Below are 72,089 nucleotides of genomic sequence, written 5' to 3'. Positions count from 1 at the left end.
ATATCAGAAGACATTAGAAGTAGGGTAGAAGAAGCATAGAATTGAGGGAAAAGAACAATATGGAATGCAGATAACCAGTGATCATGCCCACAGCTATGTAGGTTAAGCTGACATATATGTAGTTTAAACTGCTATATAGTTTTTATGTTATAAATTATTACTTAAATTTGAACAATTATAAGAGAAGTGCATGGGTGAGGAAAGAAAATCTGAGTATAAGATAAAATTAGATAGTGCTGTTAAGGTCCTATAACTTCTCTCATTGTAGCATTCAGTGCTTTATAAATTTAATTTCAATGACAATCCTAGAATTTCTTAATGAATTAATGATCCACAGAAAGTGGAGATCTATTACACACTTTCTTTCATAACTCAAAAACTGAAAGTTTAAACAAGTTTGAAACACAAAATCCATGTTTCGTTTCAAATACACAGTACATGAAGAGTCCACAGAATTTTCCATTTTGCCTGAACGAGCACAAGCCAAGCAGAATGTGACTCACACAGCTGTCTTCATTGGCCACCAACCACAGACAGACCTGTACTCCAACGCCTGTTTTTGGAAGAGGTCTGGAAAACATGTCATGCCTATATGATATCACTACACTTACTTTTGCACCTGCAGTTTGCTTTTAGGAGTTGTTTAATGGAAACTTCAATTCCCCTTAAACCAAAGGTAATTGATGAAAGCATGGCTGTGCTGTACTATAGGGTATGTATGTGAAAAAGCCCTGGCCTACTCAACCACAGGCATGGCCAGCTACTCGAGTGAGTTTGTTTTCAGTGAGGAAAACAAAAAATAGCACACTCCCTTTTAATTGATTGCTTCTAGCAAGAAACCTGGTGGTGAGGGAACAGGACTAAACAAAGTCTGGAGTGCATTGACCTTCCCGATTTACACAAGACCACTGCTTCTTCTCTGGAACATATTATGCTATTTTACTTTTGCTGCTCAAGTGAACCCACATAACAAGGTGTCATCTCTATTTGCTTTGTTTAGCATTATGGATTAAAATGATGGTTGCAAAATTACACTGAGCTTCTATGCAAGAAATAAATAAATCTGTTTCTGCCTATTGTAAAGAAAAATAGGCACTGATCTTTTGCATAAAGTATTTATACAAGAGAGATAAGAAAAGTATCTTTTAAATAAGGTACTTATGGTACAATTTGAATTGCTTTTTGGAGATATTACAGGAAGATCAAATGGTGAGTACATTATTAATTATAGGTATGTTTTAATTTTCATTTAATAGCAGTAGAAAATAAAGAGAAAGACATTGCATATTTTTTTCATTATTTCATTTAACAAATGTGTTTTAATAAATAAATAAATATATGTATTATACATAATATGGGTCTGGTATGTGTTGGACTTTGAGGATAAAAGGTAGACAAAATATAAATGGTCTATGAATTCCAGGTGCTTACGTCAACCTTGAGTGTAGGGAAAGCAAATGTTAAACAAACAATCACATGCAACGTGGAGATATGCCTGTGTAAGTGTCTCGAGAGACAAGTATAGTGATATATATTCATTTTAACAATACTTTTTGTGAGACACAGAGAGAGAGAGTGGAGAGGGGCAAAGAGAGAGAGGGTGAGAGAGAGAATCCCAAGCAAGCTCTGTACTCTCAGTGCAGAGTCCAATGTGGGGCTCGAATTCATGAACCGTGAGATCATGACCTGAGCCAAAATCTAGAGTTGGACACTTAACCGTCTGAGCCACCCAGGTGCCCCTCAACAATATTATGGTGCCTACTGTGTGTGCCCTTCCCCTTTCAGGTATATAACAGTGAACAAAATAGGCAAAAATCTCTGTTTTTATTGCATAAAACAGGCAAAATCCCTCCTTTTAGAGAAACAATAAACAAAATAAATGGGTACACCGTAGGGAAGAGTGTGACATGCAGAAGTGTGCTGAGTAAGAGGGAGAGACAGAACAAAGAGGTTCTGAGTTGAGGTAAGGGGATGGCTGAAGTAGGACCTTCTAGCTGATTCAAAGGCATTGGCTTTTATCCCATAAGATGGCAGGCTTCAGTGGACTGTAAGGGGTATATGGTCTGACACATCTTAAAACGATGACTCTGGCTGTAAGGAGCAAAGGTAGAAGCAGAGAGACCGATGAGAAGTCTATTTTATATTCTGATGCCTCAGAAACCAGTAGAGGCATTACAGGTATTGAAAGTGACTGCATTTTGGATATAATTTCAAGGTAGAGCAACAGAGTTGTCTGCCAGACTGGATAAGGTTTAGAAAAGACAGGAGGCAGGGAGGACTCTAGGAAACTTTGAAATAATGAAGGTTTTAAGAAAGTCTTCCTTGGCAGAGTGACAATTGAGTTGCTATTTGAAGAAAAAATGTGAATTATTCCGAAAAAGAGTTAGGATGGACAGAACACATAGGCTGATAGTTGATTACATTGCTAAGAAGATAAAATGAAGAGACTGGGTTTTGTTTTGTTTTGTTTTGTTTTGTTTTGTTTTGTTTTACTGAGCTACTGGTTGACAAAATATACCGAAATTAGAGTAGACTTGTTATACTTGTAAACCTTTTCGGGAAAGTATTACTTGCGATATTTTGTATATAGAAGCAGTACCTATGGCATTGTATTCATCACAAATTCTTCAATCAGGCTCTACATTAATTGGATATATTGTACACAGATTTCATACATTTTATTTCAGAATTAGTATTATAGGAAGTTATTCTTGACACTATTCACCTGTACCTGACCAAACAGAGGAAAGTGTAGTTGTTTATTTCCAAAATCACACTGCAATACTTCTCCTCAACAACAACATTAGAGAAAGGACACAGAGTGTGGTGGTACAGAGGCCTGACAGATCTGGAGCCTTGCACTGTAAATAAATTAGGAAACTTCCATTCTGCTTATAAGGATTCAAACCACGCCTTTAACCTGGATATGAACTATATTAAATCTGATCATGTCTTAAATAACAAACCTAAGCAAATATGTACAGATCAGCAAATATGCATAATAATCTCAAACATTTTCACTTGCTGTTAAATATTTACACCATTTAATGGTTTCATGTTAAAAATAGTTTCATGTTTATTTTACTTATTAAATAGTTGCTCATCTCTTCCCTGTTTCTTGAATGCAGTATTTATGTAAAGAAGTCACAAAAAGAAGACAGTGCATCTTTGCTGTGTTTAATGTCTTTTAAATCATGGCATTTGCACTTTTATTTGACTTTAGTTTTTATGGTTTGTGTTTTCATTTTTTAGAGCAGCTTCTAGAAGTACTTAGATGAGTAATTAACCAAATTCAAAAATTGGGTTATTCAAACTGCCCAAAGCAATGAAAATAAAAGACATCAAAGGCTTTGTATTATGCTATTTTTAAAACTAAGACCTTCCAGTTTGGTTTGATTTTTCTAAAGGAGGAAATCAGAAGTTTCAGGGCAGGATGCAGAGAATTATGAGCACGAAGCTCTCCCAGCATGGAGCTGGTAGAAGAAAGGAAACCCTTTCAAGAGCACATCTGTCTATGCCTCTCATTCTAAAGTGATGCATCAAGTCTTCTAGTTTGAAACTGTGGTAAGCTACCCACATCACGCTCTCCATGGCTTTCGAAATGCAGATATGCTTTGGGGAGAAAAGATAGGTTCCATGTTTTCCTCCTGTGTTTGAGTCATATTGAAGCGACTTGTATGATATGTTACATTGTGAGTTCAGGAAAATCAGTCCTTTAATCGGTCTTTTTAGCTATTAAAAAACAATAGCTGTTAGCATTACATAGAAAAATAACACATACATATATATTTAATTTTTTAAAAATTTTCTTGGTGTGTGTGAGTGTTATCACTAAAGATAGTTTTCTATAGGCTAAAGCAGAACACCACCTAGGTGGCTTGCAATTCTTACGTGGGTGGGGATTTTCTTAGGGCAATATTCTGAGGAAAGCCATTTGCCAGGAGAAGAGGTGAGAAGCCATTGTTGTAACTGACCTCCGCATGTGTTGTAAAGGTTAATTCAATATAACTGCCTAGACCAGAGCTCTGACCTAATCTCGAAGAACAGGGAGATGCCAAACCCATTTTATCTTAAGATTGTATTATGATCTAAAAATAAAAATTATTTGCAAGTTGTAAACATTACAAAAGAAAGTAAAGTGCATGTTAGTTGTGTCCAATTCCTCGTTTATTTTTATCTGAGTTCCATGGCATCAGATGCCGGTTCATCTCATTTGCTGCGACATCTGCCAAGTGTGCTTGCACCAAGGGCAAGTTCTCTTATGAAAGCCGCAATAGAAATCATCAGCTAGTGTTCACATAGTAGCCTCCAGTTTCGTAATTGTTTGTTAATGTTGCTCATACAAGAGGTCCTTGGAGGAGAAATTGAATATCCAATCACTCCCATTTTACTGATGAGAAAAATGGAGGTCTTAGAGATAGTGAAACTATTACTGAGAGTATTGTGAATTCTTCCTTGTAAGTGGGAATTCTTCTTTGTGCTATGGATGATTACTATTATTACTACCCCTTTGCTCTAGGGGCTTTTCACAGCAGCAAAATTATACTGCATATTTTTGCCCAAGTGAAATTATTTCCCTTTTGACGTTTTCTGTGCAAAGTCTATTTATCGTGGGCTTTCTATCCTCTCCTTGCAGCATGCTTGACGAGCCCTCCACACAAGGATTGCTAACAGTTTTTATAAAGGACTATCTGTCAGCTTTTGCATCCTTTACACCTCGTTGAGTTTTAAAGTGTGGGACTGTGGCAGCTTACTACATAACATGGTCTCAATAAACCTATCAATTGGAACTTGGCTCAGGACCATTTTAAAAGCCTTACTCTGGCCCCAGATACATTTGAGGAAAATGTCCTCTCTCAGCAGGCACGTGTAAAAATCTAAATGCACTGTTGGCCCTGGTTAGAAGAAAGGCCCCAGAAACATCAAGGATTACTGAATGTGTGAATCTGAATCTGCCTTTAAACCTGTTTTAACAACTCCCCTTCAACTCGGTGAGGAGTCGAAAATATTGCATCTAGGGTCAGTTGAGTTTTATGTTCTTGAATAATGCTGGTGACCTTCATTCAGGAGTGAGATCTGCTAAGGGGCAGCCTTTCATATGGAGGAAACTCACTTGGAACAGCACATGGGACTGGAGACTTAGAGCTTATTGGCAAAGAGATGCAATTTAGGTGTGGGCTGTTGTACCAGATAAAAGTGCCACCCTGGCAGCCTGGGCCCAAAGTTCACCTTTGTATTCAAATCTCAGATTAGCAGCTTTTCCCTGGTGTCCCCTCACTAGATGGGTACAATAGTGACCATTTCTTGAAAGATATACTGGCTCTTAGAACATACTGTTTGTCTCTCTGGGTACTGGCAACTAATATTTTTGTTTTTCTTCAGAAAGAGACCCATTCTTCTTCTTGCTGTGCACACAGAGCAGGCTGCTTTATGTGGAGGCAGAGTGGATGGGTGAATATCACCTGATAAAAGAGGATCAGAAAGGCCTCCCTTTCCAGCTATCTCGTCCATTTGCTGACATCTTCTCCTAGAGTTCCCACTTTTGAAGGGGACGTTGTCTTCCAGTGTATTAATTTGTATGCAGTTTTTAACACTCACTGTCAAAGCATTATAAGTCAATTTATCCAATTATTTGATCGCCAATGGTACAAAGAGGTATCAGCTTAAGTAAGTTTTGAGTAGAGACTGAAAGGGCATAGGAATAGGACATTCTGTGCAAGGAAGCCAAATTGAGGCAAAGATCTTTGAACAGATAGAACATTTCTTCCATTCCTTTCATTTGCAGCTAAATTATGCAACTCGTGTCTTTCAATACATATTTCATGACTATTTACTCTATTCAAGGCACTGTGGTGTTGGAAGATAAAAAGAATTTTATTTATTTTATCTGCCTTTAGAGAGATAAGATATATAGAGATATATGTACACACATACATACGAATATTCATGTGTATACATGTGTGTGTGTGTATAATACAAGGAAAATGTCAATAAAATCACAGTGAGTTAAGTATTGTATGTGAGCAGAGGAATTGAAGACTTATCCTTTCTCGCATAGGCTGGTCCAGCCTCAGAATGGAGCTGGCATTTGTGTTCTGCCTTGATGAGCATTTAAGATCATGAAAGCCAGGAAAAAGACAGGAAGGAATCCTCTGAAAGGAAATGGAGATGGAAGCATGAATGTAATAAAAGGGGATGGTGTGGGAAATGTTAAGTAATTCCAGTTTCCCAGAAAAGCCAAGTACTTATAAAGATGCAGGAATAAAAACAGGTTGCAAGGGCTAGAGGGTTAAAAGTCATTATAAGGTTTTTGGAATTAACCATGTAGATATGGGGAATTAATAAAAGGATTACAGACAGAGGAGTGATGGGAACATTTCTGTGTGCTACAAAGTAAAGAGCTGGCAAAGAGAATGACTTGGGAAGAATCACAGAGGCTATCACAATGGGTTAGTCAAGAAAGGAGGCGAAAAGAAAATAGAACTATGAGGACTTGGCCAGGGCAAAGGAAAAGACAATATACTAGGACATAGCACCAAGAGGATTTGATGACTTATGAAATGTAAGGCATTGAAACAATGGGTTCCCCTGAAAGAAGGGTCTGAAAAAGAGAGTATGAATATATAAATATATTAATATAAATATTTAAATATGTACTGCTGATGGGTAATACAATAAAAATGTTTTTTTCTTATTGACTCTTAACCTGTTAAACAGAATAACAATAATATTGATAATAGTATTCAATAAATGGTGTTTGTGCTTAATCCTCACAACAAGCCTCATAAATGGATAATATTACTGAGGTTTGATAGATGACAAAGCAGGTACAGAAATGTTAAGTGTGCTGTATAATAGAGAAATTTAGGTAGGCTCTAAGTTATAAAAAGGGGTCAAATTCAGATATTTTCACTCCAAGTGTAGTCTTTTGCACATCCTAAAATGTGCCGTCGCCTCATATGTGCAGTAGTATCGTCCACAGACCGAAGCAGATGCATGATCAGTATGAAATGTTCTTAGCTTTTTTTTTGGCGGGGGGCGCTAATTTTTATTATGTAAACATTATGAGACAGTTTTCTTTCTCTGCCAGGAGTAGGGAAAATAAAAGCAAACAGACAAAACAGAAGCATCAAAGGTTAAAATACTGGGGGTAAAATTCACAAGATTAAACGAAGTTAGAAATAAGCTAGTTTGGTCTGTTAATTACCACCTCAAGTACTCTCTGGATTGAGGAAGGAAGGATGTAGCCTGTTATTCCCTTGAACTTGACACCTAACAATGCCTTATATTTCTGTAGTTATTATGGTATAAAACTATTTCCACATTTCAGGGTAAATTGTGTTCATTGATTTTATTATGTTATCCTCAAAATGACCATTTTTAGTAGCTAGAACTGTTTTTTAAAATTTTTATTTTAAAAAATTTAATGTTTATTTTTGGGAGAGAGAGGCAGAGAGACTGAGAGAGAAGGAGGTACAGAATCTGAAGCAGGCTCCAGGCTCTAAGCTGTCAGCACAAAGCCTGATGTGGGGCTCAAACTCATGAACCGCCAGATCATGCTCTCAACCGAAGTTGGTCACTTAACTAACTGAACTACCCAGGTGCCCTAGGACTGTTTTTTTTTTATGTTCATTTTGATAGGTAAGGAAATTGAAAATTTTCCTCCTAGTAATTAAATGAAAAAACTAGAACTTGAACCTGAATCTTTTGATTCAATGTCTGGGATTCTTTCCCTGATCCCACATTACCGAAGACAAGTATGGTAAAATAACTGAAGACAACCACTTTCTATTATGAGGAAAGAAATTGAGAGTTAATTTTTTAAACAGCCTTTCTGTCTCTGAAGGGTTTTAGAGAAGAAGCCGCAAGCTGGGAATGCTTCATTTATCTTATGTCTCTGACAAGGAATAAGATGTATTTTGGAAATCCCTGGAGCCCGTGAAGTGTACTATGCACTGACAGAGCTTCCTGTAATTAAAGGTTACATTAGATTTGTATGGAAGTGGCAAATTCAGTTCTGGAAGCATATAGCCAGATGAAAGCCTTAATTTAATAAAAAAGAAATCAGAAATCAATCAAAAATGAGATTTGTTAGGATTAAGATGTTAAATAAAACCATGTTCAGGGCAGAGTTGACAAAATCATTCTCTCTGAGGTGGTAGCAAGTGAGAGGCTTCTGCAATCCTACAAAGAATTGTATTTTAGAAGTGGGGCGGGGGGGGGGAGGGAAGAAGAGAGATCATTTGTTGGTCTGAGCTGGAAGTCTACAGAACTTTTCAAAAGATTTGGTGAACAGATGCTTTTAAAAGCTCTTACCAGCTCAGCCTTCACTACTAGTAATTTCAAACAAGGCGGGAGGTCGGAGCATTAATGCTATTTTCCTTCTTTTGTCTGTCGTCCCCTTGGCTAACCACTGATAGGGAACAGCCTGGAGCAGACTTGAGAAGCCCCCATGGTGAAAACACATCAATGTCAGCTTTTAAACTGGGAGCTTGTTGTCAGCTTGAACTAATCTTTCCAGTTTGTCCCCAACTTTCCCTCTTCCTAACCACAGTAAAAGAAAAATAATACCCATGACCTTTCTCCAATGATACGCCATTTTGTCTGGGTTGTTATCATGAATTTTCGTTTCTTATCCATGCTGAATCCTACCTACGTTTTCATGAATAATGAGGCAAGATGGCATATGAGCAGTTAGTGTTTTCTTTTGCTAGAGACGTTATGTCCTACTATTGAAGATGCTTCTTAGACCAGGATCACCAGAAACAGATCTTGAGATGAGGATTCACATGCAAGAGATTAATTATGATGTCCTTTTGGTGTCACTGTTAGGGATGGGTTGAGGCAGGATAAGGAAAGGAAGAAGGCAGAAAAGTAGAATTTCTAGCAAAGGCCTACTGAGGATGGCTTCGGTGTCATTCTCCCCAGGGAGTTTTGGCATTTCCGTGAATCCTCAGAGCTCCCCCACTCCACCGAGAGAGGTAGACTTTCTACTCCTTCACCTCCTGCTCATCGATTAAATAAGATTGCCCCTTTGGGGTTGCCCACTCTGGGAAATGCCAGCTCTAGCAGCCTGAGGACGGTCCTAGAAATAGAGTCTTAAGGCAAGTTGGAGCAAATATTTTTCAAAGCTAGGGGAGGTAATCACAGAAACAGTGAGAGAGGTCTAAGGGGAACTGGGCAGACCACTTACTATGGACACAGCAGTTAATTTAAAAGAAATTGGGTAGAGTTGCATCGAAGACTTTAATTTTTCCAGATCCTACAAAAACAAAATTTTAAGGTTGATTATGAAATGAATAATCCTGGAGTAGAAACAGGTCTATGGAGAATTGTGCTTGGAGAGATTTAAATTACTAGGAAAGACAGGGAGGGAGAGCCAAGGTTCACTGCCAGGAGTTAGACAAAGTGGCAACAAGGTTTGCGGCTATAGTATATATAGAAAATAGCATCCATTGGGATACGTTAGCTCTACTTCTAAAGTGACTATTTTGAAATGCCTATTACTATTTTTACCTAAATTCTCCTGACAGGCAAAAAAAAAAAAAAAATCCAATACCAATGGCAATTTCTGCTCTTTTAGAGCACGCGGTAGTTTATTTTTTTCTTCCTCACTGGCTTTTTAAAAATTTAATGTTTATTTTCAATGTCGGGGAGGGGGGCAGAGAGAGAGAGAGATACAGATTCCAAAGCAGGCTCCAGGCTCTGACAGGTCAGCACAGAGCCTGACTGGGGATCGAGCTCACAGACTGTGAGATCATGACCTAAGCTGAAGTCCATCGCTCAACCGACTGAGCCACCCAGGTGCCCATTTCTCAGTGTTTTTTTAAGGATGCATAAACTTCTTTGACCTAGCGTCCTGCCTTTTCTTCTCTGTTCTGCTTTGCCAACCCTGAATCAGAGACATTACTAACTAATATTACTAACGCCGTTCATTACTAACTCTGTATAAGAACAGTATAAATACTAACAGCTCTGTATCTCCAGTGAACATCATTCCTTGCTATACCTCTATCCTGTTCCATTGCACTGGTCTGATTCAGAGCATGGCTGAAGACAGGATACATACACAATTGTCAAAGAATGGGCAGAACAGAGACTTTGCAAGTAAGGGGCTCAGAAAAAAAATTATATAATTTGCTCAAATTGTGAAGCTTGATTTGTGGCAATCAACTGTACAGATAGACTTACTACATTTCACTGCAAGAAAGGATGTGGTATGTTTCGTATATCCACAGATTGTGACCGGCCGTGTGACTCAAAAGCAGGGACCATCAAGAAAGTATTTTGAATGTAGAACAACTTCTCCAAAATAATTGATAGGGTTTTGGAATGGTGGCGGTTCGGAGCTAACAGCCAAGAAAGAATTCTTGAGACGTCTTTGGTGCAAAAAAGGGGATTTTATTACAGCCTGGAGACCCTTGGGCAGAAAGAGCTGCACTGGGGTGGGGAGGAGGGACTGGTTATATACTAGGGAGATGGGGAAGGTAAAATCAAAAGAGAGGCCTCCGGAAGGACTTTCATATGCTAACGAAGGCTCTTAAGATAACCTGAGGTCTAGCTATTGTTAAGCTACGGTTGTTTGCTCTCTATTAAGGCATTAGCATGAGGACAATGGGATGCTCCAGGAGAAATGTTACATTCTATATTTGCCTCAAGTATTTGTCAAGGCTACAGGTTATAAGGAACTTTAATCTTACCTGCTATTTTCTTCTTGCTTTCATTTCCCCAAGTCACTATGAAGGGGAGAGTGATGTTGGGGCTCCATGAACCAGATAGGTTTCTGGAAATGAGGCTATTGATAAGATTGCCTCTTTCTTATAATTTACTAAGACATTTGTAAACTGATGGAGACCTATATCTTGGATGACTGTGATCTCTAATAGTTAAACATTTGGTTTCTTTCCTTTCCTTTGCTCTTGGGTAGCCTGGAGTGCCTGAGGAATATCACATACATCCCACCTGGGGAGAGAGGGACGGGCAGTACTAGATTATGCTTTGCTCTCAGCTTGCCTAATGGGCCCTCATCAATAATCATCATTGAATCTGCAACTCCATAATAATAACATGGCCAGAAATGTCAGTTTCCTGAATAAAGGCTAAAAACATGCATTTTGAAATCTGGTAAAACAGCCTATTAAAGATGGATGGTATCCAGGCTGGGAGTGCTTTCACTGCCTCTTCCTGTCTGTATAACCAGGGAACGCTGTGTGTGTGTGTCCGTCAACTCCATGCTTCAACCCTGAGATCCATTCTCCACCCTGTCCATTTGGAGTGCACCAGAGCACTCTGCCCTTGGGCTTTGGTTCAATTGGCTCAAGAGAGGCTGTGGGAGAAGACATCCAGAGTGGAGGAGAGTCAGACTGGAGGATTCCTTCCCAAATTCCCTCCATCCTGGGCTACATAGGATGGCTATAGCTTTCTCTTTGGGATTTGGTAGCTATTCCATACCATTGAACCTTTAGACTAAGGGCTGCTAATGTGTTCTTCCTGTTGCTAACTCTGTTTTCCCCGCTGTTTCACACCTTTCCAATGCTGTCAGCCCGAGGAGGTGGGGGGAGGGGCAGAGAGGGAGACTTACACATCTCTTAAATGGTTTCCCTGAATCTTGTTCATACTTCTTGTAAATAATTCCTTTACTAAACTCTCCTGAATCTCCCCATTTGAGCAAATCTTCTAGAACTTGACCAAAAAGGGTAAAATTGCTTTATACCCTGGAAAACATATCTATTCGTAATCTATGATTCTCACACAGCTTCCTTATGCCTCAATAAGAACTAGACTATTAGCAGTAGAGCCACCATCGTACCCAGGCAAGAGGAGTTCCTATTCCAGGCCTGATGCTTTCAAAGTCTCACTTGCCACCAACACTCACAAAAACTGAATTCATTAAAAAAAACCCTGAGTGCCTCTGCCACTTGAAATTCAGTCCCCGGTATCTGTGTGGTAGTACCTGGAATGCTAACCATGTGCTCTTGTTACTAGCAATGGCAGGCCCCTACAAAATATTGCCCCATGTTTTTGCTGTACCCCGAGACACAAAATACCGTTGTCCAAACCTTTGAACTTTTAGAGATGTGCTTCTGCTAACCCAAGAGACAGACACTGTGTTAGCGCACAGTGAGGGTTGAATGGTGGGAATATACAGGAAAGTGAAAAGAAAAACTAACATATCAAATTCTTTTTCTCAAGTCTGAACGCAGGAATTTCTCATGTAATGAAGTTTCATTTTCTAGTACTGCAGAGTACCTGCTTTGTTTTTTCTCTTCCTATTCCAAATTTGTAATTCTGGAGTGAATACTAAATTAGTATGACAGAGTCCCAACATCTGCACAAAATCACAGAAGAAACAGTTGTGATACTAAATAATTCATATTTCTTTTTTTTTTTCTTTAAGTTTATTTATTTTGAGAGAGGCAGAGACAGCACCAGTTGGGGAGGGGCAGAGAGAGAAAGAGAAAAATCCAAGCAGGCTCCATGCTGCCTCCAATGCAGAGGCTGACATGGGGCTCGAACCAATGAAGATCATGACCTGATCCAAAAACAAAAGTCGGACACTTAACTGACTGAGCCACCCAGGCACCCCACATATTTCTGTTAAATTTATATATAGGTAGATCTAGACTTAATATACTGGTCATTGGCCAATAAATAGACATTGAAAACTGGAATTGCAAATATTTGTGTATTTATAAAAATGTGTACAATTAAATAAAAATTTGAAAATAATGTTGTTTCATTTAAATATTCTTTTAAATGTTGATGTTTACTTATAATGATTTTTTATTTTAATATATAATTTTAAGTATTTTAGAAGAAAATGACTTAAAAATTTTTTTAATGTTTTATTTATTTCTGAGAGAGAGAAAGAGAGACAGCGTGAGCAGGGGAGGGTCAGAGAGAGAGGAAGACACAGAATCTGAAACAAGCTCCAGGCTCTGAGCTGGCTGTCAGCACAGAGCCCAACAGTGGGGCGCGAACCCACCGACTGCGAGATCATAACCTCAGCCGAAGTCGGCTGCCTAACTGACTGAGCCACCCAAGTGCCCCCTTTTTTAAAATTTTTTAACATTTTATTTATTTCTGAGAGAAAGAAAAGGAGAGAGAGAGAGACAGTGTAAGCAGGGGAGGGTCAGAAAATGACTTTTAAAATGATATTAATATTTCAATTTTAACATTTACTTTATATTTTGATACATTACATTTTAGTTTTTCATTCTTCAGATTAGCAAACTTTTCTGTAAAGGACGAGCTGTCGAATATTTTAAGGTTTGCGTGTCATATAGTCTTTGTTACTCAATCCTGCCGCTGATTCACAAAAGCAGGCAGGGGCATCGTTTAAATGAACACACAAGGCTGTGTTCCAGGAAATCTGTATTTGCAAAAGCAGACAGCCCGCCCCCCAGCCTGAGTTTGCTGACTATTGCTTTAGGTCATTTTGATAGTAGGATAACTGTGACGTGAAGAATCATGTCATAATAATATAAGAGTAATTTTGCTTATATTTTAGCAAATCAATGTAAATGATTTCTCAATTAGGTCTTTCTATAATTACTCCTCAAAATGGCGTGATCCATCAACAAAACATGCAAACATGCTAATAGTAATTACATTTGGTCTTCTAATACTTGGCTACTTTTAGCCATAAAGGAACCAAGGTTATACCCAAATATTAAAAATTATGCCATTTAAAGGCATATTTACCAAGACTGCCTTAAAGAAGATATTTGATTTAATAGTTCATTAGCTTTATTTGTATCTTACGAATATTTAGACATATGGTATGTGAACCTTCGACTGGACTCTTGCCCTGGACACCAACCAATTTTGAGGTTGTACCTGGTGAGTTGTTTTCCTCTCTAGGAACGAACGTACACTATTTTAAAAAATGAAATTTCCACTACTCCAGAAATTGCGAACTGACAAGCTTCATGTTGTGCTTAGCTCATTCATGTTGGATCTGCCGGTTAGTAGATTTTATAAACACAAAAATGCAAAATTAGTTGCAAATGAATTGCAGGTAAAAATCTAGGTGCCTGGCTTCTGCAGAAAAATCTTGCAAAACTGATTCCCTTTAGAGGTCTCAGTAGCCACCTTTTGACAGGGCATCACTCAAAGTCCCCATCATGAGTGATGGGGTCCCTAACCCAGCCAGCCCACATTTCCATTCAGATTACTGGCCTGCCTTCTGTAGCATTTGATTTCTGAAATTATTCTACAACACAAGAAACTGGCCCTCTTCTACTTTATATCTTCATTGCAGTAATCGCTCCTACCCCAAAACAAAACACACAAACAAATAAAAATGGATTAACTAAACAACAGTGCAGTGCTTTTTCATCCTGAGCACCCCCAGTCTTTTGGTCCTGCCTTAGGACATGTTGCTGGTGATCTTTCTCCAATGGCTCCCTGCCCCTTAACTCTAATTAATAGAAGGAAAGAGAGAGACCAACACAGTTTGCAACCATCTTTCACATTTTCAACACAATACTGTAACTTAATCATACAGAACTATGATCAGTAACAACTACGTAGTAAGTTGTCTAGCTTCTGGCAATGTAATTGCGATAAAATGATGTTATCTAATATTCATGTCAATTATTACTATAAGTAGAAGAAGGAATTACCCTTTCTGGTAAAAAAATACTAAGGAGAAAAAAGGGGCTTTGATTAAGAATTTAATGGTTAAGCAATGGACTCTTTTTCTTTTTTCAACACGGCTCACAGAAGAATGATTTGGAATTGAGGAGATAAAGGATAAAAATTAACTGCTACTTTGCATAGCATTACACTGTCAGCCTATGGTGACCCAACTGAGAGCAATGTTTTGAAAATTAAGTGAGGCAAATGTCTTTCCTACTTAATGGTTTGGTCACTGTGTGTGTGTGTGTGTGTGTGTGTGTGTGTGTGTGTGTGTTGCATGTTTCTGTCCCAGTGCTTATCTGCTACAACACTGACTTCCCACATTTCACCAAAGCTTAAATTAAGAAGTGCATTTTATATTGTGACTGCATATAAACACATACAATCATATCATTTTGGAAAAACATTTCATAAAACAGTATCTCCTGTTATAACGCTTATGATATACACTGACATTTTCTATTCTTTTTCAGGCTCATGTGAAAAAAAAGCTGCTGATCGCAATCCTCTAAACCAAGCCTTCTCAATGACTGTGATATTGCTCCCAAAGAGGTAAGAAATAGGCTCTTGGGGGCAAAGAAAACCTAGACCACATGATGGATTGTAGCCCTTCCCAGGGTCACAGTACATAAATAAGTGTACACTTTGTCTGTGGTGTTAACATTGCGTGGGGGTGGGTATTAGGAAAAACTGTCTGAAAAGTGTCCTTGACAACAGTTGAAAACAAGGTTGAGAAACACTGCAAAACTGACCTGCAATTTGAAAAACAGCGTGCTTAAAAATTCAGGAGAACAAAGGCAACTCTGCCTAAAAGTCATATTGTTAGAGACAGGGAAAAGTGGACTAAGTGTATAGAATCAACAGGCACCGTGAACATTTCAAGACCCACGTCTCCAAATCTGAGTTCCAGTCTTCTACCAGATTTAGGATGTCAGCTGCCTTTCTGAAACTACTACCTTTCCCATGTGTGTTTCTCCAGGTTAAATGAATTCCTTTCCCTTTGCACCAAGAAGTCAGGATCCTAGCTCCAATTTGACTGAAAAAGGGGAAGACAGGAGTTTATTAGGATTGAATCTGAGGTTCAGACTTTAAACTGGGCTGATCCTAGGAACCAAAAGAGATGATAAAAGTATGGGAATCTCCCCAAGATATCATTTAAGAAAAAGAAAAGGGAGGTGATACAGAATGTGTAAAGCAGAATGTAGGAGGAAATGAACCTCTTTTGTGTTTACATCACAATGAGTTAAGACTACTTAATAAATTCATTACATTTGTCAAGGTTTCCCCCTCCCCCCACCCCCTCCCACATCTCGGTTTTTTCTTCCTATTATCCATTCTTCTCTTTTGGTCCGTGTGTTTCTATTGTTGGACCTTTCCGTCGGTACATTCTAGGGTGTAGAAAAACAATGGGTATTATTAATATTTTCAATATTAGTAAAAGGAAATGCTTTAGACAAGATTTCTTTCTACCTAAGTCTAATATCCGAAACGTGGAAATAAGTTTTCATGTTCATCAAGCACATTTGGATGTACTTAAAATTCACTGCAAGAAATGACAATAAAATTTTCAGCAATATCTGCAAATAACTGTGCTTTACAGAGCCAATGTGCATTACCCTCAGCTCCTAGAAATCTGTAATTGAGATAAGAGACACACAGGATCTGAGCAATAGAGGTGAAGGTAATGTGCACACCAGTTCTCCTCTCCATATGTTGATTAAGCCATTCAAAGCTCTAGTCACCAAATGGAAATGTTTGTTAGCATTTTAGTCAATGCAATCTCTGTTAAAGGTATGGATGTGGTTCATAAGCTCATGTTGAACTAAGAGTCAAGGAAAATGCAGTAAAATTGTGTCTTGCACCTGCTGTGTTCAGAGGATGGCAAAAATCCTGAGGCACAGAGATAGCCAGAAAGCCCAATCACACCATTGCAGGTGGGATGGGAGTGGGGAGGTGAAACATAAAGCTGCTTTTACCAGGAAAATGTATATTTTCAAAGGGTGGGAAATATTTTGTATTCTTTTTATAAGAATATATAGAGAGAAGTTGACATTAAAGCCTTCCACGAGGAGACCATTTCCTATGAAATGGCTTTCTCTGACTCTTATTTCAGCTATTAGTGCCTTAAGGCCCCAGACTGACATTTTGAAGTATTCAAGTTGATTTATTCTTTTCTAAAACTAATATTTTATTGCCACTTTAAAATATGGCATCTGACATCCAGATCCAAGATAATGAAAAATTCTGTTTTTCATACTATCATTACAGATATTTTTATTCAGTAAATCAGTTTATTTGGTAATGATACAGTGTGATTTATAATGAAGTTCTATATAAGGATTTTTTCAGAAATTCATACTCAGTATAATTCTGGAAGTAACATTCAAAATGGGGGCTGAGGACTTCTCTTTAAGTAGATAAGAGCACATAAGTAAACTCATACGTGCACAGTACCGTGGAATACTCACTGAAGACTGTGTAAACTATTATTAATACACTATCATTATTATTTATCAGATGAGCCTTCCAAATTTTCTTTAAACCATCAGTGTCTATTTCGCTGTACGTATTTTCTTCTGCATCTCATATTGCTTTAAATGTGTACCTCTTACCAAATTCAGGGCAAAGAACAAACTAGAAGGGAATATGATCCAGATGACTGAATTTTCCTTAGACTGGAAGGCTCTTGTGAATATAAGTTTACCTCTAACAGAAGATCTTTATGTACATCATGATACTGCCTTGAGGTGCCCCTGGAATAAGTTTTAAACACATGGCTTTTTGAATATTTTTGAAAAAGTTAACTTTTCCTAACTTGTAGAATTTTACTTTTCCCTTATAATTCACATTTTAAAAAAGAAGACTTTCAGGCATAAGACTATGGTAGTTATGGCTGCACCTACACTTTCCAGTCGTGTTTGAAAACAGATCATCACTTTTCAACTAGTTTTGTTAGCAGGGTAAGCTAATAGTGATGATCACTATTAGAAGAACTGAATTTCTGCAGACATTTGTGTTCTAGGGAGTATTGACACTTGCTACCCACCAATTAACCAGATTTGAACATTTATCCCTCTAGATTTATTGGAGGAGATGGCAAAGCCTCCTAATTATACAACAGTTTAAATAATCTTTTCTATTTTTTTCCTTTGCAATTTCAGTTTGCTTTCAGCTGAGAAATTATGAAGTAGACACACTTTTAGTTTTAACTCCTTAAAACAATCTCATTTTCCTGACTAATTGAGGCTTTTCCTATCTTGGCCGATTCTGTAATATATCATCTTGTATCCTACTATTGTATTCTGGCTTGTCTGGACACTGCTACAATAAATTGTGATGGCTGACAGAGCATTAAGTGAATTTCAATAAATTATGAGAAACTTCATTCTGCCAGCTATGAAAAAAAAAAAAACCTTGATACCTCAATAAATGGCAAGAGGAGGAGCTTTAAAAATGGATCTCTGAAATTTAAATATTAATCCTATTTTTTTCTCTATGCAGTGGTTCTATGTAGGGAGGAGAACTGAATAAACATTTCTCCAAACTGTCATGATAGTGCCTATCTTTTTTATAAAGTCCTTCAAAACTGAGTTTATTCAAAAATTTAAGATAGACTTTTTCGTTTTAAAATTGTTAAACATGTAAATGTGCTAAAACAGATGAGATTGATGATTGTCAATAATTTATCATTGTCCCCGCCAAATTTGGTCTCTAGCAGATAAAAGATTATAATTTCCTTGAGGCTATATTGAGGGCTCATCTCTCAGTACCTTATATTTTCCATAGTGATTGGAAGGGAGTTTATACACAGTTGTGGTGCTCATGTATTTTATCATCCAAGCTGGACACTTTGAGACGGTAAGGAGGATCCCATTTAGATGGGAAGTCAAGAGCACCACTGAAAGCCAGCATAGCCAAGAGTAAGATAGCACATGGTTTGCCTATGCATCAGAGATGCCCAATACATTTATTTTTTTTTATTTTTTAAATATCTGTTGCTGATTCTGACACGTGTTTCCAATGACAGCTTTCAACTATTACTTTTACAAGCCTTCCGCAAAAAACCCACTACTTAATGTGCTAGGGGGAGGAAGAACATGTTTAACACATTTGCTTTTATTTCAATAATTTTAATTCTAATTTTTCACGTCTATTTATAAGTTTCTTTGAATTAGCCTTTTGTTTTTCCCTTTCTGTCTCCATTTGCTCCTTTTACTCCTTTCCTCTTCTCTTGAATTTCACGCCTGGGTGATGGTGGGTTGGGTGGAACAAATGTCTGACAACCGGAATGAGGAAGGATGGTGGAAGGAGAGGGTTTCTCCCTGAGAGGTGGCATCCTTGTTGCCCGTGGGTTAGGAACGGGGACCATGGCAATCACTTCCCTTAGCTCACGGCTACAGCTTCGTGGCTGCTCCATGTGTTACCAGGTGAATTCAAAGTGCAACCCTGTAGGGATTTAAAGAATAAATCTGTATCTCCACTGAAGGTCCCTAAATGAAAATCTTTCCTGTCACTGAATCCCTTACCAGTCAATCTTCAAAAGCGTGTTGAGGTACTTCATCTGCTACGGTCTCTTATTTTCGTCACTTGGTTCTTATGGGTGTGCACTTTAAAATTCCTTTATTTTTGTTTGAAGTTCTGGTAGGGAAGAAACTTGGACAAGTGTATAATTTTCCACTTCCTTCAAACATAAGTCTTTCAGAGTAATTGTTCCACAGCTCAACTCATTTCACTTTATGAAAAAAAAATTACTCTTAACTCCAGTGTAGTTAACCAAGAGTGTTATATTTGTTTCAGATATAACATAGAAGTTCAATAATTCCATATGCTACTCAGTGCTCATCAAGATAAGCCTACTCTTGGGGCGCCTGGGTGGCTTAGTCGGTTAAGCGTCCGACTTTCGCTTAGGTCATGATCTCACAGTTCGCGGGTTCGAGCCCCGCGTCGCGCTCTGTGCTGACTGTCAGCTCAGAGCCTGGAGCCTCTTTCAGTCTGTGACTCCCTCTCTCTCTGACCCTCCCCTGCTCATGCTGTCTCTCTCTCTCTCTCTCTCTTAGAAAAAAAAAAAAAAAAGATAAGCCTACTCTTAATCCCCTTCCCATTTCCCCCGTCCTCCCACTCCCCTCCCCTCTGGTGACCATCTTCTTGTTCTCTGTGGTCAAGAGTCTATTTTTTGTTTCTTTTTTTTTTTTCCCTTTGTTCATTTGTTTTGTTTCTGAAATTCCAAGCGAAATCATATGATATTTGTCTTTTTCTTACTGACTTATTTTGCCTAGCATTATACTTTCTAGATTCATCTGTGCTGTTGCAAATAGCAAGATTTCATTCCTTTCTATGAAATCTTTTAATATTGCTTCTGAAGCCCTGAATACTCTGGCTTGTGAATTCTCTTCATTCTCATATGGAACCTTTCCCTGTCATTCTCTGCTATTCACACACATGCACACACACGCGGATGCACATACATGCACATAGATTGGTTTTGGTTCCTTTCATATGCTGTGCTCCTTCTGCCACAGGCTTTATTCCTTCTGAAGATAACTCTTCTTAGTTCTTTCCATCTTTGATTTATTATGGGATTTCTTTATTCCTTTATTTATTTATCAATCTAGTTATGTACCTACTTATCCACATATTTAAGAAGAAAGATTATAGAAATGCAACGTTGTTTTTTAACTGCAATCTTTATTGAGACCATTGTAAATCTATACGCAGTTGTAAGAAATAATACAAGAGAGATCCTTTGTGCCTTTAATCTACTTCTCCCCAGTCCTAACCTTCTACAAACTGAGGTACAATATTACAACCAATATATGAGACTTAGGCCATTTATTTAATTAATATTTCCTCATTTTTTGTGGTCATTTATCTGCATTTGCATATTTAATTCCATACATTTTGGGGGGTAGTAACCTCCCCCCCTCCCTGTGTCCCCTGCATCCTTAGTGGGAGCATTGGTTTCTGGCTACCACTTCACCATCCAGCTTGGCTTCCTAGCTGTCCCAGCATCTGGGTAACCAATTCCTTGTCTTAAATGATCTGTGTTTAAAATACTTGACAGGAGCTGGACTGTAACAGGAAATGATTTCAGGTAGGGTAAGCTGAGAAGTTCTGTCTCTCTCTCTCTCTTTCTGTATTTTTTAATATAAAATTCTATACGATGTTATTACATGTGGATGTCTATGGATCCACCACCACAGATAAGACTCTGACTATTTCAGTCCCCACAAGGACCCTTTTTGTGCTGCCTTTTTATCCCATAGCCACCTTCCTCCTATCCACTGACACCCACAAAACACCTGTCAATTTCTAAAATTTTATTATTTCAAGAATATATACATGGAATCATATAGTATGTAACATTTTGGGAATGACTCTTTCACTCAGCATAATTCCTTGGAAATTCACCCGTGTTTTGACACATCAAATCATTTGTTCCTTTTTACTGCTGAGTACTATGTATTACTGAGTGGTACGTATGTATTGAAACGTGTTTAAACATTCGTGTTTTGTTGGACATCTGGTCTGTTCCAGCTTTTGGCTCTTGTAAATAAAGCTACTGTGAGTGTTCATGAACAGGTTTTCTGTGTGACCACCCTTAACTCTTCTAGTTAAGATTTATCTCAGGGAAGGTTTACTTTCATTGCATTCTATCCTTTTCTTCATGGCACTTACCACAGTTATAGGTTTATATCTATATAAAATTATATGTTTGTGATAATTCAGTAATGGTTAACAGGTGCTATTGGACCTTAATTCCCATGGGGGCAGGAATTTTGTCTATATTTCTCATCATTTTATGTGGGAAATGAATTGTTGACTCGATGAACCAGTCACAATGATAGATAATTACACATGTTACTTCTCTAGTTTTAAAACATCTCTGAGATTTAGAAGCATATAAATCTTAGCTTACAGATGAAAATTGGGTAATTTCTCTGAATTACTCTGCAGAAGGTAAGCAAGCTAGACTTCAAACACATATCTGTTTGACTTCAAAACTCCTGCACTTTCCATTTTCCACCCTTTTCTTGCACCTACGAAACTATTTCTACTTTTCTCTGATGAAGCAATTCAGTTGCAACCTCAGACACAGCTGTGACAAAATGCTACATTCAACTGATAACCTAGTACAATGACATGATGGAATGAGAACCAAACCCACTGCCTTTTGTTCTAGGATAGACCACATGAAGAAAGCACACACAGCAGCTATGCAATTTGCAGCTTGCAGGTGTGGGAATCTATATTTCATAAGACACAAATAAGTCTGGACATACTTGGTAATTACTGTGTTAATACAGAGTAATTGCATAGCTATTTCTTTTTTACAAATTATACGGTAGTTATACTTGGAATTACCATAAAAAATGAAAACCTTCTAGTTGCCAGTAAATGATTGCTTTATAATTACAAAATAATTACATAGTTATTTTGGCCTAGAAATATAAAGCATTGTACAAAATCCATATACTTTGGCGCCAGAGCTGCCAAGGTCCAAGGCGGTCAGTCCTTTCAGGAATTGCCCTTAGGACTTTCTGAAATTCTCAAAAAATTTTAACTTCTGTGGGAAGAAAAGAAATATGTCACAAGAGAAATGGCCTCTCTCATTAAACTAGATTTTTTAGTGACCCTAAAGCTATTGCATTGTAAAAATTATGTCAGTAATGGTAGTAACAGAACTATTTGGTCTACTCTTGATAAGACCTGTTTGGCTGTGATTACTCAAGAGGAGCCAGTTAATTTAGCAAAAGCTTTGTGTGGTTCTGTGTGTCACTGAGTCAACTTGCTACATGGGAGTTGTGACAATAACATCGAACTTTTCTCTCTCACTTCAAATATTGACTTTGATATTTTTGCCTGTTTGTACTATATCTTATTGTCTCATTTTTTAATTCTTTATGCTATTGAAACATTACAGCATGTGAATGGTAGAATATTATGCACATAGATTATTATTTATGATGCCAATTCTACTTTCCTGAAGAGTTGAAATAAATGCTTTTTAAGGAAGTCAAAGATAAAACAAATCCATGTCCAATTTTAAGTCATGGAATTGAGAACTATTAGAGAAGATAATTCCAACTACAAGGTTTACGATATACAGTTACTATTTTCAGTTTGTTTGTTTATTTATTTATAAGTCTTTTTAGGTAGGTTTATTTATTTATTTTTGAAAGAGACAGAGACAGAGAGTGGGGAGGGGCAGAGAAAGAGGGAGAGAGAGAGTTGGAACCAATAGTCAAATGCTTAACCACTTGGGCCACCCAGGTGCCCCTATTTATTTATTTTTAAATAATCTTTACACCTGATGTGGGGCTTGAACTCTCAACCTCAGGATTGAGAGTCACTTGCTTTTTGACTGCACTAGCCAGGCACCCCACCTTCAGTTAGTGTTTTTAATTGACTGCTTCCACACTGAGAAGATAGAATGCTTTAATATGGCAAGGAATGAAAAATATGTTTAATTTAACTTTTTGAATTGAATTTTTCTCTAATAGAAACAGATAAGGCTGAAACATTTTGGAGATTCATAATAAAAAAAAACCTGTATGGAATTCCAGTCCCAGGCATAATTAAGTTACTGGTATAAGATGTTGTTCCACTGTAAATAGGCTTTAAATTGGGAAAAAATGTATGAAGTATCTATTTTTACACATTAACGACAAATAGTATTTGCCTGTGATCCTTCAGACAAGGAGAAAACATGAAGCAAGTTCCACCATCTCCAACTTTCTGCCTGAGGCACTTTGCACACTTCATCACAGGGTAGGGCATTCAAACTGAAAGTAACAGCCTTGCTGGACGGAGTGAACGGAGATCAAATATAAGCACTATGGAGGTGGTTGGAATTTTCAAGTAGAATATTAAATGAAAAATACAATCTAGAGAAGAAGCTCCAAAAATATGCTTTGAACCCTCCTTGAGTTTTTGGTCAAATATCATATTCACACGGATAAGGTGAAACTCTATGATCCTTGCCAGCAAACTACTGGGGGTCTTGTGGACTGTGAGAAGATTCCAGACTTCATATAGTACTAACAGTTATTGGATTTTCAGTCATTAAGAGTGGAAAATGCGGGTGAACATTTTTAATTATTCATTTAAATGTCTAGAAAAAAACACACCTAATCATAGAGAAAAGACCTTTCCTAGACTGACTCTTCTAAAGTCTAAAAACAGCTATTCACAACATTAAACAAATCTACTAGAAATTCACTGGCTGTCAGAAAAAAACACAACACTCTTTATGGGAAGTTAACAAACCTATATGCTCCACAACATTGCACATACAACGGCCATGTTATATTAAAAACAATTAAAATATGTAGAATTAGGAAATGTGGCCCATAACCAGGAAAAATAAGAAAAACATACCAATTCATAATATAGATGTTGTAATTCAAAGACAAAGGCTCTAAAACAGATATGATAAACACATGCCAAGATTTAAAGCAAAAGTTGTACATAATATATAAACAATGGGTTTTCTCCAAAGAAAAATAGAAATTATGTTAAAAAGGAAACTAGAGAACTAAAAACTGCAATTTCTGAAATAAAAACAACATTAAATAGGCTTAACAGAAGCTTTGACATTGCAAAAGACTAGGTAAGTGAAGTAGAAAAGAGGCCAGTAAAATTATCAATACTGAAGCATAGAGAGGGAAAGAAGATAGGGGAAAAACCTCACTGAAATTTTTGAGACATCAAGAAGTCTAACAAACAAATAACTGAAGTCACAGATGGAAAAGAAGAGAAAGATTTGGGCAGAACAATTATTTGAATAAATAATAGCCATTTTCCAAATTTGATTGAAAATTTATCTAATAAGTTCAGCAATCCCATAAGAAAAAAATAGGAAAAGCTCATCTAGGAATATAATAATTAGTTGTCAAAAAACCAAAAGTAAAGAAAAATATCTTAAAAGCAAGCAGAGTTTAAAGATATATTATATATGGAGACTACTGACTAGTTACTTGAAATAATGCAGGCCAAGAGACATTGGTACTATATTTTTCATGCTGAATGGAGAAACCAAAATACCTTCAATCTAGAAATCTATATCCTTCATAAATGTTATACAAAATATCCTTCAACATATTGTGGGAAAATCCTTCTAAAATATTCTTTAAAAAATTCACTGAAATGAAAACATCTTTAGAGAAGCAATAGCTGATAAGCAGAAGTGTTAAACATTAAAGAAAATTTTTCATCTTAAAGAAAATAATATGAGGTAGAAATTTTGAGTCATACATAGGATTCTAAATATGAGTATACTTATTTTTTAAATTTGTTTCTTGTATCTTAATTTATTTAAAAGAACAGATTGTTAAAAACTAATGTGATATTAATGCATGTGTGGGGTTATAACATATTTAACAAATATATATGATAAAAATAGTACCAAATGTTGGAGGGAATAAATGGAAATATTCCGTTGTAAGATTAGCATGTTACATCTGAAGTGATACAATATCAATGCACTATTGACTATGATGATCTAAGGCTAAATGTCATTAATTCTAGAAAAACCATTATAAGAATAGAACAAAGAGATATAGCTAAAAATCAAATAGATACATATGAAACACTAAGTACCCTTAATTATCCCAAAAGATGTTGAGAAAGGAGAACAAGTGATAAAAATATTAAATGGGACAAGGAGAAAACAAGTAGCAAAAGAGTAGATGTAAATTTGACCATATCAATATTTGCAGTAAATGTAAATAATCTATGTTCCAATTAAAAACGATTTCATCTTGGATTTTTAATAAAGCAAAAGTCATTATATGCTGTTCATTAGAAATACATTTGAAATATAGAAAAGACTGGTTTCATATGAAAGGATAGAAAAATATATATCAGGCAAATTAATATATGAAAGTTGAATTGTCTTCATTAGTGTCAGGCAGAATAGACTTCAACACAAGGCATATAACCAAACAAATATAAAAATATTCCATTATGGCAAATAAGTCAATTCTTCAAGAACATATAACACACCTAAATGTATACACATTATATAACTTCAAAATATATGAAGTAAAAACTGACAGAAGTAAAAAGAGAAATAGAAAAATAAACAGATAGAATTAGATTTTAAAATGTCAAGATTTCTGAGGTACCTGGGTGGCTCAGTCAGTTGAGCGTTTGATTTTTGCTTAAGTAATGATCTCACAGTTCATGGAATTGAGCCCTGCATCAGGCTCTGTGCTAACAGCTCCTGGAGCCTGCTTTGGATTCTCTCTCTTTCCCTCTCTCTCTGCCCCTCCCCTGCTTGTCCTTTCTCTCTCTCAAAAAATAAATAAATATGCATTTTTTAAAAATTTAAAAAAGTTAAATTTCAAGATTTCAAATGACACTTAGCCTAATTCACATTTAAGACTGTCTTAACCAGGGATCATAGAATCCACGTTATTTTTGTATGGAGCGTTCACTATAGTGTGCAATATGTTGGGCCATAAATAATTTTCAATATCTCAGAGTACTGACATAACTAAGAGAATATTCTCTGACTAGAAGCTGCATTTATTACAGCCCCAAACTAGGGGGGGAGGGGGGAGGCGAATGCTCATCAGTAGGAAAAAAGATCAGAATATTGTGGAATATTTACACAGAGAAATACTAGTCAGCAATAAAAATGAACAGATATGCATAATAACATGGATGAATTTCATAAATATTCTAAGGAAAGAGAAACAGGGGGAGGGAAGAAGAAAAACAGAAAGAAATGAAATGAACTGTTATGGACTGAATATGTCTCCCCTTTCCCCAAGTTATTATGTTGAAGCCCTAACCCCCAGTGTGATATTTGCAGACCAGAACTTTGGGAAGTAATAGAAGTCATGAGGGTTGGTTCATTAGGATAGGACTTATAAGAATAGGTCCCAGAGGGGCGCCTGGGTGGCTTAGTCGGTTAAGCGTCTGACTTTCGCTTAGGTCATGATCTCGCGGTTCATGGGTTCGAGCCTTGCGTCGGGCTCTGTGCTGACTGCCACCTCAGAGCCTGGAGCCTGTTTCAGTCTGTGACTCCCTCTCTCTCTGACCCTCCCCTGCTCACGCTGTCTCTCTCTCTCTCTCTCCTAGAAAGAAATAAAAAACATTAAAAAAAAAAAAAAAAAAGAATAGGTCCCAGAGAGGTCTCTTCCTCCCTGACCCCTGCCAATCTCTCTCTCCTCATGTATGCACCAAAGAAAAGCCATGTGAGCACACAGTGCGAAGGCAGCCATCTGCAAACCAGGAAGAAAGACCTTACTAGAATTCAGAAGTGCTGGCACTCTGATCTTGAAATTTTAGCCTCCAGAAGTATGAGAAAATAAATCCCTGTTGTTTAATCCACCTATGGTATTTTATCAGTAGCACAGACGACTCTTTTTTACAATAGAAATCAACAAGCTGATTCTAAAATGTATGCAGAAATGCAAAGGATTTAGAATGGGTAAAACAATCTTGACCCCAAAAAATTGAGGATTTATATTAGAGACTTCAGTACTTTCTATAAAGCTATAATAATTAAGACAGTGTGGAAGAAAGGCTTGACTCCATATCATAACAAATCAGCTGAAACAATAATTGTGAGTTATTGAGTTAATCATTATTATATTTCATTTTTGAGAAATAATTAATATATTAGTTTAGGAGATGCAGATTGACCTAATGATGTAAGACATAAAAACAGAACACACATTTTGAATATATAATAATGTGATTTATGGATCTCACTTTTATTTCATTTATCTTATTTTTAAAAATATTTATTTATTTATTTTGAGAGAGAGCATGCATGTGAGTGGAGGAGGGGAAGAGAAAGAGAGACAGTCTAGCAGACTCTATGTGCTGTCAGTGCAAGCCTGATGCGGGGCTTTATCTCACAGACCATGAGATCACTATGAGAGCCTAAATTAAGAGTTGGGCTCTTAACTGACTGAGGCACCCCAGTGCCCTGGGATCATATTTTTAAAAGGATGTTCACAATTAAATGTTTGTGGTATGTAGCCTCTTTTATTTTCTAATTTATCTCTCTCTCAAATACTGCAATTAATTTTTGAAACTTCTTTTTATGGTGATGAACAGAGACACTCAGAGGTATTACAGATATTTAAAAGGAAAATATATTGCTCAAGGAAGCCCATTTTCTAGTTGTCAAGAACAAAATTGTTCTCAATAAGTTAAGGGAATTTATTTAAACTTCTCAGTAGTAGATATGTTCTTAAAATGCTACAAAAGCATGACATGGATTCCAATGGTAATAAGAGATTCAAACACTTGATGTGAAAGATTCAGTATTTCTAAGTAAACATTTATGAAAGCAAATATAAGTAAATATCTGTATACGTATCTGTACTGTCAAATGACAAATTTTGATCTTTGCTCCAAGAGACCAGAAAACATGACTTTTTCTAACCTCTGTATCTGAAGTGATAAAAACAGTGCCTATTATCAATTTCTTTATTCATTCAATTAATAATGATTTATCAGATAACTGCTATATACTAGGCACTTGCAGGCACTGGCACTATTAATTACATAGAATGTACTCAATAAATGTTGGTCTTATTTATGTATGAATAAATAAAGGAGTACATATGCATACTTAACCTAGGCTGAAAAGCTAACCACAGAAATATGGTCAGAACTGAACTTAAAAGGATACAACTTTGGTGAAGAGTTTTACTAATGATTACAGTGCCCTCTGATCTCATGTAACAGATTAGTGTAAGCTGAGAAGTAATTTTTAAGTATATTTTTATGTTCAACTTGATTACTTACAGGATTGTGGTAGCTTTAAAATTACAGGTTTTTATTTCTTTTTCTATGACTTTTCCTTTTTAACAGGTTTCATTGATATTTATTAATATATAATAATATGAACATTTTAAATGTTATAAGTTTTTATATATCTATATACACCTATAAAACCAGCATCACACACACACACACACACAAAACCAGCATCACAATCAAGATAATAAACATATCTATCACACCCAAGAAGTTCCTTATCATGCTTTGTCATTACTTCCTCCTGATTCTTCTTCTTCCTACTCTCTGCACTCCCTATCTCATGAAATGTACAAAAATTAACTTGAAATGAATCAGTGACCTAAATATGATGGCTGAAGTTATAAAGCTCTTAAAAAAGAGTAAATTTTCCTAACCTCAGATTTCTTAATAGATTTTTATTTGACACCAAAAGCACAAGCAACAACAGAAAAAAGTATATAAATTGGACTTCTTCAATAAAAAACTGCATTATTTGTAAATCACGTTTAATATCTAATATTCAAATTTATGAATTTATGAAGCACTCATATAACTCAAAAACAAAAAGACAAATGATCCAATTTAAAAATGGATAAAGGACTTGGACAGATATTGTTTCAAAGAAAATATATAACTGCCAATAGGCAATTAGATAATCTTCAACACCATTGATCATTAAGGAACTGCCGCAAATTTTGAAAGACATGATTGCTTGAGATAGAATTCTAGGTTGGGAGCTCTACTTCTGGTATAACAATGTGAGGAGTTTTGCAAATATACTGCCATCAAAACTAGAGAAAGTTTTTTTGAAAGCAACAATTTGAAGTTTTTGGAAATGGCCTTAAGGACATATAACAAATGAAACCCCTCCACGAGAGTCCCCAGGGCAGTGCCGAGGGACTAACAGCTTGAAAACCTCTGCGAGGGTCCCTGGGCCGTGTGGCAGGATGTGATTTCATGGAAAACCCAGCTCCTGCACAGACAGCTCCTCCGAGACCCTCCTTGTCACTGGGCTCGGGAACGCCCCAAAACATACTCAAAAAAACCCAGTGCATCCGAAAGGAAACCAAAGGGGAAATTAGAAAACTCTTTGAAGCAAGTAAAACTACTTTAAGGTAAACGAAAATAACATAGAGAAACTATGGGATACAGCTAAAGTAGTGCATAGAGGGAAATTTGTTGCTGTAAATTCTTCTAATATACAAAGAAGAAATCTTGAATTAATAAGCTAACCATACCACCATAAGACACCGATATGAAAATGAACAAACTAAACCTAAAACCAGAAGGAAGAAAATAATGAAAATGAGAATGAAAACTAATGAAATATAGAACAGAAAATACAATAAGGAAAAACAATGTACACTTATGAAGATAAAGCCCTTCTGAATGCTCATCTGAATGCCTCTTGAAGTATGAGCTTTTGTGCTACGGCTAGTGGAAATGAATACGATTCCCAGCCCTGTGTAAGCACTAAGAATAGTTACCTTCTAATTCTTTTAGGTGGCTCTTTTTCCAGCCTGCTGTAGTTTCTTCATAGACATGCATGATTAGTAATCAGCTGAAGACATGAAGGTGACTTTCTTGCAGATCTCTACTCTTTTTTTTTTTTTTTTTTTTTTTTTTTTTTTTTTTTTTTTCTTTCTCTTTTTTTTTTTTTTTTTTTTTTTTTTTTTTGTGAGATCTCCTTTCTCTGATACTTTGCCCTTTAATTCTGGCTTCTTTGGCCTCCCCAGACTCCAATCTACATCTCCTAAACCGCAGGTGACCACAGGATTCCACTCGAGCCTCCCTCCCTCTGCCAGGAGCTGAAAACTTCCTCCAGGACTCAAACTAGGCCCACCATAGGGATCATTTGCTTCCTATCTCTCAGGATCACTGTCCTTTGTTAATTGGTGTCCATATATTGTTTCACTTATTTTGTCTACTACTTATTTGTCTGGATTTTCAGTTATTTCATACACTTTGCCTGGTTCATTAGTTGTTGCAGGCAGGAAGGTAGATCCTGTCTCTTTTACTTTATTCTTGTGAAAGCAGAAACTAATATAAACCTTTTGATTTCTGGAATTATATCAATTCCTCTTCCTCTATTTTCTACTGTAACACATTCATAACTACTATGAAGATTATGCACTGTCCTCCATTCTTTTAATATTTCCTGTACAGCATAGTGGTAGTTGAGTTATAGTGAGCATAAGTTTTTTGTGAAATTTTTAAATAAAGTCTTGCATTGAGGAATTTAGAAATGCCACTTCTTTAACCAGCTCCTTTGAGCTTGATTTTACCTGAATTTTGAATCCCATAACTTGTTGGGGGTTCTATTTTTAAAACATCTAGGAATTGACATGACACTAAAAACTCATTAATCCTAGTAATCTCGAGTCAACTTTAGTTTCATGCAACTTTCACTCTTCATTTAACCCACCGTTCACCTGCCATGGTTGCTGCTTTCTGTGATGACTGTGTGGCAAATCTTTAACTCTGAATGTTCAACATAAGTGGTATTTTGTCTGTGAGGCTGGTCCTGATCATGACTGAAGATGGCATTTATAGTCTAAGGTAGAATGTGAGTGAGAGAGCATGCTTGCTCTTTTGAATATAAGTGTTGAAGTAACACTATATCCCTTTATTGTTTGCAATCCTAGAAGAACAAAATGGTCATTGCAGAGGACCTTTATAAGCTTTGCAAGGATTTTGGAACTACTGAAAATTTTATGATTAAACATAAGTTTGCACTTGACATACTACTTAGTGTTACCAATTTATATGTATTAATTCTATAATCAATTCCTTTGATTACTTTTCTATCCTTCTACCAAAACCAAATTTTTAACACTTATTGCCTCAGCTTTCATACTTTGAACTCAAAGAATAATTTTGTTTTTGGGCTTGGTTTTTTGTTTTTTAAATTTTGTTTTCCTCTTTCTTTGAATACCATATTATGAGTTACAGTAATGTCCAGTAAAACTAACAAATTAATTAAAAATATTTTTTCTGAATTTAAATGTCCATCAATAGCAGACTTATTAGCAAATTGATGGTAATCCTTTCAACAAAATATTATGCATTAAGTCATGTCTTCTAAAATATTTAATAACATGGAAAGCTTATCACAATATATTGCTAGGTGTGAGAATAAGGACAGAAAGATACAATTTGATATTCTCTTATTAACATACTTTATTTTTTTAAATACCGTGTGCTTATTTTAAAAATAGTAAATTTACAAATTCATAAGAATTCATAAAACAATCTTGAGAAATTGGTACTGGAAAATATTGTTATCCTGTATATATCCCTGTTATTGTGGGAACATTTATTTGGGTATCATGTGTGGTAAAGTGTGAATTTTCAAAACCTGCCTGAATTGGTACCTATTCCAAACATTTTACAAATGGCAGCTAAGTGAATTTGGAAAATAATAACTGCCTTCTAAATCATAATCTTCATTTAGTAATAGGGTGACAGGTTCTGAGAAGTTAAATATTTGGAGTTAATGGAGAAGACATCAAAGTCTAAGATTGATATTCATTAGCTAAAATTATATTACATGGAATTTGCTTAGCCAAAATCATGGTTAATATCCCTTTGAAAAGAAGTTTTAAAAATTAATCTCCCTCCTCTGCACAACATATCTTTACTTATTTTCCTAACTGCTTAATATCTTGAGTATTTTAACTGATATGCAACCAATCAACTTTACTGCATTTCAGTATAAGCTCTTTGAATACCTTTTCTGCCTTAGTTTCTATGATACAGAACATAATTGATACAACAATGAATAAATTTATCCATGTGATTTTAGATCAACAAGTAGTAGAGGCATTAATACTAAGCAAGGCTCAATTTTTGAATTTTAACATAATTTACCTGAAGTTTTTAAAAAGGCACATATAACTGACCTTTTACCCTCAATTTTACAAACCAGAAACACTATAATATTTTGTTTCAGAAGTACTATTCTTTCCACAGAGAATAAAATGAGATTGGAAAAATAAAATTAGAGCTATGGGTTCAGATTTTGGCACCTCATTTAAAAGATGATAGATAATAGCTTATAATGTATTTATTTTTTTAGAAAAATTTTAGATATTAAAACTGTATGACTGATTTTTAGTTTGTGTTCATTTCACAGTCATGCCCAATAGTGCTTTCTTCCCCAGTTTAAACATCAATTCCAGCAGAAGTTCAGTAAAATTTCTTGGTCTCTTCTCCTACATCAGTAAGATAGAAATAAATACTTCTGTCCATTGATGCATTAAAGCTTATTTGGAACAAATAATAAAGTGGGATGTCAATAAGCATTTATCAATATTCTGCCTCATATCAATAAGCTTTCCTTTAAAGCAGAATTCCATCACTCTGGACTCAATCAATCTTATATGCAAAAGAGATAGGAAATTGCTCTTGGTAGGCATATTTGTCTACATGTTAGGGCAAAGGGATTTCAAACTAGACAAGTAGTTCTGCAGCTGTAGGTTGTCACTGGTTAGGACTTAACAGATAACCTGACAGGGAAGGAGATAGCGCTTCACCTCTGCCATGACTGTTTCAAACTTCTAGAAACTAGCTTGTAAGTTATGGCAGGTGCTCCTTTGGTTATATTCCAACACTTCCAGAGTAGAAGCATAGCCAGAATGACTTTAGATGCAGGTGTTATTCAGAAATATTTGGAGGGAAATTATGAGCATGTGTATCTGGGGCATCCATTTAGATGAGTAGCTTGATGAATATTTGCATTATACTATCTCATAAAACTTTGATTGATGGTTAATTGGAAGAAGTTAAGAGATTTTTTTGCAACTTCACATAAATATCTTAAGGCAAATCCTGTACAGAATTTCAATATCCTAAATTTTAAAGTAAATTTGGTCTCATTCAAAGCATTTGCTTGTTGTTTTCCTCAGTGAATAATTCCCACAGAACTACTACTTTACTCCAGGGATCTGATTAGAAGCTGTAAACAAGCACAGATAGAATAAATGACAGTCCTACAGAGCACTTAAATCAGAGAGTCAGAATATAACCAAGGTGTGACGGGAGAAGTTTGGTTAGGTTTCAGCCCCATTTCATGGGTAAGTTAGCCAAAAACTTAACTAAATGCATTCTACAACATCTGGTTGTGTGGGTGTGTGTTGAAATCAAAGATTTAAAAGAATAGCAGAGTAGGCCAAATCAATCTTTTTATTTATATGGGAATAAAAATGTAGAGACCATCTTTTAGTGCTTAGTGGGTTTGATTTTAGAAACAATTTTTTTAGTGCACTGTCCTTAGAGCTATGGTCTCTTCCCAATTCAATGTTGAAAACACAGTGAGGATGACTTATTTAAAACAGAAAGAATTATTTAGAAATCTTATTCTCTTGTTTAAGCATTACTAATGGCTTTTTAAAAATGTTAATTTTAGTTGTTTTTTAGAAGCATGTTTATTTATTTATTTTGGGTGGAGGAACAAGTGGGGGAGGGAACGGGGGAGCAGAGAGAGAGAATCCCAAGGAGTCTCTGTGCTCAGCACAGAACACAACTTAGGGCTTGATCTCATGGTCATGAGATCTTGACCTGAGCCAAAATCAAGAGTTAGATGCTCAAATGACTGAGTCACCCTGGTATCCCATTAATTTTAGTTTCTGAAGAATTGCACCAAAACAACTCTCCACCAGAGTAAACAATATCACCAAAACAACTCCCCACCAGAGTAAACAATATGGTAAAAATATCAGTTACTCCGATGGTGAAGCATTCTGATGTTTTTCTTTGAATTTGGGATTAGAAATAGAACTTTATGTTTTTCAAAGCATATTTAATTTTTTTCTCATTTAATCCTTATACAAATTCTGCATATATGAGTGCTTACACTCAAGGAAACTATATTTTGAGAGCGATGTCAGAATATTTTAAAATCTCTGATATCAGCTTTTGATGCTTTTGATTTTCTTCTAAGAGCAACCCACACCATTGTCTCCTCACCTGCCAACCTGTAACACTTATTGATTATGTTGCTTGTTTGGTCTGTGGCATAAGCAGACTTTTATTATGATCTATGGAAATGCTCATGTTTTATCTGGGCCCTCCTTGATCTCAGGAACAAAGTATTTGTTTCTCTGAATCTATCTTTGCACAGAATGGTATCTAATGTGCCGCAGTAGATTCCACAACTTGGATTTATTTTCATCTTTTGTTTCTTCTTAGAATCAAAAAACACACATCACACAAAGTAGAATCATATTTGAGGCCAAAATTCCAGGTAGCACTTATATTTACTTATTTGTTTTAAAACCCAGAGGCTAACACGTTTTCCTTTTTATCAAACAGTTGGGTGTGACTTCTGTCTTCATGTAACAACGGTTTCTTTAATTGGTGGGCCAGCATCATCTAACGTGCTTACTGTATAAGTAAAGTTCATATCATTCATAAAAATTACACTCTCAGTCAAAAATGGCCAAACGCTTCTGACAAAAAGAAGACTGTCGTAGTGTATTATGCTAGCATGAAGATGGTCAGCTGAGAGCATCATGTTTTTTTAAATGGGTGGCAATAGTGCATTAAATGCTATTTTATTAAAAGTTAATATTTATTTCTGAATAAGTGAATTTAGCTAGGCAAAAATATCTTTACTTACCTATTAAATCACTTTTATATTATCTAAAGCAAAATCTTCACACTAAATGTATGTAAATCACTGATTTTCAGAGCACCAAAGGGAATGTATTTTACAGTAACATAAATACTAATGAAATCAACTGAAAATGATAGTCATTAGTCAGCTGTGCCTTGATAAGGCTCCCTGTGGACTGACATAAAGTCACTATTAAAAATGGATTTTTTTCACAGTCTATAATGTTATTTTTTCTTCAAAGGAGATTTAAATTTGACTTTTAATGCGTTTTTTAAATTTTAGAGGGCATGCTTTTGCACTTGCAACTTGTATTTAATCTTCAAATGCTATGAGTCTGTGTGAAATGTATAAACAGGATAGTAATAATCATCAGTGGAGACATGCTAATTATTAAAAATATTCAGATCAAACCATAGTAGAAACAATGTATTCATACATATAACTTGAATCGGTTTAGAAAATCTGTAGATCAGTTTAGGAGAGCCAATATGCAAAATATTATTACATCCTTCAAAGTTAGGAAACAGTTAAACATTTTTTAGGTTTTGATATTAAAAATGGTGTTAACAGAGCTGGAGATTGGTGGGGAGGAGTGAAATAGATAAAGGGGATCGAGAGTAAACTTATCTTTTTAATTTTTTTTAATGTTTTATTTATTACTCTGAGAGAGAGAGAGAATGTGAGCAGGGGAGGGTCAGAGAGAGAGAGGGAGATACAGAATCTGAAGCAGCTTCCAGGCTCTGAGCTAGCTGTCAGCACAGAGCCGATGCGGGGCTTGAACCCACGAACAGTGAGATCATGAGCTGAGCCAAAGTCGGACCCTTAACCGACTGAGCCATCCAGGCGCCCCAAGAATAAACTTATCTTAATGAGCACTGAGTAATGTACGGAACTGCTGAATAACTAAAACTAATACACCTAAAACTAATACAACACTAGATGTTAACTATATTTCAGTTTTTAAAAAAGGAAAGAAATGGTGCTAATACTTACAAATTCATCACGTAATAATTCTATAGCTATGTAAGTGTATGGGTATATACATAAATATGTCATTTTGAGTGTGATATGAGATACAAATTTCAAACCCACCTGTTCAAATATATTGAGAACAGATAAGGACGAGATAAAAGGTAAAGAAGTAAAAACATTTAAAAATTATATATAGATTAATTTTTAAAATTAAAATTAATGTAGTGTGCCTTGTTATATAGTTCCCAAAGACTATTCAGTGGGAATACCCCAATCTTTGACATTGCTCAGGAAGTTTAGCTATCAGCATTTTAGTAGAAAAAGTTCCCTATGAATGTGTAACATAGAATGTCAGCAGTTAAAATTTAGGGAAAACTGTTGTATAGAATTTTCCCTAATTTTTGCAATATTTTTCTTGTTTCTTCAAGTTGCTAATATAAATACTCTGGTAAGTTTCACTATCAAAGAGTGAAAATAGTGAAAATTATTTTTCACCACAAGATGGAAATAAACACAAATAGGCAAATAAATCAAAGGGGTGAGCAAGTAGCTCACAGACAGAGATACAAACATATTAAAAAGATTCATAATTTTAGTTGTATATTAATACAAATAAACTCTTAAGGAGATAGTAGTTACAACTATTCATTTATACATATTTTTAAATTACTAGTATATAATTGCTAGGTTGGGTTGGTGTATATTTAATAGGCAAACACATATACATGTGAATTTACATATAGGATTGATGACAAATTTAACTGAACATTTTTTGAAAAGTTACTTTTACCCTTTAATTCCCATGCTTGAGAAATTTTCCTGAAGAAATAGGGGTTGTCTACTGTGATCAGTTTCCTTACAACACCTTTATTTTTATTTTTCAATTTATTTTTTTATTTTTTGAGAGAGAGAGCATGAGTAGGGGAGGAACAGAGGGAGAGAGAAAGAGAGAGAGAGGAAGAGAATCTTAGGCTCCACGCCCAACACAGCTGGACATGGGAGTCCACCTCATGACCCTGGAATCGTGACCTGAGCCTAAATCACGAGTCAGAAGCTTGGTGCGCCTGGGTAGCTTAGTCAGTTAAGCTTCTGACTTTGGCTCAGGCCATGGTCTCATGGTTCCTGAGTTTGAGCCCCACATTGGGCTCTGTGCTGACGCTTCAGAGCTCAGAGCCTAGAGCCTGCTTCAGATTCTGTGTCTCCCTCTCTCCTGCCCCTCCCCTGCTCACATTCTGTCTCTCTCTCAAAAATAAATAAATACTAAAAGAAAAATTTAAAGAGTTAGACACTTAGCTGACTGAGCCACCCAAGAGTCCCCCCTTACATTTTTATTTTTTTTACATTTTTAAGTCATTTTTAAGAATGACTTAAAATTCTTTTTTTCTTTTAAGAATTCTTTCTTAAAATTCTTAATTTTAACTCATTATTCTTAAAAGAACTACATGAAATTTTTACATCAGACTGTAATCCTTTAACATGAAATAAAGGGAAAAACAGGTAAAATGACAATAAAAAATATTGTATATGTCAAATTTGAAAGCATTATGTTCAGGGGTTCTACCCCCAGATGATAAGGAAAGTGCTTGCTTGGCCCAAATCTCCAAATTCCACACACTTTGCTTCCAGAAGCGACCTCAAGCCCTCTGAGATCACTGGTAGAAAGCCACATTACCAACATGAGGCTGTTTTATTCCTTCTGTGTTCTGTGAGGGACAAAAGTAATTAACTCAAATGACAGGTCAGGACACAAGCTTTGTCCACAGTGATGCCTTTATCATGCAAGGCAGAACTTCCAGTAGCTGTTGAAATTCAGACAGGCCCTCAGTGCACCTCTGTGCTCCCATCTATCCTCCCGGGCACCTCTCTATTTCCTCCTGTGTCTCCTTTCTGAGAAACCTGTTGAGGCATTAAAGTGATATATTTGAGAAAATTAAAAGGAGACCAGGAAAGGATGAAGTGACCAAAAATATGATCGTATATTATGAGGGATAGAGGCGAGGCCTCTAGCTATCTGACGCTGGTTAAAGTTATAACTTCTCAAATATCATAAATTTCATAGTCTATTAATGTCTACTCTGCAGAATCTTCATGGAGGAGGCTGTGCACATTCTAATTGTAATTGTGTACAGGTGAGAATGGATGCCCACAAAAAATATCCCACAAATAAAGCCCACAAAAAAATCCTCAGTGTTAGAAGATGTCTGTATTAGCAAGGAAAATGAGAGAAATATGTTATGGAAAATCAGAAGCTTCTCTGTCTGCTGGAGCACATTTCCTGTAGTTCCATTATAATAAGGGATCATTTCTCTCAGGGTTTGAGGAAGATTGTATTTCATGTATAGTAGGCGTCCTTTGAATCATCTGGCCTCTACTTCTGAAATGTTGCCCATGAAGTGGAGAATTGAAAAGATGACAAAATTTCAGGAAGAATATTGAATATTTGATAAAGTCTTATTTTTCTTTCCTCCTCAGGTTTATAGTTCATTCTAGATTTTCTAGAAAGAACAGACAAAAACAAAATTCTACTTGTTAAGTGTCAGAGAAAAAGCTTTCTGGTATGGGCTGTGCGATGGTAAATTTGAATTCATGTATCATTAATAAAAAGTTGCTAGTGAATGAATTAAGATGAATTGATGCTTGTCTTTTTTCTTTCTTTTTTTTCTTTTTACAAAACAGAAATCTGATAGGTATCAGCATAGTTTAAGTCCCAAATATTCATTGGTTCTTTTGTCTTTCATAAAGCCTAAGTATATTCTGGAAATATCCTAGTGAGACAATATATTTTGTTATCACCAATACCCCTTTTTAAGTGTTTATTATTTTGAAAGAGAGACAGAAAGACATAGTACAAGCAGGGGAGGGACAGAGAGGGAGACACAGAATCCAAAGCAGGCTCCAGGCTCTGAGCTATCAACACAGAGACCAATGCAGCCTTGAATTTGTGAACCTCAAGATCATGACCTGAGTCAAAGTTGGACGCTTAACCGACTGAGCCTCCAAGGTGCCTCAGCAATCCCCTTTTGGAGTTAGCTTGTTTACGAATGTGGGTCATGAGTTTCTAATAGCTCTATTTCTGAATTAACACCTGATGCTGTGTTGTGGGGCTCTTACGAAGGGTGGGGAAGTGTTTAAAACTCCATGTGAACCATCACTGATGAGAAGGATACTGAGTAACAACACACTCACCTCCTCATCTGACAACTTGGTTGGTAATGACACAAGGCAGAGTGGCATGCAAGGTGCCCTCCCTCCCCATGTCAAGTTGGTAGGCCTGATTGCAGTCAAGTCCATTGTTCATGTCAGCGAGCTAAGCGGATAAAACAGGGAAGACCAAGCAAAGCAGAGGTGTTAGTACCAGAGCAACAGTTACTTTTTGTCTATGACAACTGCAAAATCTACCTTCCTAAATCTCACAGATGTGTGGCTATGAACATCCCGATTTCTCCTTCAGTTTACTGTCTCTGTGGTTTATGTCCATGTGGCCTTTGGCACTTTTTTCTGTTGTTGCCAACAGTTACTAAGTCTAGCTGCTTTAAAAATGCTTTTCTTCTTCTCTGCTTTAAAATATTTCCACTCACTTTTTTATCAGTACAGTCAAGTCACATGAACCTTAGAAGAAGCAGAAAAGCCAAAGAACTACGCTGGATCTGCTGCTTAGGAAAGCTTTCCGCATTGGCCTGCGGACCACTGTGATATGTGCAGTGCAGTGGAACATAGCAGCCATGCTGGTAACAGGATGGGGGAGAAAACTGCCCTGGGAGTATATGCATAATGTGTAAGAGAGGGACAGAGAGGCAGGCACCAGGTCCTGTAAAGTTGCATCCTTCACTTCCACACACTTGGTTCAGTAGTCAACTGCATTACCTCCTCAGTACCGTGAGCCGTTTAAATCACCTTCTGTTAGTTTCATGTCATAACGAAATTGAAAATGGAGAGTTCTGAGTTATAATAGAAATCATGAATTCTCTGAACAGGTCAGAACCCTGCACTAGGCAGGACTTTGCATTTTCTTTTGCAGTAAATTGCCCTGCACCAGAGTGGGAAATCATGTCATATTTTATTACTAAACCTGGGAACTCAAATCAAGAATCAATGAGACTTCAAAAAGTATACTTATGAAGAGTTGGCAGTGGCCACAAGGCCACAAACCTTCAAAAGCTTTACCTTACTTTCTTTGTTTTTCTCAACTTTTTCATTTCAGACTGTCTTTTCAGAAAGTTGTCACAAATATTAGAAGAGGCAGTTACTAAACCCAGGTGCTTGGATAAAGTCAACCCAGCATTCTCTGAAACACAGAGTTTTCCAAAGACCTTTTGAAGAACCCTACTTGAAATCACAATATTTTCATATGATGCAGATGACATGACAATAATTATTTTTTAAATCATTGCAAAATGACTGAGCACCTTTAAAACTAATTACATAAATACCCCTTAAAAACTTCAAAATTTCCACAAGACACTCAATTTTGTAATTTGACCTAATGTAAAAAAATTACATTAGGTCTTTATCAATGTGTTATGAAATTGTAATATAATCCTTTCTTATTGGGATTCCAAAGTTGTTTTGCTTCAGTAACCTAATAGGGTTCAAAATATTAAGGTTATAATAGAGCATCATGCACACTATATGCTGATGAGCTATGCAAAGCAGTGGCCTTCTTTTAAGTTTGTCTAATCTGAGTGCTTTCATTCCCATAAGGGTTGATTATACTTTAAATAGTTGTTAAGAAATGCACAGTTGATTTTGAGAAATCATATGATTGGTTTTTATATCGATTCATACACACACACATATATTGGAATATACATATCTGCCTGTGTATATTAATTTATTCCCTCAGATAAAATAAAGTCTTGATTCTCATACTTACTTACAGCTTCTAGTATGCAAGAGGAGTGTCAAATACTGTCAGTTAAATTAGCAAGCACATTTTCAGGGAAATTGATTTCTAGAGTCTGAAATCCCTGAAATCACTCAAAGGCCTTGTTGCTTTTCAGGTGCCCCATTAATCTTTATAGGACTCTATTGACAATGGTGCCAGTTGCTTGGCATGTAGTGCTTCGGGTGGATGTGAGCAGAACACCATGGCCCAGGGATTCAGGTCTAATTCACAGAACTCACATTAGACCAATAAACTAAACAAAAAATGATATAGAAGGGATTTGTAGAGACAGGGGTGTAAATTACAGCAGTGGCACTGAACCGTTCCCTAATGGAGCTAGTTTCAGGGAAGAGCTTGTTTCTAGAATTACCTCCTTTGCCATTTTAGGCAGCTTAAAATTTAATAACAGCATGCCTCAACGCCGAGGAAGTGCTTCTCATTCAAATGCTGCCTCCTCTGCTAGATGTGTAGGAGTTTGGGCAGCAGCTAGGACTGGAATTGTTGGTAGAGGGGAAAAAAAAAGAAAAGTAAACGGACTCAAACCCATAGGCCCTGGATATGGAGATAAAAGAGCTATCAGTGAAATCGAAGTTTAAAGTACTACATAAGGTAAGACTATATAAAATGCTACCGTGTGACAATGTTCGATTCTCAAACCCGAGGTAGAGCTGTATTGGATAATCTGAGCCCTAGTTTGATGGCGGTTCTACAAAAAAGTCCTTTTCTTTTGAAAGAAAGACAAAGATAAAAAGTTGCTCTGGAATTTTAGAACTTTTAATAACAACTGTAGTTCTCTCACAGGTAAGAAGAAAGTTTGAAAATTGTTGTAATTATCTCTAGAAAAACAAAGACCATGGCTGGCTTATCTCTGGCTTATCACTTTCAAACTATTGCTATCATGGCCCCTTAGATTCAATTCCCAGAGTAAATCAAGTACTGACCTCTATTTGCGAATCTAGGACACCCCCATGGACTCTTTCTAGTTAATACACACAATCTAGATGGTGTGATTCAAAAATATTAATGATTTACTGAAAATATGAGCAGTTCTACAGCAAACATTTAAAAATAACTGAGACAAGAGGTGTCTGGGTGGCTCAATGGGTTAAGCGTCCAAATTTGGCTCAGGTCATGATTTTGCAGTCCCTGGGTTCGAGCTCCATGTCGGGCTCTGTGCTGGCAGCTCAGAGCCTGGAGCCTGCTTCAGATTCTGTGTCTCTCTCTTTCTCTGCCCCTCCCCCACTCACACCCTGTCTGTCTGTCTCTCTCACACAAAAATAAATGTTACAAAAAAATAAAAAATAAATAAATAAAAATAACTGAGGCAAAAGTAATGGTTCAGGTGGTGAATAATAAAAGACCATAATGATTGTAGTGATGCCATTATCCTAGTGCTTGAGAAATCAGAATAAGTATGTTAAACCTTGAGATACAATCCTTTTCTCCAAAGCAGCATCCTCTTTCATGTGAAAATGAGAGAAATTAAATATAGACAGACAGATAAAAAGGATTTACTCCATTTTCAAGGTAATTTATTTTCAGTGCTTACTTTCTCAGCTTTATTTTCTGTATTAAACTCTATAAAAGCTCTCTTGATTAAGTTCCCCCAAGCATCCCTGAGTGAAGCAGTCCAAAACATACATGGATTTGGTCATAAAGTGCATTTTATTCCTCTTGTCAAAACAACAAAAAGAGTCAGAAGGATATCTGAAATCACATAAAACAGACTCAAGGGAAGGAGAGATGCATTAAAATCTTCTAATATCTGACAGTCCTAGTGAATAACTGTGAGAGGATGATCCAGATACTTATGCTTGGAATTAACTTGGAATAAAATATTTACTTTCTGTTTTAAGAATTATGTATAAATAGACTTGATTTACTATTTTTCTCTGGGTACACTGATAACATAGACAGGACAAAACAATAGAATATTCAGATTTACTCACCATTTTGCCCAAAAGGATGTGAATGTTAATGTGGCTTTTATGGTACCACCACTTTAAATAAATGCTGGGTAAAAGAAAATCTGGATGTATGTTCTCATTGAAATTTTTAATATGTTCCTTTTAATAAAAAACTTTAATATAATAATCAGGGGCACCTGGGTGGCTCAGCTGGTTGAGTGTCCCACTTCAGCTCAGGTCATGATCTCACAGTTCATGAGTTCCAGCCCCACATCAGGCTTGCTGCTGTCAGCCTGTCAGCACAGAGACCACTTCACATTCTCTGTTCCCCTCTCTGCCCCTCCTCCACTTGAGCTCTCTCAAAAAATATATATATATATATTTAAAAAAATAAAATAAGAATTGCATTCATTGGCAAGAGTTTTTTTTTAACAACTGAAACATTGATCTTCATACAGCTCCCACAGGGCTGACCTATGAGTTTTATGGGCTTTGTGATCACCCTAGACCTGATGGGCAGGGTGTGGATATGACTGCAGAGAGCCCTAACATAGACAAGAAAGTCTTCTTTAAGTGAGAACCAGAGCCAAAGCTCCAACTTCGGATGGATCATAACACTTTCAGTGAGCATTCCAGTATACAAAATAAATGGATGTAAGTTGATACAACCCTTGTCACAACTCAATGGGGCAGCTTAATGGGTTGTACCTTGTCTTCCTGTTACCAATGAGGAGGAAAAACAATGAGTTTTGGGAAGATAATGTGACTTCTATAAGGTTAGAGATCTGACAAGTGACCAAGTTGAGATAAGACACCCATCTTCAGGCTCCTAGGTTAATGATATTTTCATTACATAGGTTTTTCTCAATCTTTTTTCTCACTCCTGGTTGTGGTTTTTTTTTTTTTTTTTTGCCTTTTGTTGTATAGACTTTGTGTTTTGAAAAATGTTGTCAACTAAATGAAACAAACAACCTCCATAGCCTTACCTATAGTAAGTGTAGAATTTCTTTTGTGGTCTTGAACGGGAAACACGTTTATGTGTAAACTTATTATTTCAGGGCACTCTGAGACTCACTGTAGTAGCCTAGTCATCCCACTTACTCCTGGAAAGACTACCTACAAGTTTACTAGTCCTTCACACATCCATGTCAATTTGACAGGTTTTCTTCTGCTGATCATGAAGCTTAGGCATGGTATTGGATGAAAGTAGAAAGAAACAAAAATTTTCAAAGCAACTAGTTGCCGTGTTAAAGACTGCTGGGGTCAGGGAGAAGAGTGAGGATATTGCATACTTCAGTTTTTCCCAGCACTGACCTTGCTTCATATACAAAATGAAAAACAGCAATGTGACACTGATCATAATTTAATGACTAATGTGACAATGATCATAATTTAATGACCAAAGTAAATAGTTCACTGTAGGTCAGACAGGTTATTTTTAGCCTTCATAATGAGCAAATGAAATCATTGCCTGATTCATATGGTCAAATGATACATACTTGACTGTAAAAATAACTGAACATGACAGATAATTTGATGCCCAGTTAGCAACTACATGATTTTGTGCTGAATTCATAAAGGCATCTTGCTATAGACCTGCAATGGTAACCTTCTACACAGATGTTAAAGAAGTGGCAGGCTCAACTCTCCGCCAGAACATTCTGAAAATGCAGTATACTAATGATAATTAGGAAAATTAGCAGGCTTCTGACAGACATAATTCTGGTCTTAATACAAAGTTGGGAAGTGTAAATCTGATTTATTAATCTATTATATTTTATGAAATACTGTTATGTCTTAAGTTAGCAGTTAAATTCATACAAATAGATCTGATATTCACAAAAGACAATTGCATACATGTCAGCTTTACGGTTTTTGCATTTTCTTTTGTGCCTTTAACAATTTATGTTTTATATAATCCAGGTCTTCTCTATTGGATTGCCATTATACTGTCTCATTATAAACATCTACTTGGTTTTTCAAAATGACTTGAGATTCCCTCATTCTTGCCTTGTCACTTCATGTCATTACATCTTTTCCACAGAATTGTCCCTCTTCCCTTCTCCCCATCCCTCATGTATCACCTTGATAAATTCCTGTTTATTGTTCATGATCTTTGCAAAGTCTTTCATTATTGCTCCCCTAAATTGGCTGTCTACAAACTGTCCCTTCCCCAAATCCAATCGCAGAAGAAAAGAACCACAGTATATTTATTTCTGAATCCCTGGAGTGTAGCTTAAAACCTGACACAAAGTAGGTGTTCAATAAATATTTGTTGAATAAATGACTTAGTTTAGATTCCCTAGAAGCAGAGCCTGAGGCCAATATTATTTTGCAATGATTAGCTGAGGGAGAACTCTCAGGAGAAACTTCAAAACCAGGAAATGAAGCAGAGAAAGGAACTAGCAAATGTGATTTGCTGAAGTCTTACATTAGCTGCTCTCTGAGAGACACCCCACCATTGTTCTCTCTTGAGGCAAGAGGGTTGGCCCACTGTATCCTGTATCCTTCTGTTATTAGCTGGGAAGAGGGGGAACATTAAAAATCCCAGACATTTCCCAGCACGACATCTCAGTCCATCCAGCTGAGTCTCCAGAGAAGGGGTATAGTTGTGTGAGGTTAGCACCACTCAGAACAAACACGGGGCTGGTGCACCAGCTCAGGAGAGAGTCAAGATAGGGTAACAACAGTGTTACCTAAAAAAATAGAGACACATTCTCCAGTGCATTGTGGATAATGATTCATGTGGAATACTAGCAGGAGTTCAAACTTAGGACTCAGCCACCAGGTTCAAGTCCTAGTTTTGTTTTACGAACCAGGGGCAGGTCACTGCATCAATCGGTTTGTTTTCTCCTCTGAAAAACAGTGATGATAAGATCTATTTCATGTGATTCCACTAAAGATTAAATGGAATGTATATAAAGGAACTTACAGAGGGCTTAGCAAAGAGTTAGACTAGTATTATCATATATCATTTTATTGTATTCATCTACCACTCTCAAAAATGAATACAGTTTTGGCAGAAAATTCTACTGAGACTTCTTGACAATGAGGGACCGTTTCCATGTGTTAGGAATATTTTTAAAATATAGGGTGTACAGCAGAGAAGAAACTGGCTGATTCTCAGTTTCTACTCAAAAAACACATCTAACAACCTCAGATAAAGCTTCCCCTTCCTTGAATCATTCATCGTTTTTCTTATTTGCTTTCTTCAGAGCACTATTTGCTATTTAAAATCATCCAAATTTATTACCTTTTTTGTTTTATCATCTGCCTCTCTCAAGTAAAATATAATCTCTCTAAAGGGCAGCTACTGTCTTGTTCAATGCAGCTTCCTTGGTGTGAAACCCAGCCTGGCCCACTGTTGGTAGTAAATAAATGTCTTACTGCTACTTTAAATTATTTTATCAAAATATCATGCTTGTTTTAACTTACAGGCAGGGGTAAATGTGTTTCCACTTAGCAGAGATCAAAGGCCACACCTGCTATAGCTGTTCTGCGACCTATGCGAGCACATTCGGTCTCAAAGAGATACGTATGTCACTAGTATTATTATTCACTTAGCCATTAATTATGACAACTTGTAACTGACTCCTATTTCAGATTCCCAATTCCAGCAGCATTTCAGAAGTTCTATGCATTTTCAAACACTACTACTGCTCAATGAGTATAGTTGAGACAAGACAAAGAATTGCCATATAGTTCTTGATAACATAAAAATGCTACTGCATATTTGTATGGTATTTCTATGTGCATTATCTTACTTTAGCCTGTAAATGTCGCTGGATATAGTCATATGTTGTTTATATTCATTTTATTTTTCAAAATTTACTTCCAGCTTCTAACATGCTTTATTCTGAGGTCTTTTTAAAAAAATTTTTTTTAATGTTTTATTTATTTCTGAGAGAGAGAGAGAGAGGGGCAGCATGAGCAGGGGAGGCTCAGAGAAAGAGGGAGAGACAGAATCTGAAGCAGACTCCAGGATCTGAGCTAGCTGTCAGCACAGAGCCCGATGCAGGTCTCGAACCCACAAACTGTGAGATTATGTCCTGAGTTGAAGTCGGATGCTTAACCGACTGAGCCACCCAGGCACCCCAATGAGGTCTTTAAGCATATATGAATGTGAATTCATATTTTCCTAAATTATGAAATCTTTTAAATGTTATGGATTCTCTTTTTTAAGTTTATTTATTTATTTCGAGAGAGAGAGGGGGCAGAGAGAGAGAATCCCAAGCAGGCTCTTGCAGAGTCTGTCAATGCAGTCTGACACAGGGCTGGAACTCACAGACTGTAAGATCATGACTTGAGCTGAAGTCAAGAGTCAGATGCTTAAGTGACTGAGCCATTCAGGCACCCCTAAATGTTGTGAATTCTTAATTTGTTTAACTGTGCTTGAAGTTAAATGTGAATAGCAACCCCATCCACTTTTTTTCCCTTTATGACTTGATGCAGTATATCTGAGCTTGGAACCCTGGATGACTACAGCCTGAGTTGTTACTAATGCCAATATTCATCTAAACAAAGAAAGAAGAGTTTGGAGGCTTTATATAATTACATAAATGCATGCAAGGATACCCAAGGACTTCTGATGTTGACTTGTATTTACCACTGATGTCACACGTGGGTCTAAATATATCAGTGGTAACAGATTCTCATTGCTTTGCCTCCTTTCTCCTCTACCTGCTGATATACCTGCAAAAATTGATTCAACCCTGTTGAAAAGACTAAGAAAATCAAAGAATATGGAATAATTGCCTTAGAAATAGAGTTTTTCTTTCATGTTTGAGGTTAACATGTTTTTATAGTAATGTAATATAAAAGGTTGTATTCCTTCTAATGTGTTTTAATAATCTTTTTGGATACATACGGAAAATCTGGCAAAATTCAAGCATACTGAAGACGAGATCAAATGTGGTATGAATTACCAGGTGGCTTATCAAATATTTGTTGATAAAATAAAATGTTTTCAATGGTTTAAGGATTATACATGGAGTTAACTCTATTTTCAGTCTTACATCTAAATTTGAAATATGCATGTTGAACAACTAGACTCTTTCAATTAAAACCTAGAATGTCTGCTCATTCCAGAGTGATGGATAAATTATGTAAAGTATAACTGAGTCCATAACTTTTGAGTAAGAAAATTGTTTCTCCTTATATACCAAATTAGTTCTCAATGACAATTTAATGGGTAAAGGGGGAAAAGAAACACTAAAAAGGAAAATGAAAGCTTTCCTAGGCTCTCAAAATGAATGAGAAAGGATTTTTGCAGATGAATGTCTTGGACTCTCAATGAAAAAGCACCTGATTTTTTAAAAAATGAATGTTTAATACTGGAATAAAATTAAATTCCCCAGATCCCTGCTAAACATTTCATTGTATTTCAAAATTAAACATCTCTCTTAGGGACTGTTCAATGTGTCAGTTACCTTTAATAATTGAATTTGCTCCAAGAAATAAGCAAATGAGGAGCTTACAGTTTTTATTCTATGTCTTCATCACATTGGAAAATTTCAAGTTCTGAAATGTAATTTGATCATTTGCTCCCTAGAACCTCTTCTTGGCTTTGTGAGCTTAAAATAGTTTATCTGATATTGACTTTATCCAACAATGACAGTATAGATCAAGCTACCAAAGATTTTGAAATTGTGTACCTGCAGGGTCAGTGACGATTTGTGTTATCCACAGCTTCCGAACATCTCTTTCTACATCCCACTTTTAAATTTTTCTGAACTGCGTTATCATGCTAAGTTAACTTCAGAATGTCCCTTGAATCCTAAAAGACAAATACTAAGACAAATACCACACAAAATGGTACACATGTTTGGGGATGGTATTTGTAGTTTTTTAAATTTAAATTTCTACCCTTCAAGTAAAAATCATGTAAAGAGATTCATTAAATTTTCAAAACATGCACCTACTAGATCTCGTAAGTGATTTTTAAGTTTGTTGATTTATGTTGAATACTACATGTTTGGTTAACACTGATCTCTATTTACATACCCAGTAAGCATATTATTTTATAGACCAAGTGATTTTTTTCAATAAATGAAAGGTTTAGTAAATAAGTCACTACACTTAAGTTGATTTTCTTTCATTTAACTAATACTACTCTTTACTTTTCCATTATTAAAAGAGATATAGACAATAACAACAACAAACTGAAAAGGAAAAAAATCACAGATATGAGTGCAAAGGACACTGGGCACAACGACATTAAGAGTTTTCCTTTCAAAAACAGCTGCAAAGCTATGTTTCCAACACAGGCACATTTCTAACTCACTTCACTTCCCTTCAAGTTTTTATTGGTCTTACGTAGATTGAAATACTTCTTCCCTATATCAAGAAATTTTGCACACTATTCAGACTGACAATGTATTATTTGTTTGTTTATTGTTTATTTTTCTTCGAAGTTTTGTTATTATTTTTAAATTTAAATTCAAGTTAGTTAACCTACAGTGTAATAATAATTTCAGGAAAAGAATTTAGTGATTCATCACTTACATATAGCACCCAGTACTCATCCCAACAAGTATCTTCTTTAACTCCTGTAGACCTTTCCCCCATCCAGCACCCTGCCAGCAGCCCTCAGTTTGTTCTCTGTATTTAAGAGTCTCTAGCGGTTTGTCTCCCGCTCTGTTTTTATGTGAATTTTGCTTTCCTTCCCTTATGTTCATCTGTTCTGTGTCTTAAATTCCACATATGGGTGAATATTAAAAACGTTTATTTTTGAGAGATGAAGAGAGACTATGCATGAGTGGGGGAGGGGCAGCCAGAGAGGAAGTCACAGAATCTGAAGCAGACTCCAGGCTCTGAGCTGTCATCACAAAGCCTGATGCAGGGCTTGAACCCATACACTGTGAGATCGTGACTTGAGCTGATGTCGGATGCTTAACCACCTGAGCTACCCAGGTGCCCCAAGATTTCATTCTTTTTAATTGCCAAGTAACATTCCAATATATATATATATTTCATCTTTTTTAGCCACTCATCTGTCGATGGACATTTGAGCTCTTTCCATACTTTGGCTACTGTCAATAGTACTGCTATAAACATTGGGGTGCATGTGCCCCTTCGATTCAGCACTCCTGTATCCTTTGGATAAATAACTAGTAGTGCAATTTCTGGGTCATAGGGTAGTTAAATTTTTAAATTTTGAGGAACCTGTATACTGTTTTCCAGAGTGGCTGCACCAGTTTGCATTCCCACCAGCAGTGCAAAAGTTTCCTCTTTTTTCACATCCTCGCTAATGTTTGTTGTTGCCTGAGTTGTTAATTTTAGCCATTTTGATAGGTGTGAGGTGGTATCTCATTGTGGTTTTGAATTGTAGCTCCTTGATGATAAGTGATGTTGAGCATTTTTTCATGTATCTGTTAGCCATCTGGATGTCTTCTTTGCAAAAGTGTCTACTCATGTCTTGCCCATTTATTCAATGGATTATTTGTTTTTTGGGTATTGAGTTTGATAAGTTCTTTACAGATTTTTGGATACTAGCTCTTTATCTGATATATCATTTGCAAATATCTTCTCCCATTCCTTTGGTTGTCGTTTTGTTTTGCTCCTTGTTTCTTTGCTGTTTATTTTGCTTTGCTGTGTTTCTTTGCTGTGTAGAAGGGTTTTATCTTGACGAGGTCCCAATAGTTCATTTTTGCTTTTGTTTCTCTTGCCTCTGGAGACATGTCAAATAAGAAGTTGCTGCAGCCAAGGTCAAAGAGGTTGTTGCCTATTTTCTCCACTAGGATTTTTATGGCTTCCTGTCAATTGTTTAGGTTTTCCACAATTTTGAGTTTATCTTTTTGAATGGTGTAAGAAAGTGGTCTAGGTTCATTCTTCTGCATGCCGCTGTCCAGTTTCCCCAACACCATTTCCCCCTGGATGTTCTTTTCTGCTTTGTCAAAGATTAGTTGGCTATATGTTTGTGCATCCATTTCTGGGTTCTCTATTCTATTCCATTGATCCATGTGTCTGTTTGTGCCAGTGCCATACTGTCTTGTTGATTAAAGCTTTGTAATACAGCTTAAAGTCTGAAATTGTGATGCCTCCAGCTTTGCTTTTCTTTTTGAACATCACTTTGGCTACTCAGGTTTTTTTCTGGTTCCTTCAAATTTTAAGATAGTTTGTTCTAGGTCTGTGAAGAATGCTTGTGTTATGTTGTAAAGGATGACATTGAATGTGTAGATTGGTTTGGGTAGTAACAACATTTTAACAGCATTTATTCTTCTAATCCATGAGTGTGGAATGTTTTTCCATTTCTTTGTGTGTTCTTCAATTTCTTTCATAAGCTTTCGATAGTTTTCAGTGCATGGATTTTTCACCTCTTTGCTTAGGTTTATTCCTTGGTATTTTATGGTTTTGGTGCAGTTGTAAATGGGATCGATTCCTTGATTTCTCTTTCTGCTGCTTCATTATTGGTGTATAGAAATCCAACTGATTACTGTACATTGATTTTATGTCCTGTGACTTTGCTGAATTCATATATCAGTTCTAGCAGTTTTTTGGTGGAGTATTTTGGGTTTTTCACATATGGTATCATGTCATCTGTGAAAAGTGAAAGTTGTCTTCCTCCTTGCTGATTTGGATGCCTTTTATTTCTTTGTGTTGTCTGATTGTTGAGGCTAGGACTTCCAAGAAAACTTTTAAATATACCACTTAACCTTACACCTACAAGAGCTGGAAATAAACAGCTAAAAATGCCCAAAATCAGCAGAAGAAGGGAAATAATAAAGATTAGAACAGAAATCAAGGCTATGGAAACAAACAAAAAAAACAAAACAAAACAAAAAAGAAAACAAAAAAACCCAACAGTAGAACAGATCAATGAAAGCAGGAGCTGGTTCTTTGAAAGAATTATCAATACTGATAAACCCCTAGCCAGACTGATCAAAAAGAAAAACAGAAAGGACCCAAATAAATAAAATCACAAATGAAAGAGAGATCACAACCGACAATGCAGGCATACTAACACTAATTAAAGAATATTATGAGCAATTCTATGCCAACAAATTGAGCAATCTGGAAGAAATGGACAAATTCCTAGAAACATATAAACTACCAAAACTGAAACAGGAAGAAATAGAACATTTGAACAAACCCATAACCAGTAAAGAAACTGAATCAGAAATAAAAAATCTCCTAATGAACAAGAGTCCAGGGCTGGATGGCTTTCCAGAAAAAGTCTACCAAACATTTAAAGAAGAGTTAACACCTATTTTTTTGAAGCTGTTCCAAAAAGTTGAAATGGAAGGAAAACTTTCAAACTCATTCTATGAGGGCAGCATTACCTTGATTCTAAAACCAGGCAAAGGACCTACTAAAAAGGAAAACTATAGAAAAAATTTCCCTGATGAATATAGATATAAAAATTCTCAACAAGATACTAGCAAACTGGATCCAATAATATGCTAAAATAATTATTTTCCACGATCAAGTGGGATTTATTCCTAGGATGTAGGGATGGTTAAATATACACAAATCAGTCAATGTGACACATCACATTAGTAGAAGAAAGGATAAGAACCACATGATCCTATCAATAGATGCAGAAAAATCATTTGACAAAAATACAGCATCCTTTCTTAATAAAAACCCTCAAGAAAGTAGGGATAGAAGGATCATACCTCAAGAATATAAAGGCTATATACAAAAGACCCACCACTAATATCATTCTCAATGGGGGAAAAGCTGAGAACTTCCCCCCTAAGATCAAGAACATGACAAGGATGTCCACTCACAACACTGTTATTCAGCAGACTGACAATTTATTTTAAGAAATACTATTTATTTTCTTATTACAAATAAATATGTATTTTGTTAAAAATTTAATAAACATGGACAAGAGCAAAATAGGGAAAAGGTACTCTCATTACTCATTGCCATAGAAAATCACCATTCACGTTTTCATTGCATCACTTTCTCTTATAAGTGCACATACTTTGTAAGAATGGTATTTGTGTGGTATGTTCTGTATTGCTAGCTATCTTTGGAACCAAAACCATTCTGAAGATGTTTCTTTTTTTTTTTTTTGATAAATGTTTTGTTTATTTTTGAGAGAGAGAGAGAGAGAGAGAGAGAGAGAGACAGCATGAGCAGGGGAGGGTCAGAGAGAGAGGGAGACACAGAATCCAAAGATAGGCTCCAGGCTCTGAGCTAGCTGTCAGCACAGAGCTGGACCCGGGACTCGAACCCACAAACCATGAGATCATGAACTGAAGTCGGACTTAACCGACTGAGCCACCCAGGAGCCCCAAGATGTTTCTAATTCAATTAATTTAGTCATTTATCAGTTGGTATTTATGACCACAACTCTGCACGGTCGTATGGTGACTAAATCATCTTTGAAGGAAATCTAGTAGTTCTTTTATCAGCACTCAGATCTTATATTCTTGTCTTTTGCTTGATTTTTCTGGTACATTTCATGCTTCTTGACTTGCATTCTCTGATACTTACCTGCCAGAATATTTTTATTCTATTATCTTTTGACTATTAATTTGTTTCCATTTGTTCAGTATTTTCTTCAGACCTATAGACAATCTGGGTGTTGAATCTCCTTTGTCATTTCATTATCACATGCTCTCAGGTTTGTCATTTTTGTGACCCTTTATTCCTGCATCTCAGAAAAGCTTCTTAAATTTGTTTCCTTGTGACAGATTTGCTTTGTTTTTGTTTTTGTTTTTATCATGGTTGATTCTTTCGGTGCGATTTCTAATAGAATTTAAAGTTCTACAGGGACATTTTCCCATTTCTTTTTCAAACTTTTAAAAAATTATTATCAAAGTATTCTCATTTCTTTTTCATGGAAATCATGTACACCTAATTCCTTAGAGCCAAAAACAGATTCCACCTAATTCTACTTTCATTTCTTATTTAATATCTTTCTAGAAACCATGTTCTTTATCAGTTTTTAAATACTTTTATTTTTTTATATTATAGAATAATTTTAATAATTCCCCTGTTACTACTTTCTCCAGTGCAAAGATAACACCTCATCTTATATTTTGTTCCTAAGTATTATAAATGCATAATCTTTACATCTGCTTACTCTATTGGTATATTTTTGTTTAATTTATTTATTTTTGAGAGAGAGAGTATATGAAAGGGGAAGGTGCAAAGAGAGAGGGACAGAGAATCTGAAGTGGGCTCTGCACTGACAGCAGAGAACCCAATGCGGGGCTCAAACTCAGGAGCGCAAGATCAAGATCTGAGCCAAAGTCGGGTGCTCACCTGACTGAACCACCCAGGTGCCCTTCACTCACTTCGTATCTTATGTTCGGATATAAAATCTTAGAGTAAATCTGAGTCTGGGGAGAGGAAGGAATATTCGAGATGAACATTGTCCCTGAACAGGAAATCCTTCTCTGTAATTTCGTGTTTGTTAAAACTAACTTCAGACCCCAGCTCTCATCACCTAAATTCTATGTACCCTGGCCTCTATTCTGGAAAGACAACAGAGGTGCATTGGGCTTTCCTCAAAGTGCTGTTGTGAGTTTTATTGGAAGAGAGCATTGCTGTAGCACAGAAGAGCTCTAATGCCTCATGTTAGGTGCCACCAAGTCCAAAGAGAGCCTATTGTGCAAAACCCTTTTAGGACAAACTCTGCACTTGTGGGTGATCCATAAGGTCCTCCCCGCAGAGAAGTTCTAGTGCTGTTGAATATCTGCTGCTGTCCACCTAGCACAGAACATGAGATATAAGAATTACACCTTTCATGTTTAATAGCTTACAGTCGTTTTTCACATGAATAAATCAATGGACAAATGAAAGAAGGATGTTTGATAACAGTTTTATAATACCTATTAGAATTATGCCACAGTCTTTCCCCCCCTTCAAACATTTTCTTGTATAACATTTAATTTCCACCTCTGTCTTACAGCTTTGCTTTCTTCTGACTGACAAAACAATAAAACATGTTGGCCTGAAGTTTCTGGTCTTTCATTTTTTCAGTGAAGCTATACATATATTATATATATACACAAAAATATATATTATATATATACAAGCATATATTAGTAAACATGCATATACATATATAACATAGCCTTCTCTATACTACATTTACTACTTTTTACAAAAAATTTAAGCTTATGTATTTTTATAAGATTATTTAATAATTGATTATAAAATATTGAATGATGAGTTCTTCAATTCTACACCTGAAACTAATATTATGCTGTATGCTAACTAACTTGAATTTAAATAAAAACCTAAAAAAGATTAAATAAAGAAAAAAAATGATTATAAAATATAATTAGTTTGAATCTCTCCTTTTTATTTATCAATGAACATGTGGTTTAATTTTTAATTTCCTGAAAACCACAGGAAATAGAAGTATAATTTTTTGTATTATAGTCAATGGTAGCATACCAATAATTCAGATTAAGAAATATTCTTAAACTAAATTATAAATTATACATTATGATGCGGGTTTGATTCACTGGCCATCACACACAAAATAAATTATAGTTAATTTTGTGACAATTGTAAAGTAAAGAATATTATACCCCTTAAGAAAATATTACATTCCTTTAATTATAATTCACCCTGATGACTCCGTGTGATAAGTCTAAAGGATCCAAGATAAAGTTTGTAAAGTATAGTAATAGTTCTGCCCCCTGAAGTATAACTTAATGTATTTATTGCATAAAAGATGAGGTGGCAAAAAATTAGCTGAACAATTGCCAGGGTAACAGACATTATACACACGTGCTTACATACCTGCTATAATCCAGCTCAGTGGTTCTCAAACTGTGGTATGCATTTATTATAACTCATATTTCTGGCCTCATCCCCAGAGTGTCTGATTTAGTAGGTCGGAGGTGGGATCCCAGACCACATTTGATAATTACAGTTCCAGGGTATTCTGCTTTGGAGGAAATTTACTGAGACAATAGGCTTAGAGTTAGTGTGGATATAGAAGTAAAACAATATGCCACTTTCACAGGGTCAGTCCAAGTTGATTTATAGTAGGGAGCTTATATTTCTTTTTTTCTTTTCTCCCTACAGCTAAAGGCATACAAAATAGTGAGTTTTCTAACTCACTAAGATTAGGACTAAGTTTAGGACAGTGCTATGTTGGATACTATGAAGGCAATGGCTCCTTTACTCTGACAAGCTGTGCTTTTTTCCCCGCTTCTGTAAGCCAGAGTTGATGCTCTGGGAGTCAACAGGCTTTTGATAAAAGTAAAGTACAAAAAATGCCAAGGACATAGTAAAACATACAATTATAGCTCAACTGGAGGGGAAAAAAAGACTGGCATGAAAACAGTGCTATGTGTGACTTTGCAAATATCTAAGACTAAGATGGATGTGGTAAAAATTTGTTCAAATCTCCTTCTTATTCTACTTTATAGTGTAGGTGGTAAATGGATTCTCCTATATTAGAGGACAGACACATTAAAAAAAAGAGAGAGAGAGAGGGAGAAAATGACTTGCCAACCTGTGAATAGTGCCAATGGCCATGCAGGTAAAATCAGTTAGATTATTAAACAGTTTGGTTTGTTTCAGACTACCATACTAGGTATGAGTCTACACACATTTTAATTTCATTCTGAAGTTGAACAAAGCATATTAAATCAAATAATGGTTACAATGTTAAGGAATTTCAAACAACCATAGATAACTCCTGTTTTATAAACTAACTCCATGAATTATTCGATTTTGGTGTTTACTATTATTTTAAAATAATAAAATATGAGATTGATGTGTCACATTTATTTATGTTATGTTGAGAAAAAGTGACAAAAATTCTTAATTATGCAAAAAATAAGGAAGAAAGTCAACATTACTCAGCTTTCTACATGTGCATTTTGGATTTGCCAATTTTCACTCTGTTTTTAGCCATTCACATGACCATCTTGCAAATAAACTGTTAACTCCCGGAAAGCAGGTATCTTTGGTATTTCCAGCTCCTAACTTTTAGGACTCAATATATGTTTATTGAATGAGGTGCACATGGTTGGGTAATTTTAAATGGTTCTGTATTACAACCAGGAAGGAAACTATAAAAGTGATGCAACAGGAAAACAAATATTTTAAAAGAGAGCCTCGCACTTCTGAATTTGAGTCAGGTTCTAGAAACTAAAAAAAATAATAATAGATCCACTCAGGATTGATTTTGAATATTCTGTATGGAAGCACCATTCAGATTAGGCTTGACTAAAAAGTAGGAACATTTGTAACACATTCAAAACCTGAACCCACGTTTCTGATTATTTTGATAAAATTGGAGTGGCTCTTAACATTTCTAATTCTGACAAATAGACCTACTTGGCCACCATCCAGTGCTCAAGTTCAAAGCTCTGGCCTTTGTATTTGCTCTCCATCCCCTTTCTTCAGTCACATTTGTGGCTTAATTCTTTCTCTCTCTTCCTTTGGGTCTCTGTTCAAACATTATCTCAACCAAAGTCTAGATCAGTTTGCCAAAAAGCATCCTTTCCCTGCTTGATTCTTTACCCCTTATTTTGCTATCTTTTTTATAGACTATTGCCCCGAGTTAAATGTTTACTCTGAAGTAAAATTCAGAATATTTAACTATGAGGGATAGCACAGGAATGCTGATAACCATCCATCAGAGTGGATGCTTGGCAGGCTTCTACTGGGCCAGACATTAATCCTTCAGTGTCTGGATCAAAAAGAAAACCTGGAGATTACCCAGGAAGGTCTAGAAGCCCAGTGCAAGAGGGATGCACTTGAGGAACTGCTTCCTGTATAGTATAGATATATTTCAATATTTTCACAGTCTGCACAGCCATACCAGCCCAGCCTAGCAAAATATCAGCCTTATATTTACATAACTGTTCATACTTTTGAATCTGAATCCCTTATCTCTGAAATGTAAGTCTGTAAGATTAGGGGCTGTATCCTGTTCATTCATATGGTCTCAGAGCCTGGAACAGTCTCTTCCATATAGTAGGTACACAATAAACATCTGTTGAACGAATGAATACATGAATAATATGTAACAGATTTACAGGATACAGGGAAAAAAATCTCTCAGAATTTTGCATTTCTTTCCTAAGTATTACAGATACCTCATAAAGATCTATTTGTAGTAGCTTAATATTGTTTTCAGATATTTGAGGATAACATTTTCTATTTTAGGAGTATAATGAAGTCTCAATCCTCGATGTGCAGATGGCTGCACAACTGACTTCTGAAAGAAGTGATCGCCAAACACTTTAATACCACATTCCAGGGGGTGCCGCTGGCTTCGTTGGTTGAGCATGTGACTCTTGAACCTGGGGTTGTGAGTTTGTCTCACGTTGGGTGTGAAGACTACTTAAAAATAAAATCTTCCATTATGATAGAATGAAAAATGTTCCATTATTAAAATGTTTTGTGGGGCACCTGGGTGGCTCAGTCGGTTAAGTGTCCGACTTTGGTTCAGGTCATGATTTCACAGTTCGTGGGTTCAAGCCCCCGTCGGGCTCTGTGCTGACAGCTAGCTCAGAGTCTGGAGCCTGTTTCGGATTCTGTATCTCCCTCTCTCTCTGACCCTTCCCCGCTCACACTGTCTCTCTCAGAAATAAATAAAACATAAAAAAAAATTAAAATGTTTTGAGCCCACAATATATGCACACATATTTATTTAAAAATCATAGGTGTGTTCTACTAATCATGTATGTTATATATGTTGGTGTATTCTACTAATTATTATGTAAAACACATGCTCAGTTGGTTGAGCATCCAACTTTGACTCAGGTAATGATCTCACCATTCCTGGGTTCGAACCCCACATCAGGCTCTGTGCTGACAGCTCAGAGCCTACAGCCTGCTTCAGTTTCTGTGTCTCTCTCTCTGTCCCTCCCTGACTCACACTTTGCCTCTCTCTCTGAAAAATAAATAAACATTAAAAAAATATATCCCAAAATAGAAATATTAAAAATATAAGACGAAGATGAATTGATATTCAACATTATATTTTATTTATTACTGTTCAATATATTTTTCATTTTTAAAACACTATAAATTGATACTCAATAATAGTAAATTTTAGTGCTAAGAAGTATTATTTATTTTTTCATTTTTCTGGAATATAGTGCTATAATACTTTGTGATACAGTTGCACAAAACTTCTGGTTGTAAATTAACTTAATCTGTTTGATTTTCATGCCTCTTATAGCTGAAAAAGATACCTTTACATTGACATAAAGATCCAAACACAAAAAGAAATCACCAGTGACAGTTATCAAATCATATTTGATAACTCTTATCTCCCTAGTTAGGGAGATTAGTTCTTCACCATCTACCACTCCTTGTCCAAACCCTTTGTCTTGCCAACTGTTTTATTATTATTACTATTTTTTATTTTAGAGAGAGAAAGAGAGAGTGTGAGTAGGGGAGAGAGGGGGGAGAGAGAGAGACACCAAAGCAGTCTCATGCTCAACATGGAGCCTGATACTGGGCTCCACCTCACCACCCTGGGATCATGACCTGAGCCAAAATCAAGAGTCGGACACTCAACTGAGTGAACCACCCAGACACCCTGCCAATTCTTTACAAATCTGTTGCTTCTTTGTTTAAAAGATATAAAAGCTTTCTGGTCTGGCCATGCCTTTGAGTCTTCATTTTCTTGTGAAGTTCCCATATGTAACATGTGAAAGTTTAATAAAATCTGTATGCTTTTCTCCTGTTACTCTATCTGTGCCAGTTTAACTTTCAGATCCAGCCAGGGACCTTAGAAAGGGTGAAGGAAAACATTATCTTCCTCTACAAATGCTATTGTCCACCACTAAATTTGAAATATTGTTTTATGTAACATTACATAATTATTCCTTATCTCAACACAAAGTGTTATAAAGATACCATGATTTAGTGGCCCCTGGGTGGCTCTGTCTGACTTCAGCTCAGGTCATGATCTCAAGGTTTGTGAGTTTTTGTGAGTTTGAGCCCTGCGTCTGGCTATGTGCTGACAGCTTGGAGCCTGGAGCCTGCTTTGGAGTCTGTGTCTCATTCTGTCTGTCCCTTACCTACTTGTGCTCTATCTCTCTTTGTCTCTCAAAAATAAATAAATGTAAAAAAAAAAAAACTTAAAAAAAAGATACCACGATTTAGGTTTGTGGAATTATAAGGCCATAGAAACTGAGGTGGATAATCTGCAGTGTGTAACCAGACACTGGAGGGGAGTGGCTGGGAGACTGCATGAATTAAATTAGAATGACGCTTCATTCCTTCCTCATATTCAGGAAAAATGTAGAAATGGAATTTCTAGCACTTACCTCCCATACCCCAAACAAACAGTTTGCTTATACCTCTGGGAGTGTACACCCCATTGTGGAGATAGCCATCTGGAATCTAAAGATACAGCCACCACTTACCACCACTAAATATTATGACTTTGTGAAAATTTGAATTAAAAGCAGATTCTCTTTCTTTGCAAAATAAATCCACTTGATAAAATTAAATATTCCGTGTTCTTTTGTATAAGGGGGAAAAATCAGATTCAAACCTATGTTTTCAGTTATTGTAAGAGATTAATATGTAATATTAATCAACTTCATTAAAACTAGGCTGAGTATTTTGGTTTCCATATTAAAAAAAAAAAGCTTTAGGAGAGATTAGATTAGACAGAGACACTGATATGCACCAATGTCAACTGTTACAGTCTATTCTTACTTAAGTTTTCCCTTTCAATATCTCTTCATTTCAGCAAGCTTTAAAATTTTCCTTGTCAATGTCATCATACAAGATACTAATATAAATGTCTAAATATGGATCCCAGCTGCATCTTTTGTTACCTTTGGTTGGCCTCTGATGCTTCAATGTATTCAGGTCAATTTTCTTTTTTTTTTTTACTTATATACATCTCATCTATTTTTAATATCATGGTAACTTCCATATTTTATTAAGGATGTGTATGATTGTAGGTACAAAAATGTCTCAAGTTGTGAGGTAACATCCCTTTATCTCCTCTCTCAGAGCTTCCACGGGAATGAGAAGAGGAAGCTATTTAATTGACAGGTTGTTGTAAGTCTCCAAACTGTCAGAATAATTTGAAGGCAGATTAGTTTTACAGATTGTTTATTAACATATTGGCAAAGGGGCGATGACAAGGGGCCTTTTTCCTGCTTGGTTCTGCATAAATTGGATCTTTTTGTGAAAATGCTTTCCTGTGAAATTGGGGGTGGGAAGTGAGTTAGGGAAGAACTAAAGCAAACAGAATCTGCCATTCCAAGCAGCACTGTGGGGCCTTCACTTAAGATCTTTCGCAAGCAAAGCTAAACTCAAACTTTTTCTGAAGAACTCAATCAACTCACATTTTCCCCTTGACTATTTACATAAAAACATGCCTATGAGGGATAAAAATTTCCTGAAAAAAGTATTTCTGTTTTTATCGGTGTGAGCACACACACACATATTGTGTGTGCATGCCTGTGTGGGAGGGATGTTTATGCATTTGGTGGGAAACTTATTTTTCTGATGTGGTTTATACAACCCAAGCCAAGACAAGCACAGAGTTTAGCAAATCTATCTCCCACTACCCAAGAAGACAATGTACAAAAATGAAAGCCACACATTACACTTTGGCCAGATGTTAGTTGAGTTTGTTTTAGGTTTTACTATTTCAGGGTTCGTTTTGCCCTATGCTCAATTCTGGGCTTGCCTTGGAATTTCTGCCTATTTAAAAATTATTTCAGTTAACAGTGACAAACCAGAAAGATGGAGTATTTTTCAAATCTCTGCTTAGGATTTTGCAGTCTCTATAAAATTTTGCCTCAACATGAACCCACAAGGTGGAATACATCAAAAATCATGGGTCAGCAAGGAAGTTAACTCCTCATGGTCTGTATCACACTACTTCCATCCCATCCTTAACCACTGATAGAATCTACACTTATTTCAAACTTGGCTTGTTTTCCCAGCATACAACCAGGTTTTCATTTTTTATTAACTTTCTTATATTTATTTGACCTTTACTATTACATAAAAAACAGCTGCAGACATTTATCTAGGGAGGTGACATAGCACTAACATAAGAGATGGAGAAGTTAGGCTCTCTTCCATTCCAGACAAAGGATTAGGCCTTGTTTATAATGGAGTCAAAGAAAGGAAGCTCAAATGTACAGGGGAAACCAGTAAAAAGGAGACTACAGTGGGGGAGGATAGATTACAGAATTAGGGAAGATACTTTGATTCAGTCCAGGGAACTAAAGCCAGATTCATGGGATCTATCCAATAGTAGTGCTATAGCAAAGAATCTATAAAAAATCATTAAAAATATGGTAGAGATATACAGTTAGGTATAAACTAATTTGGGGAACTCTATTTTTGTGCTCCTGGGCTTCTCTTTTCCATACCTTAGGACGTTCCAAGGAGATCCAGAGTAAGACCTTATAAGGACTAAAATAGCCTTAACGGGTCACCTTAGGCTTCATACTAATTCACTCAATAAACTTCATTAAGTTGTTTAAGCTCTAGTTCTGATTCCTGGTTTTAAAATAGTATTAATTGCTTTTAGATCATAGCAGCACACATCTGAGGAGGAAATAAAAGATGTGACAGAACTTTAGATATAAAATTGCTGAGTTCAGTAAAAGTGCACATAATCTTCCAAGAACCTGAAACGTTGAAGGAAAGATATAAGAATATATATATATATATATATATATATATATATATATATATATGTATATATACATTTAAATCTCTGTTCTCCTAACTAGGTTTTTGAAATATCTGTACTTAAAATGAAGCACATTACTTCTCGGTTCTTTATTAAGTACCTTACTGAGTCTTTCTAAGTTTAGTCAGATTACATTTGTATAAAATTTATATAACATTTTTCAGCATATAGAAGAGACCCCTCCAAAATGTAAGGAAGAAGTTTTTAGAAGCAGAAATGGTGGCAGAAGAAATAACACTTCCTCAAAAGAAAAAGCGTTAAAAACTAAAAAATCAGCACGGAAACATACTACAAAGAGAAAAATAGCCATGTTCGAAACATTGACAAGGAATCACTAAATATATTAAAATTCTACATAGCATTCTTCTTTAAAAGAAGGTTAGAAATGTGTAACATATTTGCCTTAAAAATAATTACAGCTTTTATATGACATTTGAGTTTTGAATATTTTTTAAATTCTGAGAGATTCAGGTGTGTTGACCTCAATTCTTAATGATTACCTGAGTAATGGAATATCATTGAATTATTAAAATAGTCAATTATCCTCATAAATCTTATACATGTGGGTTATCTATGACAAATTCTTAATTGTGAACCAGGTTTCATATTAGCATTCAGAATTGTTCTAACCTCCTCTTCCCCTTATTCAAATAAAATGCATTCAAGAATATAAATTTGCCTTAATAGTAATAGAACAAATATGTATAAAGGAAGTCAGCTGCCTATGCAAATATGTGACTTATTACTCTCTTTAGGTGATCAAAAAGTGATTTTACCAATAATGAAAGCATCATTCTATGTGTGGGGTCCTGACCCCAGCAGTGTGTCCTAATTAGCCAACAAATAACCTTCAAACTGTTAGTCTCAAGTCATCTTCATGTTTGCTTTCAGTCTTCTCTATATGGACTCAGTTACCAGTTACCTCCCAAAGGAGGGTCAAGACAGAATCCTCCTGGACACAGTGATGATGAGGTTTCTGTGTCATCTACCTGGGAGATGGATGCCTCCTCACTTACATGCTATCCCAAGAACCATCAGACATTATGACATTGGTCATATTTTGAACTTCCCATATGTTATCTGTTAATGCAAGCATGATCGTAGTAGCTTAGGGTCACAGCTCTAGAAATGATCTAACTCAGGGTTTGCCAGACTTCAAAGCGTGTATTCTTTCTCTTCTTCAATGGAGGACTTTTTCCTGGGGAGATTGTAGAATAGTCTGTGAACTTAATGCAGGAAGAGGAGACTCAGATACAACAATACCTTTCTTTATGTGAACATCCCAGTGTGGTGAACATGGAGATGGGAAATGATGTTAGGAGAAAAATTGAAGCATATGAATCATGATTAATTTTAAGGAAACAGAATAAAAGAAATAAAAAATGAGAAATCTCATTATTTTCTTTATTATTTTTTCTCACAGAATGACTGCATGTAAGATAAAATGTAAGTAATATTGGACTGTCTGTAGAGAAAAACTGCAATATAAGTACAATTTATGATGAAATGGACAAAGCATAATTTTAAATTTATCAGAAAAATTAGATTAAACACAGTGAAGGTAAATTTAAGTTCTTCTCATAAACTGCAACTTATATAGACTCATAATATATTTCATATACAGATATTCTTCACCTTACAATGGGGTTATTGGAAGCTGAAAATACCATAAGTCAAAAATGCATTTAATATAACTAATTTACTGAACATCATAGCTTAGCCTAGCCTACCTTAAATGTTCTCAGAACACTTACATTAACCAGCAGTTGGGCAAAATCATATAACATAAAGCCTGTTTTATAATCAAGTGTTGAATATCTCACGTAATTTATTGAAAATAGTGCTGAAAGTGAAAAAACAGATTGGCCGTGTGGGTCCAGAATGGTTGTGAGTATATCATTGTTCACCCACAGCTTGCCTGGCTGCTGGGGAGCTGTGGTATCACAGGAGTATTGTACCACGTACCACTAGCTCAGAAAAAGATTAAAATTAAAAAGGTAAACTATGGTTTCTACAGAGTGCGTATCTCATTTGCACCAGTATAAAGTCAAAGAAGCATAGGTTGTACCATCGTAAGTCAGGGAACACGTATGTACGTATATCTCATAGATAACAGCTTGTGCTTAAAAACACAACTTAGCCATAATTACTATTTTTAAAAAATCATAACAAGGATTTATTGAATAGTGTTTATGTGTTAAACACTTCTAAGAACTTTATGTGATCTTTATTTATTACTCACAATAGTCATATGAAGCAGGTACTTCTTTTACTATCTTTTTTAAATGAAATGAAAATGAGGTATACTCTATATGGACAATTTATCTAGGTTCTCCACAGAGTAAATGGAACACATTCAACATTTAAACCCAGGTCTGTTAGATTTCAGAAACTGCATTCTTTATATATTTTTTTGGTAAATGACATGACTAAAGCCCTAGAAAATCAAAACTGGAATTAAGAATATAAAACTATATGAGGCACCTGGGTGGCTCAGCTGGTTAAGCGACTGACTCTCGATTTCAGCTCAGGTCATGATCTCACAGTTTGTAAGATTGGGCCCCACATCAAACTCTGTGCTGACAGTGCGGATCCTGCTTGGGACTCTCTCTGTCTGCTTCTCCTTCGCTTGTGCATGCGCACATGCTCTCCCTCTCTCTCAAAATAAATAAACTTAAAAAAAAAGAATATAAAACTATGGATGTGGAAGGTTCTCAAAAATAACTGCTGAATAACAATAAATGTTTGAATGAATAGTGGCATTAACCTTTTAAAAATATTAAATTTTATACAGAGAAATACAATAATACATGAATAGTAATAGAATTTACACATCCTTCAAGTTTCAAAGTACTTATCATACATTTAATCTTACTTGTTCATGGCAACATCCCTGTGATGCAGCCACTTGTATTCTCATTCCATATTATTGATGAAAAACCTGAAGCTCAATTTAGTTACCAAGCTAATACATTAATGGGTGGGCAGAATCTACACCTGAGTCAGGATCCACAATTGATCTACATTCTAGTACACACATTGGCCTTGGAAATCAATCACACCAAATTCATTATTTTATTCCTTTCTGACTTCTGACTTGTTCTAAACACATATATTTTAGAAATAAAAAATCTTTTTACCTCCTGTTAGAATTTTATGTGATCACTCTATTTTACAATCCCAGCCATTATATCATACTTTGTAAGTCCTTCTCTACTGCTCTGAAGCCCACAGCTATTCTGGGACTATGTTCCTGCTCTATATATAGGCCATTCCTTTGAAAATTAGATGAGTGGTAACCTTATTAATATTTCATATTCTCAATCCTGCTTGAATTGATAATGTTGCAGTAATTTTAGTGTGAAATAATGTAACATAATATGCATAGGGAGTAAGTAGTCCTGTCAGAGAATTAATAAAACTTAGTTGTAAGGGGAAAAAAATTCTCACTTTTTTCACCCCAATTCAGGAGGATTTAGCCTTTCTCTCTGCCCTATGCAAGCTGCAACATTACTAAATAAAGTATCTTTTTGTGCTGGAGTGTAAAGGAAAGCTAGCATCGCTATTCTCCATAGCTGAATATAGAATTGCTGTGTCCTGAGTATCTCTGCAGAAGTTCCCTGGAATCTACAAACCAAAGTGGAGTTAGTGCAGACCAAGAATCGGGCTGTCTCAGCAGGATCCTGCCCCTACAATGGAGGTGGCTGCAGTGAGGGGCAAGCACATACATATACAAATTATTTAAAATAAATACTAAAAATTATTTAAAATAAATACCAATGTGCTTGGCTCTAGAGATTATCAAGGTGCCAATTCCCAGTGAACACAGGAGCAGAGCCCTCTTCTGTTGTGAAGAAGCGTATAAGGATGCAGTCTTGGATGCATACACCCTTCCATCCCTCCAGCTCTGCATCCCACTCTTGTGAACTTATTTAACCAGCAGAGATGCAACTTCCTCTGCTTTTGTTTGCATTTCTCATCTTCCTCGCTTTCCTCTTTCCTGGCTCCTGTTCTTTTAGTAGCTACCAGCTTCTGATCCCTCTCCATTTTGGGATGAACTCTTTGACCTTGAATTTCATGTTATTCTTATCTCTGGACAGTCCATTGATTTGTGTGTTATTGTGCAGCTTTTGGCAGGCAAAAGTTGCCTTTGCCAAACCTGTCCACTCAACATAATACTTCTTGCAGGGCTAGCTCCTGACATCCAGCCAGGAGAATGGGTGGTCTCCTCCAGTTAGAAAACAATGTAAAACGTTTTAAAGATTGGAAAAAAATACATTATATTTTTAAAGTTTTTATTGCAAGTCCTCAGAAAATGTAAAGAAATTTAACATTTGCAGGTATTTTATTAATTTTATGGAATTCTCATTGCAGATATAAAATGTTTATTCTTGGGGCACCTGGGTGGCTCAGTCCATTAAGTGTCTGACTTCAGCTGAGGTCATGATCTCATGGTTTGTGAGTTCAAGCCCTGCATTGGGCTCTGTGCTGACAGTGTGGAGCTTGCTTGGAATTCTCTCTTCCTCTCCCTCTCTCTTTGCCCCCCTCAAAATAAATGAATTTTTAAAAACAAATAAAATGTGAGGCATTTAGTTGGCTCAGTCAGTTGGGTGACCAACTTCGGCTCAGGTCATGGTCTCAGGGTTTGTGGGTTTGAGCCCTGTGTCGGGCTCTGTGCTGACAGCTCAGTCTGGAGTGTGCTTCGAATTCTGCATCTCCTTCTCTCTCTGCCCCTCCCTTGCTCACATTCTACCTCTTTCTCCTTCAAAAATAAATAAATATTAAAAATTTTTTAAAAATAAATAAAATGTTTATTCTTTCCTCCATTATTTCTTAATAAAGTCCCAAGCATTCAGAATAATTTGCCAAACTTAAAGGTCAGTTACTACTAGTATGTAGGTAATTTTATACACAAAAGTATTCATAAAGTAAAACACGCAAATCATTGTTTCCCCAGCCATGTAAATTTACAGATTCTTACTTTCACATAGTATCTCAGAATTTGTTTAGAGATATACCAATTGATTCATTCAAAAGATGCAAACACAGATCAAAGTATACACTTAGTTTGAATATGGCTCAAGCTCAAATTTCTGTGCTGTTTCCACACTTGAAATAAATAACAGTCATTAGTAATAAATTTTAAATCCTTTTAAAATGAAAGTATCTATGTTGACTTGAATGTCCTCTGGTACCAGTGATGTTTGTTTAGATATTCTTTTTTCCCATGTATTCTTTAGTTTATATAGTCTCCCCCATTTACAAGTTTATCATGTATTTCTGAGTGCCATTATTCATGTTCAATTTTGTCATATTTGCTATTCTCTAAATATTGAAATATGTATGTGCCATCATACTCCACATATTTCTACCTTAACCCACATTTGATTCTTTGGATGTCAGGAGAGGAGAGGGGAGGGAAGAGTAACTTCAGTAAACTGTTTCACACAGAGAATCAGATAGCAGCTGTGAGCTTCAGTGGAGCAGTGACAGGAATACGGAAATGCTATCTGTTTTGAGATGAGATCTGGTTTGAGAATCTCCAGGGCTGATACACTGCACGGCTACAGGATTCTTCAACAGAACAAGATTATTGCACAAAAGGGTTCCCAGTGTTCCCCTAGATTTGTTAAATTATCTTAGCGATAATTTTGATGTCTCACCTTAGAAGAGTTCATTTTTATTCTCTAGTCTCTGTCAAGGTCTTCTGCATATTTGGGGCTGTCTAAGGCTCAAATTAGAACTTATCATAAAGACAGGTTGTCCTTTCCTATGATGTCCTAAACACTTGAAAGACTGATAATGTAAGTTTTTCCCATTACCAAATGCGACTTAGCCATTGAAGAGAGAAGGCCGTGCAGGGAAGCATGGAGAGCTTTCCAAATTGTTCGATGTATTTCATTGTTGCATTTAACAGGTGGTTAAAATAAACTAACTTTCTACTCCTTGTAAACAGAAGAACATTTCCTTAGCATTTTGCTCCTTGGTACTCCTGGCTTTCTGGTAGGTAATGGACCCATGTACCTGAATCTGACCAATGAGATATGCCAGACTAATTGCTAATGGGAAGCCATCCAAATTTATTTATTTATTTGTCTTCTAAGGACCCAGAAAAGTTTCAGATAGTGTGGTTTTCCATATGCCAGGGTCCTCCACTAAAAACAAACTGTGCAGAGAGATTCACAGTCAACCCATGATGAACATGTATCATGAGTAATAAATAACACCTTGCTGTATAAAGACACAAAGAATTGGGTTTGTGATTACTGATGCATGCCCCCATCTATCTTAATGGATACAGCATGTAACTCAAGCATTCCATTACTTTTTAAAAGTTGCAATTTTATCCCTTAAAATGTTTTAATCGAACAACATTGGTCACCTTCTAACATCTGAATTCTGTAAAGATACTTTCAATTGTTAAATGTTTCCCTATTCATGGATAAAAGACCATGAGTTTTAACGATCTGCAGGGTTTATCCTGAACTTTGACAAGGCACAGTGACATTAAACATCAATCACATGGTAATTTGCAGTTATCATTGGGATGTTATTGTGTCTGTATTAAAGGAGAAAACTTCAAACACATGCGAGAAATCACTTTTGCATTCTAGTACTGCCATGCTTGTATGCTCAAAAATAAACTTGGGAGCCAATAAATTCTACTGGGAAATAGTGATTAAAATACATGAGTACATGCTGCTGGTTCAGGATTTTGACACAAGTTCATTTGTTTTTCCATGTATCGCTATGTTTCAGAGCATGTTAAATATAGTTTAGTGCGTGCATCAGATTCTGCGAACAGGGACATTTTGGTCAGGCAGCCACTGATGGCTCTGTGATTCCACTTCCACACTTGCTTCCACTGATGATGCAAATCACTTAATGTGGTCTCCTTTCTTTTCCAGGTAGGGGAGAGCAAAGTCTCTGGCAAGCAATTTTCTGTTATGTCTGAGATCTCCCCAGGTATGCCTCTACTTTCAAACTGTATCTACCTCCTCTCCAATCTCTTGTGCTATTGGGTGAAGAAACACATGCAAACAATTTCCATCTAACTCTAAATCTAAGGATTTAAAATTAAATTTTGAAGATTTGTCTTTTGAAAGGCAGTGTGGGCCCTTTGAATCACATCTCTTTCTAGAATCGAAGTAAGTTCTCTGGTTTGTTGATGCTTGCTTTCTAAAATCATGTGGCATTCCTGAACTTCAGATATTTGAAGGTTTCCTCTTCAATCCACAGTGGAGGCAAGAAGGTAGTGGAAAATAAGAAGATTGAGGATTAAAAACATTTTAACTTAGGACACAGAAAATTAGTTATAAATTGATGGGAGAAAAGTTGAAATATAAGATTGAAAAGAGCAAGTGATAATCCTATGCTGAAAAGCAAAGAGTAAGAAGCCTGTTGGTTAAATCAGTATTTAGAAGTCTAACACACAGATGGGTTTGGTACAGTCACCATAAAAATTTTAATCTAATCATATGAATATTACTATGCTGAGATCTTCAGAAAAGCTACAGTGATACCAGGTGCAATGAGGCCTTGTGAGGTGCCGACTCATGTAAGCCAAATGATGCATTCATTGTTAAGGTAAATTGTTTTACACAGAAAAGAGAAAAAAAAGATACCACAATACAGTTCTCACATTTCATTTTCTAAGCAAGAGAAAGCATATACAGTAAAACCTTGGTTTGTGAGCCTAATTCATTCAGGAAACATGGTTGTAATCCAAAGCACTCATATATCAAAGAGAATTTCAAGAACCATTGGCTCAGTTGTGATCACGTGACATTTGGCATCATGTACTACTCCTATTGCAAGACATCGCTCATTGATCAAGTTAAAACTTATTAGAAATGTTTGCTTGTCTTGTGAAACATTCACAGAACAAGTTGCTCACAATCCAATGTTTTACTGTATATTATCCTCATTTCATATAAAATTCTAAAAATCAGGTTCTAATTTGTGATATGTGCACTGTGATGAGAAAGGTAGATTAAAGGCACAGCATCCACTTTATAAAAGAAATTTCAGAAGGAAGAAACACTTAATAGTGGGGGACTGACCAGTGTAAAAATAATGTCTTATGCAAAGGCAAGATCTTGGTAGACCTCTTGCTGCTGTAGCTTCAGACCTCTGCTCTGTAACTCACAGATGCTGCTATCATCATCTAATAGAGTGGAATCCATCTTGATAGAAATGGCAGAGCTCGATACAGAGAGCAGGGTTATAACTCACATGCATCTACTAGGCAATTTTATTATGAAAGCCACTAGGATCCATGGAAAACATATGTTTGTTAAAGACTTCTGCAGCAGAAGAGTGTCTGGCATCAAGATATTCTTGATCACATCTCAAGATATTATTTTACCTCTTAAGATGTCCCTGTAAGATGTCGTTTTTCAGGGGCGCCTGAGTGGCTCAGTCGGTTAAGCATCCAACCTTGACTCGGTCATGATCTCCCATTGTATAAGTTCAAGCCTCGCCCTGCTGCAGGCTTGGAGCCTGGAGCCTGCTTCGGATTCTGTGTTTCCCTCTCCGTCCCTCCCCTGCTTGCACTCTGCCTCTCTCTCTCTCTCAAAAATAAATAAAGATTAAAAAAAAAAAAAAGAAGATGTGCTCTTTCAGGGACACCTGGATGGTTCAGTCGGTTAAGCCTCTGACTTCGACTCAGGTCATGATCTCATGGTTCATGAGTTTGAGCCCCGCATCAGGCTCTGTACTAACAGCTCAGAGCCTAGAGTCTGCTTCAGATTCTGTGTCTCCTTCTTGCCCTGCATGTGCCCTGTCTCTTTCTCAAAAATAAAAATAAATATTAAAAAAAGATATGACCTTTCAGATATAATGAGTGAATCCTGAGCTACTAAATGGATCTGTTCCTGTTAGCTGTGGTAGGTGTGATAAGTTGTTGCATTTTCTAGCATAGTTACTACTGCTCTGTCCCACTCTTCTTCTCTCTAGAAGATCAGGACTCCTTACTGTCTTGAACTCAGGCATCGCCATTCTACTTATTTGAGCCAATGGACCATGAGTGTTAGTGAAATGGATAATTGTCAAGGTCTTGGAGTAAAGAAAACATCAATCAGAGTCTCATCCAACCCAACATGCATGAGAAATAAATGTAGTTTTTATTGTAAATCATAATTATTGTTACTTATAAAAAAGAAGGAAATCTTGCCATTTGTGACAACATGGATGGACCTTAAGGTCATTATGCTTAAGTGAAATATGAAAGTGAAATAAGAAAGACAAAGAAAGACTAATACTGTATAATTTTTCTTATATATGGAATCTAAGAACAAACAACGAAACAAACAACATCAACAACAAAAACCCAAACTCATAAATACAGATTGGTCATTGGCAGGAGAGGGCAGTGATGCATGAAGGTGTTTATAATGTGCAAACTTCCAGTTATAAAGTAAATGAGTCCTGGAGATGTAATGTATAGCATGGTGCATATAATTAATAATACCATACACCATATAAGAAAGTTGCTAGGAGAGTAGGTCTTAAAAGTTCTCATTAGAAGAAAAAAAATTCTAACTATGCATGATGATGGATATTAACTAGACTTACAGTACTAGTTTCATGATATCAAATCATTATGCTGTATAACTAAAACGAACATAATGTTACATGTTAATTACATCTCAATTTAAAAAAAATGCCATAAAAATTAAGGCC

This window comes from Hyaena hyaena, unplaced genomic scaffold (assembly GCF_003009895.1).
Source record: "Hyaena hyaena isolate Hyena2069 unplaced genomic scaffold, ASM300989v1 scaffold_1321, whole genome shotgun sequence".
Taxonomy (NCBI): domain Eukaryota; kingdom Metazoa; phylum Chordata; class Mammalia; order Carnivora; family Hyaenidae; genus Hyaena; species Hyaena hyaena.
This window is presented reverse-complemented; position numbering follows the sequence as displayed.